At 37.0% G+C, this 72,089-nt stretch overlaps 1 protein-coding gene and 1 long non-coding RNA gene across 3 annotated transcripts; one reads left to right on the top strand and one right to left on the bottom strand.

The window, feature by feature from the left end:
• Positions 1–15,993: 15,993 nt before the first annotated feature.
• On the bottom strand, positions 15,994–68,344 carry slc38a4 (solute carrier family 38 member 4). 2 transcript variants are annotated; one of them, NM_001126697.1, is given in 16 exon segments: positions 15,994–21,050; positions 25,167–25,264; positions 27,086–27,230; positions 31,878–32,002; positions 32,969–33,069; positions 34,627–34,706; positions 35,766–36,035; positions 40,011–40,069; positions 41,020–41,102; positions 41,202–41,283; positions 45,131–45,223; positions 47,491–47,564; positions 49,356–49,471; positions 49,872–49,962; positions 50,900–51,119; positions 52,108–52,175. In NM_001126697.1, coding segments are annotated over 15 exon segments (1,608 nt in total). In that variant the 5' UTR covers positions 50,989–51,119; positions 52,108–52,175; the 3' UTR covers positions 15,994–20,948.
• Positions 30,242–32,260, top strand: LOC116409738. Its single transcript, XR_004221985.1, has 2 exons — positions 30,242–30,378; positions 31,758–32,260. It is a non-coding gene; the product is annotated as an uncharacterized LOC116409738 (long non-coding RNA).
• Positions 68,345–72,089: the final 3,745 nt, after the last annotated feature.

Here is a 72,089-nt window from a genome sequence, read left to right as displayed (position 1 = left end):
TATAAATTTATTGCAACAATTTTAATCATATCATCTAGTATACCTGATGGTTTTGCAAGGCAAGTAATAAAATATACCATATACTTCCCTTACTTGCCTTTTAAAACTATGGGGCACATTTACTTACCCACGAACGTTCCGACGGCGTCCGAATGCGTTTTTTTTTAAATGATCGGTATTTTGCGATTTTTCGCAAAATTTTCGTGACTTTTTCGTAGCCATTCCGAATGTTTCGCAAAATGTCACGACTTCTTTGTAGCCGTTACGAATTGCGCGAAAAGTTGCGACTTTTTCGCAGCTTTCGCGCCGAGTACGAAAGATTCGGATTCATTCAAGCTTCAGTATGGTGACTTTTCTTGGGCCTGGTTGGAGCTGCAGGGTGCCATTGAGTCTTATGAGAGGCTTCCAAAATCATGCTAAGTCTGAAAGTTTTGCCCGCCGCTTACGAGCGCTCAATACGAAAAAGTCGCAACAAGATACGAGCGAATCGTAATGGCTATGAAAAATTTGCGACTTTTTGCGCAAGTCGTAATGGTTACGAAAAAGTCGCGACAATTTCCGAAAAGTCGTAAAGGCGACGAAAAAATCGCAAAAATACGAAAAAGTCGCAAAATGTTCGTTTTCCAATTGGAATTTTTCCAATTCGGATTCGAATACATGTCTTAGTAAATCAGCCCCTATGTCTTAGAGTGAGGAGTAGTACTTAACATGTCTAAAATGATATATATGTTTATACATTTATTCTGTGTTTTTTTTTAAATTCAGATGAAATGTTAATGTAAATACTTTCCAGGCATTGGTAGCATAATTATCATACAGCAGACCCAGTAACTCAAGGGGGGGGGGGGGGGGGCAGGGCACGGGGGGGGTCAGAACCCCAAAATCTGCTGTTTGGTAGTCCCTTCTTGGCAGCTTTAACTTTGACAAACTAGTCAATGGACAGGCAGTCAATGTCTAAGGGGGACCCCCTGAAGATTTATTATATGTGGTTGCCTGGCCTGTTCAAGTTACAATGCTGATTGTTAGTCACCAGGTATGTGTAAAGGTTGTGGGTTGCCATAAACAAAACACTGCATTGCACATTTGCTTTTCTTTTACTCGTGCAAGATTCATTTGGATGGTCATACCATTTTACAGTGTTTCTTAAAGCATTCATTAAAAAGATGATAATAGAGGTTTTCTTTTGCCTGGTATTTTTTTTATAGATGTTCAGTATGATCACAAAGAATTAAATACAATGCATTACAATGTACATACCGATGAATATAATTAGTGTCCCAAAAGAACCAGGCTCATTTTTCCCTTTATACCTTCAGAAAATGTCATGCTGCTTAGTATTCAACTCATTCATAGGATAAGGAATGCAACATTATTAGTATTTTACTACAGATTCTTCCCTGTTCGACTAAATAAATGCTTAAAGAAATTATATAGTAACATCCAAATTAGTATTTTAGACTTCAATAGCAGAAAGAGGACTTTAATCTACTCTTAAAACCCCCATGTACATTCCAAGAGTAATTGATTTTAATAAGTTAGCCATGTCTGGATACTGTAGTGACTAAAAGGATGCTGTGATTAAGTTGCAGACGGTAGGACTGTATTATTTATCCTTTCAGACTTATCAGATGTCATCTACTATCTGATATCATGTCTCTAGGGTTCACACCTAACAGAAGAGACTAGACAGGTTATTTGCTAATGCCTGGTGCAGTGCAAAATGGCCTAATACACAGGCTTAGTCTGCTTTGCAGCATAAACTGCAAAGTATAGGGCACAGAGTTACTTCCACAGCAAGTTGTCACTGATATTGAGAAACACTAGTCTTACTGCTACCAGGGTATGGTGGAAATTGGAAAATGCCATGGGACAAAGCAGGAGTGTTCGTACAATATTAGGCAGTGCCACAGAAACCACCGAAGGAGCGTGCAGGCGTGAAAAACCACATACATTTAATTGTGTAACTTGCTAGTTACAAGCAGAGGTCAAAATGACCTCTGTGTTTGCTTCAAGCCTGCAGGTATATATCATACTCTTTGAAGTCTGAATCATGATTTGTACAAGTTATAAGAAAACAAATGAATAAGTGCTTCTCCAAGACAACCCACACTACATCAATATATTTTATAATAATATTATATTAATATTATTATATACAAATGCTATACAATATTATATTATGATATTTTATGGGCTACAAATACAATCAAATTTTTAACGTAAGGGTAAACATTCTTCCAGTCAAAATATGCTGTCTGTCTCTCAAAAGATCATCAGATCCAGGGCCGCTGCTGGCCAAATGGGTGCCCTAAGCAGAAATTTACTTTGGTGCCCCCTCCCCCAAATATTACAGAAGTAAAAATAGAAAGTACCCCCTATTGCCCCCATAAACAGTACCCCCCATAGACAGTAGCCCCCACACAAAGTGCCCCCAATTGCCTCATACACAGTACCCCCCATAGACAGTAGCCCCCACACAAAGTGCCCCCAATTGCCTCATACACAGTACCCCCCATAGACAGTAGACCCCATACACAGTGCCCCCATAGAAAGTACCCCCAATTGCCCCCATAAACAGTGCCCCCAATTGCCCCCATAAACAGTGCCTCCATAGACAGTAGCCCCCACACACAGTGCCCCCAATTGCCCCCATAGACAGTAGCCCCCACACACAGTGCCCCAATTGCCTCATACACAGTACCCCCCCATAGACAGTAGCCCCCACACACAGTGCCCCCAATTGCCCCCATAGAAAGTACCCCCAATTGCCCCCATAAACAGTGCCCCCAATTGCCCCCATAAACAGTACCCTCCATAGACAGTAGCCCCCACACAAAGTGCCCCCAATTGCCTCATACACAGTACCCGCCATAGACAGTAGACCCCACACACAGTGCCCCCATACAAAGTACCCCCAATTGCCCCCATAAACAGTGCCCCCAATTGCCCCCATAAACAGTACCCCCCATAGACAGTAGCCAGCCCGCGCACACAGAGCCCCCAATTGCCCCCACAGAAAGTACCCCCAACAGACCAGTGATGTCGGCGGCTCCTTCTCTCTTATGCCGTGGCAACAGGCACTACTATAAGGTTGCGCCTCATCGCTGACGTGTGATGTCATACGCACGGGCGCAACCTTATAAAAGGGCCTGTTGCCGCTGCATAAGAGAGAAGGAGCCGCTGGCGAAGACTTGCTTGGTATGTGTAGGGAGCAGCGGTGCTGGGTGCCCCCCTGGGAGTTGGTGCCCTACGCAGAGTGCGTACTCTGTGTATAGGGAGCAGCGGTACTGATCAGATCAGACATATAGGGTAAGTGAAAACCCCTTCAATCGTGTAGGCAATAATGAAAAATATATGGTGCTGGTCTCAGGGATAAAAAAGCTTATTTATTAGAACTCCCTATAAATCTGTTAAAGTCCCTGTCTGTGTTTCAAAAGAGGGGTGGGAATGTTAACCAATCACTGTCCTGCAGTCCAATCGTACAGTGAATTGTGGCTTCCCTGCACAGACTGGGAAAAGGTGCAACAGGAAGTGGAACATATGGGCTGGACTAGTAGGAATTTTGTAGAAATTTACAAAAAATCATCCCAAAACACTATATTTAAAAGATTATAATGCACTGGCACATTCTTGTTTTTCACACAATGTCTCATTTAAAGGAGAAAGAAAGGTAAAAACTAAGTAAGCTTTATCAGAAAGGTCTATGTAAATACATTCATAAGCACTCACAGAAATGCTGCACTGACTTCTCTGTCAAAAGATTTCTTGTGTTTGTAATCCATGTGCCAGAGACACACAGCTCTCTGCTCTCTCCACTCTCCTGCTCCCCCCTCCCTCAAGAATGCTAAGAACTCACTCCCCCCCCCCCTTAGGAATGTGGATCTGAGGCAATCAGCAGGAAGCTGACTAATAGTCTTACAAACTGAGCATGTACACTTGGGGGCACATTTACTAATCCACGAATCCGAATCACGAATGGGAAAAAATCGTATTGGAAACTAAAATTTCTGAAGATCGCAAATATCACGAAAATGCTTACGAAAAAATTGTATTAGTCACGAAAATATCACATTGGCGATCCGAAATTCACGAAATTTTTGTACCGAACAATTGTAAACAGTGGTAAAACCTTTCCGATTTTTCATGCAAACGTCCGAAAAAGTCGTGCGGCGTACGAAAAAGTCGTGCTGCATACGAAAAAGTCGTCCGGACGCTGAAAAAATCGGCGAAAATACGCTTGAAGCATTCGCATGAACGCTCGAGCATTCGTGTCTTTGTAAATGTGCCCCTTGGTCTCGGTGCAGGAGTGAGGCATTATGGGAACTTTCTTTACACAGCTCAACGTTTTTTCTTCCTGTTTGGCTTCAGATCATCTGAACAGGTGAAATATGGGGAGACTTAAGGGCACTATTGAGACAACTGAAGGTATGCCTGCAGCTTGAGATTAACTCTTTATAAGCCTTTCCTTCTCCTTTAACAACTGATGTCAGTCTTGAAAAGTATTGAGCTTTAACCAAGCCTTAGAATATATTGTTTTCAATAGATGAATACAGCAAACTAAATCTGTTCTGTCAAACTTTAAAAACTACCCCAAAAAAATTTAGTTATCCCCAGTGTCGGACTGGGACCCCAGGGGCCCACCAGAAAACCTTAGACTATAGGCCCACTCTCCAAACTATTTTTCCCTCCCCCTTTCCTCACTCAACCTCTTTATTCTCCTAGTCTCTTTTATTTACATGCTAGCATCTATTCTTCCACCTATTTCTCCCCCTTGTTCCCATTCAAAAATAGGGTATGACCATGAAGTAGGCCATATGGTTAGGAGCAGGAGAGCCCACTGACACCTGGGCCCACCAGGAGTTTTCCTGGTATTGTGGTGGGCCGGTCTGACACTGGTTATCCCCACCTGTCCATCTTTGTGTACCAAAGAAGCAGGGTTTACTTTTGATTGTACAGAGATACCAAAGAGTAAAGCTTTAATCTAGGTCAGCAGCTTCTCTTTCCTAAAGGCCTCCCTGACAGATACCTGATGAAACATCATCCAGACACCTAGTGGGCTGGTTAGAAAAGCCTGTCAGATAACAGTGTGGTGTGCTGATAAATTCCTCTTCCAATAATTTTTCAAGAATTTTTAACAACTGACTGTAGCTGTAGTTAGACCCAACAGAGAGATATATCACAATTGTTCCAAATTTACAGAGGGTGGGTTTCTCTACTAGTTTTTCTGATTAAATGGGATTAACTTTAGCTCAAATTATTGCTTTGAGTTATAATTTATATTCATTATCCATTTGAAGCAGCGTAGGTGGTTTTTCACGGTGAGGGTAGTGAGGCTGTGGAATGCCCTTCCTAGTGATGTGGTAATGGCAGACTCTGTTAATGCCTTTAAGAGGGGCCTGGATGAGTTTTTGAACAAGCAGAATATCCAAGGCTATTGTGATACTAATATCTACAGTTAGTATTACTGGTTGTATATAGAGTTTATGTATGTGAGTGTATAGATTGGTTAGTATAGGTTGTGTGCTGGGTTTACTCGGATGGGTTGAACTTGATGGACAATGGTCTTTTTTCAACCCTATGTAACTATGTAACTATAATGAAGCAACATCACATGCACTAGTATACTTCAATCAAAAAAATGCAGGGTTTATTTTTTTGTTATAAAAGCTAATGTAAATCATTACTATGTATATATTGCCTCTGAAGTTTAATTTAAAATATACAGACTGTTTAGCAGGCTTTAAAAACAAAAACAAGTATTTCAAATGAAAAAGATACAGGTATATACAGGAAATAAATTTCCATTGTTTGTCAGCAGTAAGTAACCAGTTTAAGAATGAGTTTTGTGGGTTTGTTGGTGCCACTCAATGAGAATCTTGTTGTATATATGGAGTCTTGGAACAGATGTTCCAGGGAGAATTTACAGGTGCAGGTGGCTTTTCCTCTTGAAATCTGAATGTAGAATCTAAGGTGGCAGATTACAGTGCTGAGGGGCATTTTAAAGTACTCTGCATGCTTAACGGTCTGTTGCTTGCCTGGGTCTCGGGTTCAGCATGTGGTGGATAGAGATGTAGCGAACTGTTCGCCGGCGAACTAATTCGCACCAAAATCGGGTGTTCGCAAGTTCGCGAACTTTTAGCGATGTTCGCAATTTTGGGTTCGCCTTAGCTGGAGCCAAATTTTGACCTCTCACCCCAGAGCCAGCAGATACATGGCAGCCAATCAGGCAGCTCTCCCTCCTGGACCACCCCCGGACCACTCCCTTCCATATATAAACCAAAGCCCAGCTGCCATTTTACATTCTGCCTGTGTGTGCTTGTGAGTTAGCATAGGGAGAGAGCTGTGCAGGGATTTGAGGGACAGTTTAGGTAGCTTTGCTGACTAGTAATCTACTTTCTACTGCTCTGTATGTAGCTGCTGGGGACAGCTGTCCTGCTGATCATCTGCTGTAACCCAATAGTCCTTGTAAAAGCAGTTTATTACACAAGTTTAGAAATGTAGTGTGATTTCTACCCTTTACAGCACAAAACGCAACTCTGTGTCAACAACGTATTTTTCAGAGAAATTTTTGCCCTTGATCCCCCTCCTGCATGCCACTGTCCAGGTCGTGGCACCCTTTAAACAACTTTAAAATCAGTTTTCTGGCCAGAAATGGCTTTTCTAGTTTTTAAAGTTCGCCTTCCCATTGAAGTCTATGGGGTTCGCAAAGTTCGCAAAAGTTCGCACTTTTTGGCAGAAGTTCGCGAACGGGTTCGCGAACTTTTTTTGTGAGGTTCGCTACATCTCTAGTGGTGGAGTGAGTGGACAGATTATTGGGAGGGGCTGGAGAAAATCCAACCATTGTGGTACCTATTGGCACCAGTGCCAAAGTTACACTATATTAGAGTAACAGAGGTAGCTTAAGGAGATTAATGCATGGCTAAGGGATTGATGTAGGGTGTAGGGATTTGGGTTTTTAGAGAAATAGGCTTTTTGTTTTTTGCAAGTGATAGGAAGCACCTCATTGATGATGGTGCAGCTGTTTCATGACAGAAGATAGGTAGCAGTGGGGGAGATTTTAGATAAGGCATGGGGGGGAGCAGTGGGAGGTTCTATGTTACATGAGGTTTGGGCATAGAGGAAATGGAAAGTTGAGTGGTATGTCTGTATGGTAAGCATGAAAACACATTATAAATGAAGAAGTTGTGGAGAAAATATAGAGGGCTCAAGCCTTATGGTTAAAAAGTTTCATAGATTGTAAAGTGACAGGCAATTTAATTGTAGGGGTATGCTGTACCCTCCTTCATATAAGTGATGTGGGAGAGGCGTAGCTTCTGTTGCAAATATAATGGGCTGCAAGTATGGTCGATTTTTTTAATGGGGGATTTTAATTACTGCAACAGTAATACTGCCAGCACAGTTGATGGAAACAAGTTTATAAATGTGCTGCATGATTCACGTGATGGGCATGTGTTTTTTTATCCTCATCTATTTTGTATGTCACATTGTATGGTATTCTTGGCTTAGTGATTCTTTAAAGACAGGTGTCTTTTAGCTGGTAGCTGGCTATTTTACAGGTTTTGTTGTATTTGAAAGAAGGAACCAGCATTTTGGGTGCTGATTGTGGAAGTTTACTTATTGTATGAAAGAGCTCTAGCAAGCTTGACTTCAGGGATACTGGAAACCAAAGAGGAAGCTACATTTTTACTGGAAGTGTGAAAGTTGCCTGCAAATAAGACCTACTTCTCACAGTTAAGACTGCATGCATAAAGATGTTCCATACAGGAATAGAAATTGACACAATGTCCCACAGCCTGGCTATTTTGTCTTTGATCTCTGTGTCCTTGTCCTGAAAGGAATGGTACAGCGTGTCTGTGTACTTAATTCACTTTTGAAGAAAGGGGGGAAGGACGCAGGAGGACAAATAATTGCAGAAACTGTAAATGAGTTCCTGTCAAAAACCTGGTTGTGGTGAAAAAAAAATCTTTGCTTATTGAGTTCAGTTCAGGAATTCACTTGTAGTTCCTGCAATCATTTGCCCAAACACTGACTAAAAAATCTTTATACCCGAAGAGTCTTCAGTTGGTAAGAAGATGTTTGCCAGGTATGCTGCTGCGCTACTCATTTTTAGCTTGTGGTTAGTGATTGAGACAGAGCGTGAGACAGAGTGTAAACTTAAAAACTAGGCAATAAGGGAGTGGTGAGGGGGGTCTAGGGGTGAAGTTAAGGGTTTTTTTGGACCCGGGGGTATAGTTCTCCTTTAGGGAGAGCACTGACACTGAAGGTCTGATCTAGGTTTTCTTCTCCTCTAGAAATCTTTTGGGTCCATATTCATCATGAAAAGACTTCCAAATATATTCTAAGAAAATATAAGATGATGTTTCTCACAATTCAACATGCACCCATGGGTTTTTAAACACTGCATTACCATTTTACCAACATTTATCACCCAGTAGTGCAGGCTTTGGTCTTTGACCTTTAGTGACACAAGGCATACTAATGTTGGAAAATGTCCTGTCTTTTAGGTAGGTTCCATTTTCATATAAACGTCTGCTACACAGAATTGAAGAAAACTGTAATATCTTAAACCAGGGGTACTGGTTTGGAACTGGAAGGTCCGATTAGTTCTCACTACATTTGCAAGAATTCCTCTGGGACAATAGGATTCTCTTCAAAGTTTGAGAACCAATGGTATAACTACTTATCTCTATCTGTTTTGGGAAAAGGAGCGCCTGTAAGCATACCAATATTGTTTCTCACACTGATACGATTATGTAATTGCCAAACCAGAGACAAAACAGAATATTATATTAAACATAGCATTATTGCCTTTTCTAAAGTAATCTAAAGTAGAAATAAGAACCATACAAGGTTGTTGTCTGATAGATGCCTCATTTACAAAGGGGCAAGGTGTAAAGTATAACAATGGTCACAGAGTGCCATGTTTTTTTTGCCCACAATGCACTTTGGCATGTATTTTAAGGCCACAAATTCACTTCTGGTATAGAGTGCCTAAATGTCAGTTGTTCTCCTGCCATGTAAGGGGTGGTGAAATCTATATGGGGTAGGGATAAATGGTGCAAGCATGATATACTTAGTAAAGTGATTCTACACACAAGTAGGCCCCATGTTAGCAATACTCTGTCCACCAATCTGTGCTGGATAACTGGTGACTTGATATGTTGTGATTTTAATTGCCTGGAGTTTGGGAAGGGTGATAAGCTGAAAAAAAAGTGTTTCGGGTTTCATCATTTTTCTTTAAAAGAACATTGATGTACTTTCTAACGCTTTGGTTAAATATAAGATAGACTAGCCAGGATAGCTAAAATACAGGTTTTAAAGTGGGACCATTTATCAAAGTACGATTGCTTCTGAATACAAAAAATAGTATTTTTTCCAAGTTTTCGCACTGTGCGTATTTTTGACGTTTTTTTCGCTAATTTGCGCAACTTTTTCATACTGTGCATCAAAAATTACGCGACAAAATTGTATTGTTGCGACGAGTGCGAAAGTTTCGGATTTATTCAAGCTTCGGTATCGTGACTTTCCTTGGGCCAGGTTGGAGCTGCAGAGTGCCATTGTGTCCTATGGGAGGCTTCGAAAAACATGCACTGAAGGATCAAAGTCAGAAAGGTTTTCCCGCCGTTTCCGATCGTTCGGATATGAAAATTTTGACTTTCGGATCGCCAATACGATATTATCGTGACTAATACAATTTTTTTGTAAGCATTTTCGTGATATTTGTGATCATCAGAAATTATCGTATCTAATCCGAATTTTACCCATTTCGGGATTCGAACTGGTACTTTAATGAATGTGCCCTCAGGTGTTTCAATGAAGTACACACTGGTATTCTAAACTCCACTTTTAATCTTTAATTTTTTATTCACTGAGGTATTTTGAACTATTAAGGGGGTAGTTCACCTCAAGGTTTAGTGTGTTATAGAATGGCTGATTTTTAGAAAATTTTCCTTTTGAAATTTACCTTTGATTGAATAGTGATGAGCAAATTTTTTTGGCAGGCATGGTTTTGCAGCAAATTTCCACATTTCGGCACAAAAAAATTTGTTGCGCAGAAATTTTTTTGTTGTGCGTCAAATTGGGCGTGGCGTGGCAAAAAAGGGCGCGGTCATGGCAAAAAAGGGCACAGTCGCGTCAAAAAGCTCGGGCGACAAAAAGAATATGCGTGGGCGACAAAAAATAGATGCAGGCGACAAAAAAAATTGTGCAACAAATGCGCTCATCACTATTTTTGAATTATTTGCCTTTTTCTTAAGCATCTTTCCAGCTTTCAAAGGAGGTTCACTGACCCCTTTAAGCAAAATCCTATTACTCTGCGAGGCTGCAATTTTTTTGTTATTGTTATTTTTTAATACATATTTTTCTCTTCAGGCCCTCTCCAGTTCATATTCCAGTCTCTCATTTAATCCATTGCCTGGTTTCTAGGGTAAGTTGGTCCTTAGTTTAGCTGAAAATTCTAAACCAGAGTTTAAAAGCTCAATAGTTCAAAAACCACAAAAGAATTAAATTATGAAAACCAATTAGAAATTGTCTTGAATATCATTGTCTACATCACACTAAGGGGCACATTTGCTAATCCACGAACGTCCGGAAAGCGTCCGAATGCGTTTTTTTCGTAATGATCGGTATTTTGCCATTTTTTCATAAATTGTCGCGACGTTTTTGTAGCCGTTACGACTTTTTCGTAGCGTTACGACTTGCGGGAATTGTCGCGACTTTTTTGTAGCCGTCACGCCCAGTACGAAAGTTTCGGATTCAGTCAAGCTTCAGTACCGTGATTTTCCTTGGGCCAGGGTGGAGCTGAAGAGTACCATTGAGTCCTATGGGAGGCTTGAAAGTTTTGCCCGCCGAGCGCTCAATACGAAAAAGTCACGACAATATACGCGCAAGTCGCAACGGCTACGAAAAAGTCGTGGCAATTTACGAAAAAGTCGTAACAGCGACGAAAAAATCGCAAAAATACGAAAAAGTCGCAAAATGTTCGTTTCCAATCCGAATTTTTCCCATTCGGATTCGTGGATTAGTAAATGTGCCCCTAAAAGTTAATTTAAAGGAGACATTTTATATAAAGTTCATATTCAGTTATAATATTCATCCTCCTTCAAAATGTGAAATGATGCAGAAAGAAAGATGTTTTGAAAGCATTTTACCTCCTAAAACTGTCATTATATGAGAGCTGCAGAGACAACCTCTCCAGTTAGAAGCCAGAGTGTAATGAAACATGGGAGTGTCGCTTCAGTCTCCCACAGGAATTGGTCACAGCACTGATTGACAGGCTTTACTCAGCAGTAGCAGGGAAAACCCCTCCCTCCTTCTGTGTCTCTCTGCTTGTGCTGCTGCGGGGGGTGGGGGAGAGCAGCCTGTGACATCACTAAGCCCCGCCCACTCTATGCATATTCACTGAACTTTAAGTAGCTCTGCTATGTCACTGAAGTCTATCAGGGCCAGGCTCTAAAGATTCTAAACCGGAAGCTGGCAAAGGGTCTGGGTAGAGCACAGTTTTCAAGCAGTTATGGATATACAGGTCCTTTTCAAAAAATTAGCATATTGTGATAAAGTTCATTATTTTCTGTAATGTACTGATAAACATTAGACTTTCATATATTTTAGATTCATTACACACAACTGAAGTAGTTCAAGCCTTTTCTTGTTTTAATATTGATGATTGTGGCATACAGCTCATGAAAACCCAAAATTCCTATCTCAAAAAATTAGCATATCATGAAAAGGTTCTCTAAACGAGCTATTAACCTAATCATCTGAATCAACAAATTAACTCTAAAAACCTGCAAAAGATTCCTGAGGCTTTTAAAAACTCCCAGCCTGGTTCATTACTCAAAACCGCAATCATGGGTAAGACTGCCGACCTGACTGCTGCCCAGAAGGCCATCATTGACACCCTCAAGCAAGAGGGTAAGACACAGAAAGAAATTTCTGAACGAATAGGCTGTTCCCAGAGTGCTGTATCAAGGCACCTCAGTGGGAAGTCTGTGGGAAGGAAAAAGTGTGGCAGAAAACGCTGCACAACGAGAAGAGGTGACTGGGCCCTGAGGAAGATTGTGGAGAAGGACCGATTCCTGACCTTGGGGGACCTGCGGAAGCAGTGGACTGAGTCTGGAGTAGAAACATCCAGAGCCACCGTGTACAGGCGCGTGCAGGAAATGGGCTACAGGTGCTGCATTCCCCAGGTCAAGCCACTTTTGAACCAGAAACAGCGGCAGAAGCGCCTGACCTGGGCTACAGAGAAGCAGCACTGGACTGTTGCTCAGTGGTCCAAAGTATGTCATTCGGAAATCAAGGTGCCAGAGTCTGGAGGAAGACTGGGGAGAGGGAAATGCCAAAATGCCTGAAGTCCAGTGTCAAGTACCCACAGTCAGTGATGGTCTGGGGTGCCATGTCAGCTGCTGGTGTTGGGCCACTGTGTTTTATCAAGGGCAGGGTCAATGCAGCTAGCTATCAGGAGATTTTGGAGCACTTCATGCTTCCATCTGCTGAAAAGCTTTATGGAGATGAAGATTTCATTTTTCAGCACGACCTGGCACCTGCTCACAGTGCCAAAACCACTGGTAAATGGTTTACTGACCATGGTATTACTGTGCTCAATTGGCCTGCCAACTCTCCTGACCTGAACCCCATAGAGAATCTGTGGGATATTGTGAAGAGAAAGTTGAGAGACACAAGACCCAACACTCTGGATGAGCTTAAGGCCGCTATTGAAGCATCCTGGGCCTCCATAACACCTGAGCAGTGCCACAGGCTGATTGCCTCCATGCCACGCCACATTGAAGCAGTCATTTCTGCAAAAGGATTCCCGACCAAGTATTGAGTGCATAACTGAACATAATTATTTGAAGGTTGACTTTTTTTGTATTAAAAACACTTTTCTTTTATTGGTCGGATGAAATATGCTAATTTTTTGAGATAGGAATTTTGGGTTTTCATGAGCTGTATGCCACAATCATCAATATTAAAACAAGAAAAGGCTTGAACTACTTCAGTTGTGTGTAATGAATCTAAAATATATGAAAGTCTAATGTTTATCAGTACATTACAGAAAATAATGAACTTTATCACAATATGCTAATTTTTTGAAAAGGACCTGTATTTGAACCCAAAGGTATTAAAATAAAAGCACTTCCTTCTATTTTACATGATTTTACATGGTTTAGTGCATTGTAAAAATTTATGGTAAATATCCCCTTTAAAGGTAAACTACCCCATATCATTTTTTTTTCTGCAGCTCTCCGATTTATAATTTACACTCTTAAATGAAATTATTACCTTAGTAACCAGGCAGTGGTTGACATATGTAAGTGGATGATGAAAATTATCTAAATAACTATAAACATAAAGGATTAATCTGATTTAAATAACCGTGGCAACCAGATAAATTCAAAGTTTGAGATGATTCAAATAGCAGAAAAAAAGATTAGATGCAAACTGACCCAGAATATTACCATCTACATCATACATAAAGCATTTGCTGGTATTTCTTCCAATGCAAATGGCTGACTGCATCACATTCTTGAATTTAAAGGCTAATTAGGTCATGGTGGTGGCATATTTGGATGGTCAAAAATGGTGTGGGAAAATCAGCTGCGCGTGTTATTTTTTGTTGCTAACTGTAACCTGAGCTGCTTAAACAAACAGAAGTGAAAGAAAAAAAGTTTCTGAAAAGGATATAATCAGATTTGCTGGCCTGTTATTTCCCCTGCTTTCATCCTGTGCAGCAATTATTTACGACCTGATATGTGACTGTTCTGCTATATGAACAAAAGCGCCAATTCACCTTTGAATTATAGATTGGCATGCTCTTAATAACTTTTAACTAGTTTTAAATTTAAATTTTGATTTTTTTGTATTATTTGCATGTTTATTATATCTCTTCAGCTTGCATTTTACTGCTCCCTGGCAACCACCAATTGTTGCACTATCTACAATTTTACTGCTACTGTTGTTTCATTTGTTTTCTTTCTATACGGACCCATAGCTATTCTTTAAGTCTGTCATTCCAACCACTGGTGCCCTAGTAAGAAGATTGCTATTGAAATTTCAAACTGGAGAGCTGCAAATAAAATGGTAACACAAACACACAAAAATCAAATGTGTTCAAATAGCAAATTGTCTAAGAATACTACTGTATTCATGACACTAACAGCATTACTATAACTTTAACCCGTTCACATCTAAAAAATGTTTTTGATGTGACCAAACTTTCCTATGAATTACTGAAATAACAACTGTTGACCAAAATGTTTTTGGCAGACAAAGTATAGAGAAAGACCAGCTTATCTGGAAAACCCTAGGTCCCAAGCATTTCTAAAGAACAGGTCCCAAACCTGTACAAGTTACTGTTATTACAGAAAAAAAGAAGTATTTCCAGATCATACCGGTAGATCTCATTCCAAAGGGTACTGACAGTATGACATGTGCAAAGTCCATGGAACAATAACATTGAATTACAGTTTCAAGACTGTTACTCTTTGAAGCACCACGGAAGTATGAAATGACGTGGACATGGGGAGACAGTGTCAAATAGCAAGAGAGATATTTTGGATAGATGGATTAAACTATAAAAAGGGAGAGACATCAGCAGCAATGACGTACCATTGCTGAATGATTATATTTGTTATTTAAGGGCTGAAGTACATGAGAATTGCATAATAAGGTTGTTATTAGTCACTGTACTGACTGTAAGGGGGTTACAGTCAAAGTAGTAAGGGGGTTACAGGAAACCACAAAATATAACATGACAGTGAAATAAAAACAGCATGTGTACATTTATACCTGCTTGGTTATTTAACTTTCATATAATGGTGCTGTGTTTCATTGTTGTAGTTCCCAAAAATATCATTAGAAAAAGAGAGTAGAATAATAATTGCCCTATATAAATTGACTTGCATATATAAATGAGCCTTATAATAACTGCATTTCCTTTGGCTAGAACCCCCCAGTACTGGGATAACAGGAGTGCTGTGGTCCTGAACAGTGTAAGGCCTAGACAGATTGTTTTCTAACTACCCCAATCATTGCAAGGGGGTTAAACATACAGGGGATAATAAAAAATTAAAGGTGAGAATCATTGTCCATAGAAAATAGAATTCAAACTATGAACACATGGGGAAATCCCCAGACCCCAGACTAAAGAACAGGAGCATTGAGGGTTGCACAAATGTACCCCTTTGTGCTCATTCAGGGATCAATTCTGTCTGGCTGCGCTCCTCACTTTTCTCTGGATAAAAAATCTGGTGCAAGGTGCAGGGTCTAGTGTTGAAGGGTAGAGGCCAGTCCCGTCCTTATTGCATTTCATAAAGCAGGTGGTAAGTACAGTGTCCCATTGTGGCCTTGGTCCACCACAACTCCCTTACTTGCCCTCTGTATGTGATTTTCCCTGTCCCTCTCTTCATACAGTAAATACAGGTAGAAAAAATGGCGCACAGAGACCAATTCATCATTCTGGAAAACTGGGCAAAGGGCAAGAGGATAATAGACTGCGCCAATAGGCATATTAATGCTATTTATTTTAATTACAACAATCTGTACAACCTTACCTTTATCCCCCTGGACCATATGAATAGAGTGCAAAACGGAAAAAAGACAAAAACCGTCAGTGGCGTATACTAATCTAAGGAAAGACAGGTCATATTGAGAACATTGATAGGTGAATGAAAGGTATATTATGTTTGTCTTATTTCAACCATATTTCCCAGAATTTACGGAATTTCTTTAAAGCACTGACCAGGTATGTGTGCTTTATTTAGAGAAGAACTTTGGAAATCAAATGCACAGCCAAACTTCAGCTCTTCCCTTTTCCCCTGTACTCCACACGGCAAAAACATTTAAAATCCACTGTGACCATTGTGTGTATGTACATCTTGTGAGAGAAAAAAATGATAAATGCTGTTTTACTGTTGTGGAAAGCCAAGTAATGTTCAGTAAATTAATAAATTAGCACAGACAAGTCTATAATAAAATGGAACAAATGCAGAAATGTATGTATTTCTAGAAGTTACATTTATTGTTTCTTAAAAAGACAACATTCAAACTATATTACAAGTATTTATTAAGTAAACTATCACATTCTATGTAGTAACTACATCCCAGGGGTATTTCACAGGCTAACATGTAACTTGGCATTTGTATTTTGAAAACATGTAAAAGGTAATAATATAGTAACTAAAGGAAAGACATGTCACAAGAAGTCATGAAATCAGAAAAAGAAACTATTGATTTTTCCATAGTAAGAAACAGTAAGACATGCCAGACATACCATTACTGTAGTCCGTACTAGAAACACAGACACACCATTAAAAAAAAGGATATTACATATTAAAATGATCTTTGCAGTGTATCCTAATACCCTAAACAGACTATTTCATTCATTTTCTTTGTTGTACAAGTATTAATACATCTGTATATCGTCACTTCTCTTTGTTTGTTAAAAAAAAAAATCTAAAGTTTTCAGTCTTACACTTGTACTGTTTAGAGTATATGAATGGCTAACAGAGGATAAATGCAACTTTAGGCAAATTAAGAGCTATGATAGTATAGGGTGTATTCTCTGCTGCTTCTCTTGATGTATTTCAGCCAGTGAGTGCCCAGCATCACATCCCATTTACTTGAGTATAAAATGTGTGACAACACTGGATCAGGTCCAAAATTCTGTCAGTTACAGCATTATGACAAATTCCACATTTAAATGAATGGGTAGCAGGAGTGACACATTCAGGCTCTTTCCACTGGCTAACCAACACTGAAAGAGAATTATGCTCATGTGCCTTTTGACTAAACCTGCCACGTGGTATAAAGGGCATATCGTAGAGTAACACATTATGCATTCTCCAACATTTGGTGCAGGCACGGTTTTTGACCATTCCAGCAGTGCGCTCCTAATGTGTAAGCTCTCTGCTTAATTGTGCCAAGTGACCAGAAAATGATGGACCAGTGGCACAAATTTGTATGCCAGTGGAGATGCAGTTTTAGGGAAACTAAACATCTATGTTAAGAGTGCCAGTGTATGGTTAGCTCAGGATGAGCATAGTACATTAAGGATTTTAATCTTTTTGACAGTGGTACAGTGCATCAAAAGAGTACAATTTTAAATACCCACTATCATTTAATAAAAAACATTTTATTCATGACTAAATATATGTGATGTTTTATAAGGTGGTAGAGTAGAAAAAGGACTCTAATATCAAAAAAGTAAGTGTTACTTATTTATAAAGAATCATATTTCTTTGCAGTAATGTGGCTTTTCCTACATCTTTTCTGTAAAAAAAGAATAAACTCTTCAGTCATTTTTCATTTTCCATATATGTTCCATATACATAATGTTTGTATTATAGATCAGGAGTCACAAACATTATGAAAAAATGTATGATCCTCTATCCAAAAGGAACAGGTATTTACCTGGACTAAAGAATACTAGCTTCAAGAATTGATAACATACTAGGGAGGATATCAAAATGCTAGTTAAAGCAAAACAAAAAAACATGCTACTCTTAAAACAATTTAATAAAATTTGGGTTAAATATATTAAAAATAGCTTATTTAATATGATTTTTAAAATTGTCAGTACACATCATACAATCCAAAAGAAAATGAACAAAATACCTTATTTTTTTTATTGTGAGCCACTTTAGATCTTTTTTAATACATGACTAATAACCTAAATAAAGATAAAATTGCAAAATGCTCTTATATATATATGTGTGCAACTATGCAATATATATATATATATATATATATATATATATATGTATATATATATACTAGTTACAGTATGTATAGGCTAAGTTTGGAACAACTCATGAAGTGGGGTCAATATGTTAATTTAACTTAATATGCACTCACTAAATAGAATTTTTTTGTGTGCTCTAAGAATGTTTTGTCTATGTAAAGGAAGCTAAACAGAAATGCTTAGAAACACAAAAGTAACTTTTATTATTATGAATTATTTTGAATTTTTCTGCAATTCCTGCGAGTGCTGAGTCCTTTATTTCTCTACATGGTGACTACCTTACCCGGCACCCAGGCATCTTTTGTTTTGATGGTGTGTGCCCTCTCCCTATTATGTTAAATATTATGAATTGTTTATAATCTGTCTTTTAATTCTGTTTTGCATGGTTTTTAAGTTGTTTGCCTTTCTTCTCTGCCTGTCTATAAGTAATGTTAAAGCTGTCTCGTTGCCAGGATACAGATTTATTTGGAGGTTGTGCTTTTATTTTATTATTGTTTCCTATATCATATTAAATGTTAATATTAATATTAGCATACCCTGTAATGTAATAATGTAATAAAAAATAAAGCTTTTTATGCACTTCTCCATTTTGTTTGAGTACAATTAACAAGAGTGCCATAAATCTGTTTGCGCTGAGATAGCAAATTATCAATAACACAGATGACAGACAGTGACATTTTTGCAAGCTAAAATGGCATCATGGGTATAAATTCAAAATCAAAAATGTGATATCACAAAAACAGATAATACAGTAACAAGGTACATTTGCATGTAGGGTAAATGTTCATATACAAATATATCCCAAGCCAGTTTCCTGCACTGAGCGGATCTATTAATATTTCCTATAATATACCAATCAATAACAAACATCCATCATCCAAGTAATTCTTAACACTTCAGTCAGTTGTTGCGGAAGACATGATTATATACTGGCTCAAAATTGTTCAGTGCTAAAATTTCACAAAAACAGTTTAAAACTGTGACAGTACCTGTAGGCAGAGCACTTTTATACATTCTGTGCCTTGTCCAAAGAAAATTCTAAACATAAATGTGCTAAAATGTAAAAAATGCAGTACATTTGGCATATACTAGTAGCAATGACAGGCACAGTCTTACCTAAAAGATATAATTAGTTTATGTTTTCTGTAAATTAAATAGGAAAAAACATTGTAAATAGAGCCATAAGGTAACATTTTCTGGGACGTGCTGCCAACATTTTAATATATGTATTAGTAAATGTATATTGTAATGTAAATTCCCATGTGAATAGAAAAGAAAAATGCACAACTGATATTTATATATTTGTCATAGTCCACATCTAAGGAACACATTTGTTTAAGCCAATAATCATAGAACGACCAAATATTCTCTTCTCTGAAACAAATGAATATGTGGCTTAAAGGGTGGTTCATATTTAAGTTAACTTTTAGCATGTTATAGAATGGCCAAATTTAAGCAACTTTTCAATTATTTTTCATTATTCAATTTATTTTTAATAATAATTATTTTTAATTATTTGCCTTCAGACTCTTTCCAGCTTTCAAATGGGGGTCCCTGACTCCAGCAGCCAAAAAACTATTGCTTCTTGAGGCTACAATTTTATTGTTATTGTTACTTTTTATTACTTATCTTTCTATTCAGACCCTCTCCTATTCATATGCCAGTCTCTCATTGCAACTCTACCTTAGCAAGTACCTGGTTGCTAAGGTAAATTGAACCCTAGCTACCAGATAGCAGCTACAATTCCAAACTGGAGAGTTGCTGTACTAATAGTAAAATAATTTAAAAAACCACAAATAATAATAATAAAAAAAAAAGAAATCCAAGTGCAACTTGTCTCAGAATGTCACTCTCTATGTCATACTAAAAGTTAACTTAAAGGTGAATAACCCATTTAAAGTTTGTGCCGACAGTATATGCCTGTATAGCATCTTTATCCATTTACTGACCTGATTACATTGAGAGGTGTCTCAGAATAGGACCTAATGTTTTGTTAAACTGATTTAGAACAAAAAGGCTTAGTAACCAAAGGCTTATTTATATAGAGGTAGGAACACAAAGGCTAAGGAACTAAAGGTTTAGTTTTCTGGAGGTAGGGAGCTGAAGGCGTACAGTAGTTATTGATAGGTAAGACACAATGCTTAAAAAATGAGTTAGTTTCTTGGTAGTAATTAATGGGATTATCTTGTTTTTAGCAGGAAGGAATATTGAGAGCAGATTACATGTAATTTATTACATGTAATTAATCTTTGGACCCTCAGCAATGAATTAAACATGCCTGTAAGCCAAATCCATCTATATATTATAGAACTGCCTCCCTAATAGCAACTTTACTCCACATCTAGAACTCCCTCTAGAATATGTAAATACTAATGTGCACCAATGCAATGCAATATATAATGCCACCATAGCTATGTACATATATATATATATAAACTACCCTTGCAATAATGCCAACTTCGACCCTGTAGACCCTGTGGAGGCATTGCATACACTAAACTAGGTTATAAAAATCAGCTTAAAGGGAAATGTTGCATGTATGTGTTTACATATAAATCTATCTGCTTTGCATGTGATAAACTACCTCTTTTTCATGCACACTAGATCGTGTCAAATATTCTGTTGGACTTTAGTCTCTCTCTCTCTATAAGATACAGAACTCTATAACTTCAGTTGGGCTGTCACCTGTAAGAGGGAAGTAAGACATTTGTACCTAATTGCTAGCAATGGAGCCACAATGTAACTTTTGATCTGTATCTCAGCAGAAGTAGTTTATCAGGCTACCCAATATATCAATTATGACCTTCCAGTTAGTATTGCTCTTGCCAAGCCTCTTTGCCTGTTGCTTTTATGTATGATGCTGTGAGTGAATGCAACTCAGCTGCAGCACCTCACGGGAGTGGAGAAAGAAAATATGTGAAAAAGACAAAAGTAGTTACCTGCATGATCTTACCCTAAATTAATGATATGAATCTTGCAGTAGAAAACTACCTTAAAAAAACATTTGTGGATTTTTATGGCTGCTATCAATTTCCAGTAAGTTTAAAATATACATTATCAGCAACACTTTCTTGTTGAGATTAGTTCATATATCTCAAACCATAAATAACAACCCCAAGAAGAGCAATTGCAGTATTCAGCATTCTAAATAGGGCATAAAGAGAATCCAGTCACACCAGCAAGGACTTATTCTATAAAGTGCAAATAATTAATGCTGCTTTGAAGACGGTGGGTTTTGGATCCAGTCAAATACAATTAGTGTCATGCTTCCAATCATAAATACAAAACCAACTATTAGGAAAACCAGGGCCTGTAAGACAAAAAGAGAGTTATGGTTATTCTTTTAAATAGTCTTTTTTTGTGTAATTTTCCATATGCCTAGTGGTAATTTTCAGTGGGTATGTGAACTGTTCATTTGATGGTATGGGTTTGTAGTGTATAGGTTTTTATGAATGTATTGACTTTAATACATAAACAGACACATACTCATTCTTTACTAATTGGATGCTCAATGAGTAGCCCAACTGAGGGATTTTATATATGACATCCCTTTAATTCTGTGCTTGTGTTCACAAAGATTTCAGGGAACTGGTAGAAGAATCACAATAGGTACAGAAATACGTATTCCTGTTTCTTGATTTAACTTTTGCTTCCTTATGGGAATTGCATAATGGTTGCATCACAAAAGAGTTAAATGAAACACATTGATAGAGGAAGTGCTTTTTTGAATATCTGCTGTATGCATTTATCCAATAATTCTACATTTCATGTTGCCATCAATGTGGCACTACTTCCCTGTCGTTATTTTGAGACATCACAGTCACACCTGTCTAATGAAGTCAAACATATTTTAAACAGTTGAAAATATAATTTTTAGGAATATGTAACAGTTATGAGCAAGTTTACTTTAATTCTGAGTTTACAATCATATATATATATATATAGCTGGCAATACATTTCTCTGACCTTCAAAAGTGAATTTCAGAAACTATGCCAAATTCGATTTATTCATTGCTGTGTTTCACAGCTTGCAGCATCATAGTGGGAAATGGCTGCCCTCTGCTGTTAACTAGAATATATACAATGGATATTCTCTTTCCTTTACATAAATTAGAACACCCATTTTACATTTTTCAGGGAAAATGTAGAATCAGGGAAATGCATTATATACTGTATTGGTGGAACCCCCAAAAAAGGTGTAAAATGAACACTTAAAGTCAGGGTATGTAACACTGAGCTTTCACTTTAATACAAAAATGTTTCCTGGCTGCAGGGGAGTTGAGGGGGGCTGCATATGTAATTTAAAGAACCAAACTTCTCTTTTTGAGGTTAATCTCTTACTGTAAGTAAGAGCAACAACGCCTCTCGCCTTTACATCTCACAGCAGGATAAAAATAGTGTAAATGTAATTTAAATGGAGATTCGAAATAGATAATGGCATACTATCTCCCCCTGCATCAGGGTGCTGGTAAGTGCATGCTGCTTTATCAAGTAAGCTTCTATAGAAAAATAAAGCCCTGGAACAGCCTAAAATATCACAGGTCTCCAACAAGAGTCTTTTCCTGATATTAAATACCCTTGTAAATAATCCCTAACAGTTTTGCAATATAAAAAAAATTCAGTGCACTATATAACGATTAATTAGGGCCCTGCAGTGACATTCTCCTGCGTTCCACTGCAGGGGAGCACAGGAAGAAACGCACCCCATTCTTTCTTATTGGGCTGTTCTATCAGATGCATAGATGTAAGCACCGTATGCAGGTGGAACACAGCTTCTGCGCTTTCCTGCGGTGAAATGCAGGAGAAAGCCACTGCAGGGGAGCACATGAAAAAGTGATCATCAGTCCAAGCCCTTAGGCTGGTGGCACATGGGGAGATTAGTCGCCTGCAATTAATCTATGCTATCGAAATGCCTACCCACCAGAAACAATGTTAATTGCTAATGGGATGGTATACTGTATGTGTTGCTTCAGTTTTCTGAAGTAGCCCGAAGTTGCTTCACGAGAAAACTTTGGGTGTCTTTGGAAAACTGAAGCACACAAATGCCCTCCCATTAGCATATAACATTGTTTCTGGTGGTAAGGCATTGCGAGGAGATTAATCGACTGTGGTAGCATAGATTTATCGTGGATGACTCTGATTATGAATCTCACCATGTGCCAGTGCCCTTAATTTGGTTTTGCACTTCTCCAACTGATTTTATCAGTTTTCCAAATTTTAGTTGCCCTGTTTTAAATCTGCTTCCACACAATACAAACAGGGCCTTAGGACAGAGGCCACTTTTCTTCCCATCTAAAACAATATGAATGAGTGAAGAGCCCTCTCCTGTTGACATTTTGTAAATAAATTTGTCTCTGTAGATGTAAGATAGCTAAATAATGAAATCATTTGTTCTTGGACACAATGCCCACTCTGTTTGGAAACAATAGTCCAAAGAATGTTTACAATTTTTAAATACTTTGGGCTGTCATGAAAAACTCTTGACTGTTGGTGGACAGCGCTGCAGGAACAATCTAGCTAAACAAAATAGTTTTTACTGCTCTTTTTATATGTGAATTTTATTTGAATAATGTAACTGATGTAGGAAAATATGTAACTCATTTGGTAACACAAAGTGCCTCAAATGACTCCTTAAAATTGCACCCACATGAGCAGATATTACAGGACCTCTCACAGGAAGTGTATAATTTTTTTTTACAGAATACATTCATAAATGCACAAACTTGTTGGGTGCCAATAGTTATTTACCAACTTTTTAACCAACAGCACTGGCTCTTTGAAACACTACTCGAAATACTCAAAAAATATTTTTTCTTGACTACCCTTTGACATGCTTTGAGGGGATAATTCACTACCCCTTCATCTATCACACAGAACCCTACATTGCAGGCAATCACCAGGGTACTGGGCTGCCTGTAAGAGGGTGATAAAAAGGTTACATTAGGTTGTGTGTAATGTGTATTTTTCACCAACAGATAGCAGCAGAGAGTTTTGGTGTTAAGGATTTAATTACTGTATGCAAGGGTATAAAAGGGAAGGTAGGATAGGGCGTGGTTCTCTTTGGCCAATAGGAAACATCTATAGAAAGAAGCTGGAGGCTTGAGGACACTGGACATAGTGGGAGAAGCTGTCAGGGTAGTTAGAAATGGGGTAGTTCTTGTAATAGCTCCTCTTATGGATGTGAGGCAGAGGAAACAGCTAGTAAGGGCAGCCCCACCCAGAAGCAAGAAGTGGTAAGTACCTTGGTAGGTACCCTGCAAGTTAGGGCCAAAGTTAATAGTTTAGGCCCCTGGTGGTAATGGAGGCTGAAAGTGGAAAGGGGTGAACAAACAGAAGGAATGGCGGTGTGTGATGACTTGGGACGAACTGTGTTTTTAGAGTTGTACTAACCAGTGTGGTGGAAGCTTAACAACTTGGATACAAATGCTGCTGTGTGTATAAAGTTTGGAATTAAAAGTTGTGTGTTTAAACTCCCTGCATTCTTGTGTTCCTTGGCTAGAAGGACATCTATTTTTATGTTGGCATGCTACATCTAAGTGCTTACATGCCTAACTCACTAGTCTCTACTCTCTCATGTGCTTACTGTCTAATGGACACCTTATTCAAGATGGTCCAATCTACAGCATAAAATGTAATTATACCTACGCTATGTTAAGCTCTGGACCCACATCTACTGTCCTCACTGAGGCGGAATCCAACCAAAGAAGATCCACCCTAGTCTTTTTATACCATTGGAAAAGGAGTACATGTGTGTAAAATGAAATATACAGCAATTACAAATGTTGTTTGTAAATGTAACTGCAATTGAAAACAATATTCTGTTCTCTGTCCTGGTTGTTCTGACTTTTGAAACAATGTATCAGAAGCCAGCTGAATAAAAGATAACCTAATAATTTGACTTTGAATACAGCTGCACAGGACCCCCCTGCCCCCTCCTCAACCACACTGGGAGTGCTTTGAAAAAACTCCAGGTCTTCCCTGTATCTTCCCTGTACCTTGTTTCATAACTAAAGAGGAAGCAGACCCTGAAGTTGCAAGGGGGCCAGTAGTGTAAGGGACCCATTTAGGGCATTAAATAATGAGGAATTTCAATATATTTTTATCAATGTAATTTAAATTTGCTGTGGGGCCCAGTATCATCTAGTTAAGCCACTGCATGGCAGTCACCATATTTCACCTAATTCAGTTTTAGGCTCCCTGGTAGTTATTGCTAACTAGGAGAATAAGCACTGGAAGCCATATCGGCGAGTTTTTTTTAATGGACATTGAGTGGGATTTGCTTTTCTGCTAGTTCTACTATATCTGAAAACTATATTCAAATTCTCTACTGCTCATGATTTACTCCAAAATAAAATGTTAATTTTTCCACCTCGTTATTTGATCAGTATGATGCATAGTTAAAACTGAGTGACGGTTTAAAACGTACCCCAATTTTCTGTGGTGAGCGGAGAGATTCCTTTTTCACTATTCTCAGGTAAAAAGCAGCTGGGAGAATAAAGATTAGCATTGTTGCGGCCGAAGCACCTATTAAGGTAAGAAACAATATACATTTATTGTTACTAACTGTATAATTCAGGAACATGCAGTATATTTTAAAAAATATTTTAGTAGGTGAAACCTTGGAAAATAAGCAATTTCAAAATATATTAAGCAGATGCCTTTTGTATTAGTATTGTGTAATTTTTGTATACAATTTGTATGTTTGATCTAAACGGCCTCCAATTTGAACAGTGCTGAGGAATATGTTGTCACTTTACAAATAAATGTAAAACTTTTAAAAATAATTAAAAAAAAAAACAAAAAAAACATGTTTGGCTACTGCTGCCTTGCAATACTTGGTCACAGAGCTCATTCCAGGCAGGGCACTATCTGCAAAGAGTTGGAAATTTCTCCCCCTTTCTGTGTGGGTTTCCTCTGTGTACTTCAAATTGCTCCCACACTCCAAAAACATACAGGAAGGTCATTGTATGTGTGTGTGCATAAATGTGATTGGGACTTAGACTGTAAGCTCCACTAGGGCAGGGGCTGCTGTGAATGATGTATAATCTTTGTAAAGCACTGCAGCGCATGATGGCACTAAATTAATAAAGAATAATAATAAAACACTTTTAAGTCTTTATTAGATTCATACATAATATAGTCAATTTCATCAGGAGCCAAATAATCTTTCTATATATTTGAGTTTATGATTATATCGCACTTTACCAAGTTCACAATAACACTATAGGGCTTATCTAGTAGAATTAAGTCTAAAACAATTGGACTTTCTGAGTTTTCTTGAAAACATTTCACCTCTCATCCTAGTGGCTTCTTCAGTTTAAATGACTGATAGGGAATTCCCGGCAGTCCAGTCGAGTTGCTTTAGGCTGATGGCAAACAAGGCGGAGGGCGGATATTTTCGCCAAGCGGAAAAGTGATTGCTGAAAATACCACCCTACGCCTTCTACATGTGCCTGCACCTAAATGAATGGAATACGTTCGGGTGCAGCACATGTAGCCGAAATACACATAAAAACGCAAGTTCTCTCGAGATACGCGATACGCAAGTTCTCTCAAAATATGCATAAAAACGCGAGCGTATTCCATTCATTCGGGTGCAGGCACATGTAGGAGGCGTAGGGCGGTATTTTCAGCAAACGCTTTTCCGCTTGCCGAAAATATCCGCCCTACGCCACGTCTGGCATTAGCCTTAGACTTAATTCTACTAGATACTGTTTAATATGACCTAGATGAATGAGAATATTCATACACTACAGGGCTTGTTTGCGATCCGGGAGGGAACTAGGGATAGGCAGAAGAGGCACATGCCTAGGGCACAACAGTTGACCTGTTACTCCCTGGTACTCCTCCCCTTGCCCCCAATCTCCTTATGTAGCATGGGTAGTAAGGCGATTTATTGAGTGGGATGGAGCAGGAAAGAGGGTGACAAGCAGGGGCAATCTAGGTTCTGCTTTGGAAGCATGAAGGGTTTGGTCTGGCACTGTTTACGACCTGTTGCACTCTCTGCTAGACACCAATGTTCCTGCCAGGTGAATTGTGGCAATTGTGGCAACTGAGGTAGCAGTAACTCTATGGTTTCTCATGCATGCTGCATTAAAAAAATGCAGCAAAATTGTGCCTAAAGGTCATGTTGAGACGGAACACTGAAAATGACATAATCTGGATACAATTGTGCCCCCCCGGTGAACCCAATGATGCTGCAAAAGAAACTCTGCATCTGATCTGAATACAAAATTGTGCACATAGAATTTGCGCTTGTAAATGAATAAACCAAAATGCAGCATTTAAGATCATAAATATCATAAATATTATAACAGTTTAACAACACAAATTCTAATAACTTACCAATAAATCCAAATATATCTTTAATGGCTGGCACAAAAATTACAAGTGTGTTGTTGAAAATCAGTATTACTAATGCAATCAAGAAATGCCTGAGAAAACTGAAGGGCTTCCCAGGAAATAACATAGTGATGACTGATGAGCGGATCTGAAAAGCAAACCAAGCATGATAAGTAAGATATGAATTCAATGCAAATTGTAAAAGTGATAGTATTGCAAAAAAATAGGACAACATATATATATTTCTTACTGTAAATGTCCAATTTCATATACTGGAACAACAATCCTAGTATTCACAATTTAAAAGGCAACTAAAACCCTAACAAATATTTTTTTTAAAGAACTTCACTGCTGTACAAATAAAGCTGCCCTATGTATATAAAATTAAGCCCCCAATCTTCCCATCAACCAAATGCTCTAAAGTCCACAATTTAAAGGTTTATTGATAGAGGGGATTTTCTGTCAGTAGAGGTACCTGATTGGTGCCCCCCCAGCGTTGCACCCAAGGCAAGTGTCTCTTCTGCCTACCACTAGTTCTGGCCCTGGAAATTGCAGACTGGAATGTCTGGTTGACTGATATTCCCTGTGGCAGAGACATGAGCTTCTCAACCTTAAATTAGGTCTGAACCAACTGGTTAGCCAGAGAATTGGCCCATGTTTAATCTGCAAAATGATAATTGAATCTAACTAACAACGTTTTGTTGCCTGCTGGTACTCGCCTCTCTCCCAGATGACAATACCTTCGCACCAACATGAATGGAAATCACTGCATTTAAAACACTTTATATGTGGCAAAATGTTGTAATTGTGTGAAAATACTATCAGTCAGTCAGGCTTTACCCTAAAGGTGGCCATAAACAGGCCAATAGAAAGATAATCAGTAGAAAGTAATCATTTTAAGAAAGTAGCCTTTTGGTTGATCTTATTTGTTAATGTGATTGCAAATGAAAGCAGTGTTTGTTTATCCCATTCTGTTCCCTGGGTCTGACTCCTGAAACAATGTAGCAAAAGTCAGATCTCCTCCTGGTCTGTTAAGGTGGCCATACATGGCCCAATTGTAGCTGCCGATATCGGTCCCCAGCTTATTGGGCCATGTAAGGGCACAAACGACAGGCCTGCCTGACCGATATCGGGCCGGTTAAAAAATTTAGTCAGATCGGGGAGTGCATCGGCTCGTTCAAGCGGTCCCCGAACCAAATTAGCCTGAATTCACCATCTACCCACCTACGGGTGGCCAATATCAGGAGAAGATCTGCTCGCTTGTCGACCTCACCAGCCGAGTGGATTTTAACATGTATGGCCACCTTTAATCAGCTGGCTTTTGCTACAATGTTTCAGTAGTGCAGATCATATTAATAGCCAGCAATTTCATTTAAATAAAACTTCAATACCAGAGAAATGTTTCAGGTAATTTATACTGGAATGCTGAACTGAATTACATGTTTCTTAGTTATGAGGAACCCTTTTAATTGCAGTGTGTGGAAAGAAGCAGAATATGACAGTAAATAATTGAAAACAAAATAAGAAATGAAGCCCAATTAAAAAGCTGCAATAAATAAGACCATCTATAACATACCAAAAGGTAATTTAGAGCAGTACTACCTAAACACTATAAATGTTATCCTGTTGCCTGGTTTCAGGTATGAACTAATGAACATGCTGCCCATGGCAAAACTGAGATGTTTCCCTGAGGAAGCACTGCTCTGCCACTCGTGAAAAAGTAGGTAAAAGGTCACAATAGCTTGTCGTTATTAGCAGATAAGGGCCCTCAGCAGCGCACAGTGCCTGCAGCAATAGCTTCATTTCTAATCATAATGGCTGGAATTATTGACCTGTACCAGCCACTTGCTTTCTTGCGCTGTAGCTTTAGCTAGTAATGCCTTTACATATTCAACTACTTAATGAAAGTGAATTTGATAAAGAAAACTAAAACCAAACACCAGACACAGTGCAAATTTGGATTTCCCTTTCACATCATTAATGTAAAATGTAACCAAAAGGAATCTATAAAAAGATCCTGTAAACATTGCTAGACATATTCATATTGCAGATTAACTGTAAGTCAAAGGTGCTGAATCAATAGAAAAGGGTAGTCTGGGCACAGAAATTGAGTTGATAATAACACAAAAGAGAGTGTAGCCAGCTGTTTCCTGTTTTGATCATTGATCATTTCAGGCAACAGAAACAGTATGTACAACTGGCTTCAAATCTGCAAATACTTTACCAAATATATTAATACAATTATTTTTTTTACATTTAAGACTCCGTTATTTTTTATAATTACATTACAGCCTCATTCTCAAATTAATATGCATAATCCATCTATTTAAGAGATGTAAATTATTGAATGAAATTGCAGTAGTTAAATCTCTAATTACACTTAAGTGTTAAAAAAAGCATCACTTTCAAGAGTTCATGAAAATTTGGAAAATTAGCTGGAGGCCATTTTCTTTTAGGCGATTGGCTGACTGCATATGTTTTTTTTAGCCAGCAACACAGGTAAAACATGTTCTAACACAGAAGGATTGGAATTCACTGTAAAACCTGAAATGCAAGAGTGTGCAAAAATCTAGAAGATTCACACTTCTGAACATAGCATCAGCAAATCAAATTTTGAGTGTTTTGCTTATAGTGATGTCAAATGCTGATATGATCACTAATCAGGAGATCATCTCTAAAGTTACAGGTTACAGCCACCCAGGATGGCTACTTGCTGTCTCTCAAACTGTGCAACCTGAGGCAAGGGACACACCTCATGGAATGACCAGCCCTCCCTCTTGTTACAACAAGTTTTTAGGTAAAGAGTGACTGTTGTATAATCTTTTCTGGTTGCCACGTGAAAGCAAATTGTCTATGGGGCAAATCAATAAAGCAAATTATGTCTAAGGGGTTATAGAATAAATGAGATGATGCATTTAAAAGTATGAGGTTCACCCACATCTGGTAATGCACAACAACCAATTTGATGTTTGTCTCAAATGTCAGCATTGGGTGGTGAGTGCATTGGACTGTAAAATGGGGGTTCTACTGCTCATATTTTTTTTTGTTCAATAGTCAAAAACCCATGGGGGACTAAGGCTAATGGCACACTGACATTTTGACAGCTACTGCCCTTCAAGAGACATCAGCACAGTCAAAATGACCCTTCACCTGTCACACAGAGCTGTGACAGGTGGATTTATTTTGGCAACAAAACACAAACAAGAGAAAGGCAAACCCATTCCCATTGGCAACAAAACACAAACAAGAGAAAGGCAAACCCATTCACATCTTTTGAGCCATTACACCCAAAAAAGGTATATGTTTTGTATGGATTTAAGTATAATGCATTATTATTCCACGCTGGTAAAAATTTTGGGTTTTCTTCATTAACTCTCAGGACATTGACTCATTAAAGCTGGGCCTTAAAATGACAAAAACATCTTGGAGCCTATGACCCTACTGGAGATTGAATGGCAACCCCAGTGGCTTTATAGTAGCTCATGTATTTGAACTGTATAAGGGCGATGGCATAAGGGTTATTTTGTTGCCTTAAAGTGCAAAAATACCCTCCAAGGCAATATTATGCATTTACAATTTATATAATTTACCAGCAATCTCTGCCCCGCTATGTATGTTAGACTTATGTTAGAGTTGTTCTAGGGAGCACCTTGGCTTGAGGTAAGTACAGGGCTCATTCTGCTCTTTGTATCCACTGGCAGTTATGCTTGCTGCTAAGGAATTTTAACTCCTATGTGTTTCCATCTTGCCACTCCATGGTGGGATCCCAGATGTGTGATACGTGTTGCAACTCTTACTTGCATCACTATTTGAGTCGACAAAACAAAAATGCATTTTACCTTTGATTGTTAAATTGTACACAAGTTCTGGCACATGCTATTTAGCACCTGCAGTTACGATACAATTTTAGGGAAAAAAAGTTGCACGGTGGGTAAAATACATAGCAAAAATGGTGGTTTTGCACTTTGAGCTTGTGTTCGTAAATGAAGCATTTTATAAAATCCTTTTTATATGATAATATAATTCATGTAGAGAATTTATGGTGGAAGTCCTTATGGCTATATTCACATTCTAAACATAATTATATATATATATATATATATATATTTTTTTTTTTAAATGTTATATTTTTTTGGGGCTGATTATTTGTATAGTTGTTCTGATTTTCTTTTGAGAAGGCTTTAATCCTGGTGACCTCAGGACTATATGTATAGAATATGAAAGGTAATACAGCCATCAGCTGCTTAAATCTGCTGTAGTGAACGCTCTTTCTTTATTTCGCACCCAATACATCATTTGAGAGTGTTGAACTTTGTAAGCTAAGTGCAGAGCCTGCAGGGTTACAGAGTGATTACACAATGTACTTAATGTATGTGCATTCAGCTAATTTATTGCAAAGTACATTAGGTGAATATTACCATAGGGGAAAAAAAGTTGGACTGGAGTAGTAAAAACCTTGTTCTGGAGTTCTGAAAAAAAAAACCACTTCTCTTTTTTCATAAATGCTACCCTGTTCAAATAAGCTCTGTTTGTTAAAACTGATCTAATAAAAAAGTAATCTACAAAACAGGTAAGATACTGTTTGTGCATATTTTGCACTGAATTATATTCTTATCATCTTTTCGATTGTAAACGCTGAGCAGGCCCCTTATTTACCTCTTGTTTTGGGTTATAGGTTTGATGCATGCGTTCTTGCATTGTACAACACTGCGAAATATGATGGCACTTTATAGATACTTGTTAATAATTACCGTGAAAATATTTGAGGAAACCTTTGCTGTTTTAATATACTTACTGGAAAAAGAACAATGGGAACTGTCAAGGTAACTGCTACAAGAACTGCTAAGCGAACACACAGCAGAAGGGTGTCAAATCTATACACTTTTATGTAAGTGTGAAGCAATTCATCACCGACTTCTCCTGCAAGTGAAGAAATTATATCTATTAACTTAATAGCATATGGCACCGTTAAAATGAAAGCATTACAAGCAGAAAAAATGTTTTCACTCCTAGAGCAAGGATGACACATGTTAAAAAATTTGTAATTTCTTCCAATATTCATTTGATTCGCCTGTCTTACTCTTTGCAGGCTGCCTCTTCCCCCTCTTACTTTTATAGCTGTATTGCTTAGACATTTAAATGGGAAATTCAATTTCAATAAACTCTTTCCAGTTCTAAGTTAGTTGCCAAAAAGGCATTATTTTTTAAAACTATTGTTGCTTTTCATTGTATTGCCATCATAGGTACACATTTTCCCTATCATCAGTTCAGCAGCATCTTTGTAGAGTAGTTGTAAACCTCCTCCTCCACTACCTGATTTAGAGCAGGGCGGCATAAAGTTAGGAGTAATTGTGGCAGAACAGTTTAAAGTGATACTGCAATGCCATATTTCTCCCTCGCACCTTGGCATAGAATGAATTGTATTTACTTACAATATGAGTGAGGAAGAGACAAGGCATATGCAATAGCACTTGAATCCTTTGCCTTTAAATTTATGCATGAGAGTAGAGAAAAGGAGTCGATAATTACTCCAGCAGGATGCAGCTAAACCTGGTGATTGGGTATGTGCTTACTTATGGTCCTAATATAATTAGGTGACTCTTCCTGACTTAAAGCAAAGTAATGGATGAGGGGACAGCAACCTACTTAGTGGGATGCCTAAGCCCAAGATTGGATAGGATTTACTTAGTTTGCAACTATATGTAAAAATATTACTTTTTAAAATTAATTCCTAATGCAAAAATGGTATCTTAACAGCTACTTTACATTACTGGAAGCAGTTCGGGGGAGGTGAACATTCCCTTTAAATATTTTGCATTTTTTTAATTCTTCCATTTACTTTGCTTACAAAGTAGGGATTAGGGTACAGAGTAAAACTTGACTTACCAATAAATGTTAGATAACCAAAGAGAGCTGCAAAGAGATACATTATCAACATTGCAGCTATGGATACATTTGCAACATTCTGCATACGCTTCCGTGTACGCCTGAAATACAGTAAAAGCAATCATCTAATACTTTCAGCAATTTTTCTTTTGCAACTTAATTCTAAAACATAACACACATTTACTCATAGATGTCGCAATTAACTTCATCAGCATGGCTATGGTGGCCACCTGGCGGTATTTTACAGGCCTAGTTGGGAAATCACTAGTTTAAGGTCGTTATCATAGACTTATTGGTAATATAATTGGCGATAAATCTGTGCTTTCCCTAAAGTCACCTCTTGGAGTCCCTAGGTCTGGAACCAACACATTGCCAGTTAGAGAGGTAGAATATACAGATTCAGTATCAACTTCAAGCTATGATAGGAACCACAACAATATGTAGGAAAGTTCAAGTATATTAAACAAAGTTCATATATTCAGCATTTTTACATTAAAGTATAGGTATTAAGTTAGAGGTGGAAAAGGTGGGTATATGGCAAGTAAGTTGGGTTCCCTATAAAATTTCTCCTTTTCTCCTAGTGTCATATGATGCTTTTTTTCACTGCCCTAAATACACTAGCTGAAAAAGGCAATCTGCATGCATCTGGTGTTACCCATACACAGGAAGCATGCATATTTGCTTTCAGGAAGGAGAAATGTGTGATATACCTTTCTGTGAATCTGTTCAGCAATACCATTCCAGGTTTGTTTTAGTAACCACTGATGCCAAATTTACTATAATGAATTGTGACATTTGTGTATATCAGTATTGATACCTTTTCCTCCAATACTACTGTGAAGGCTCAGCTAAAAGAAAGTTTCATGAATCAGAGAAAGAAGGAGGCCTTAAAAATATATATAAATATTAATGAGCTGGAGAAAGTGCAGAGACGTGCAACTAAACTGGTTAAGGAGATGGAAGATTTAAACTATGAGGTGAGACTGTCGAGGTTGGGGTTGTTTTCTCTGGAAAAGAGGCGCTTGCGAGGGGACATGATTACTCTGTACAAGTACATTAGAGGGGATTATAGGCAGTTGGGGGATGTTCTTTTTTCCCATAAAAACAATCAGCGCACCAGAGGTCACCCCTTTAGATTAGAGGAAAGGAGCTTCCATTTGAAGCAGCGTAGGTGGTTTTTCACGGTGAGGGCAGTGAGGTTGTGGAATGCCCTTCCTAGTGATGTGGTAATGGCAGATTATGTTAATGCCTTTAAGAGGGGCCTGGATGAGTTCTTGATCAATCAGAATATCCAAGGCTATTGTGATACTAATATCTACAGTTAGTACTAGTGGTTGTATATATAGTGTATGTATGTGAGTGTATAGATTGGTAGGTGTGGGTTAAGTGTGCTGGGTTTACTTGGATGGGTTGAACTTGATGGACACTGGTCTTTTTTCAACCCTATGTAACTATGTAACTATGTAACTATGTTATATTGGTATTACAGAAACTGATTTTCACTATCTTTCCTTGTACACTTGTATTCTGAAATGTCAGTGCAATATGTATATTCCATAAAATTCAGTAAACTCAATGAAATAATGATTTCTACTTATCTAATTTCTCCTGTACATTAATCATTAGCATTTTTAGATAGGTAAATAAACTGACTATACCTTCTGAGTTCACTGTAAATTGGTAGGACTTCAGGATGACACACAAAAGCAAAGGCCAATATCGGGATGGCATAGGCAGTCTAAAAGACACACAATAATGTATTTAAAGGCTTTGGTGGATTTTTTAATTTGATTAATTAGATCAGGCTTCTCTTACAGTACCCACACACTGACAGGCCTACTTCTGCTTGTTTGAATAAAGAACCAGGCAATTTGGCTCATGGCCTTAATAACCCAGTCACACGAGCCCCTTTGCAGATTGAAATGCAGTCATGAGCTGACAGAATCTATAGGATCTTAATTATGAAAAGAAGAAACTGCATGATCAGCATGGGGGAATTTCTACTGCTGTTAATTTTCATGGAATTTTTAAGGGTCATTTATATAGGGGTGAATTCCTATTTTTACCCACTGATAAATATAGACCTAAAATTCCCATACAAGTAAATACAGAATGCCAGAATTTACTTTTGGTGTCCAGTGGCAAGCTCTATTTCTCTTTTGATAAATATGATCAGTTGTCTCTTTGCAAAACAATAATGCAAATAAGTAACAGAAAGTGACTACATACACAACAAGATCACAAAAATGTGTTTGAGACCCATAATAAATAAAGACTACAAAACTCATTTTAAAAGACTACATAGACTGGTAAGTTATGTAACACAGGCATTTCACATATAACTGCCCCCGGGCTCAGGGTTTTAGCAATACAACATTTCAGTTTACTGCAGCTGGAATTGTAGGCTGGAGTGCCAGATAGGGACACGTAAGACTTGTTTGCCAGAACAAGTCTTCAATTAATAATCACTTGTTAATTCATGAATACATTTATGTTTGGGTACTGCTTGTGCAAATTCTCATGCATTTGTTCTCATCCTTATGCTGAAGGCTCAGGAATTGCTCATCAGTACCCAACACTTACTTTGGTAAATTTACTGTGTATACTGGAAACCCAACATTGCTTGGGAACTACCCAACCAAATTGTTTTGGTTACTGCTTTAGTCTGCAGCAAAATTCAATTAAGACTCATTTTACACATTAGTATGTTTTTACAATAGTTAAAATGGAAATTATTATGTAAATGATGAAATATTGTATTTTTTGTTGATGTTAAGGCTTTGAAACATTTACCCACCTGTGAATTAAACACAAAATACTTTGGTTGGCACTTGTTATCATTGTGGACTTCATATTCCACATCACTGCTGTGCTTATGCATGTTATGGCCTTCATATCCTGTTTGCTGTCCTTCTGTATCTTCCAGCATAAAATTTACTCCAGACACAACTGTGTTATTCTCTGTCATCACTGGATATGTGTAATAAGTATGGTTGCTTGTCATGTTTCCAGAATTATGACCCAAAAGTGGCAAAGGGCAAGGTATTTGAGTTTTTTTATAAATAACCTAGAAAAAATGATTCAGTTCAGTAAATTATATGTAATATTGTCAAATAACATAGTAGTATAGTATAAATCAAATTTTCATATAACCAAACCAAGATAAATTCAAAATGGCTGTCAGAGGTATTTTATCATTAAAAACATTTAACAGATGGCAAGCAGAGTGCCTTTGGCTTCTGTTTCTCTACCTGTCCATTGGAGATAAAACTGTCCTTTGAACAAATGTCCGTAGAAAATGCAGCTGGCTTTCGCCATGTTTCAAGACACTAGCACAGTGAGAGATCATGCTAAGGTATAGTATTGTATGGTATGATATACTGTGAGATTGGTCAGATTAATGTTAGAAGGACATGGCAAAGGGCATTTAGTTAATCATTAGATTTGGAAAGCTTTCTGGATGTCATTTTGGGATCAAAATGAATTTTCCCCTGTATGGCCGAGCCAGCATTTCATCTGCAGTATTTGTTCACCTTTATTTGGATAATGTAAATATGGGAAGGGCTGAATTTGATAGCTTTTAAATTATTTAATTATTAATTGTAATTTGTGTGCAGCCTATGATACCAAAAAGAATTGGTAAAAAAAAACCTGAGAAATACTTTATTAAAGACATTTTGGAGCTTTTTTTCCCATTTGTAATTAAGACTAACTATTGGAAGTCATTTTTAAGATGAGCTTCACATGTCCTCTGACTATATACAGATGTTTGCCTGTGCATGGTGCCATTTCACTATAATGCCTTTAGTTAATTACACCAGATCTTAGGATTGTGCTGAATATCCTGAAAAATTTATTGAAATGGGGTGACTTAGCCGACATTGTGTTTGGATCAATACTGATAACTCACTTTTACTTTTGAGTCTGCATATTTTTATTCTTGCTGGCAACAGTGCCAAAAACTGGGGCATGCAAGTATTTTTGTAGACCCAAGGATCTTGGCACACCTGCCTTAGGACCAATTAAAAATTACTTTTTATTTTTGACTTGTTTAAAACCAAGTGAAATAAAAAATATAAAGAAAAGAAAAAAATATAAAGAAAAGAAAAGAAGAAAGTTAAAATATATATATATACATATCTTAATAGCTTCTAATAGATTCTACTAGGCTGAGTTGTTACTTGTAAGTCACAAGTAGAACCTAGACCTACACCACTAGAATCTATTAGAAGGTATTAAGGTGTGTATATAAATTTCAACTTTCGTTCTTTATATTTTTAATTTCACTTGGTTTTAAACAAGTCAAAAATAAAAAGTTGTTTTTAATTGGTCCTAAAGCAGGTCTGCCAAGATCCTTGTGTCTGCAAAAATACTTGCATTTATATAATACACATTGTGCACCCTATAAAAAACTTCTGTTTTCTATAAATCATTGTTTACAACAAACCTTTAAAGTGTTTAAAAAAAAAAAAAAATATATATATATATACATATATAGTGGAACTATAAAGAGCAGCTGGGAACAACATCAGAGTAGGAAGTGAGCAACATGTTGCACTGATTAGGAATCACTACTTTAAATAATTAGGGAAGGCTTTTGATGATTGTAAGCTCTTTTGGGCAGGGCTCTCTTCACCAGGGCCGGAACTAGGGGTAGGCAGAAGAGGCAGCTGCCTAGGGCGCAACAATTGGGGGGCACCAGGCAGGAGCCTCTCCTGCCTACCCCTAGTCTTTGCTGTGCTCTGGTTTCATCGCCCCCGTCGCTTGTCATTACGCGGCGGGGGTAACGAACTATCGGTTCACATCTCACCCCCCCCGCCGAACCACGCATGTGCGCCCACACGGGGGGGGGGGGGGGGTTGGGGTGCGATGTGATAGCCCAGGTGCAGAGGCGAGGTGGCCGACCGGGTTGCCTAGGGAGCCAGGTTGGCTTGGCCCGCCCCTGCTCTTCGCCTCTTGTATCGGTTATTATATGTTACTCTGTATGTCCAATGTATGAAACCCACTTATTGTACAGTGCTGCCGAATATGTTGGCGCTTTATAAATAGATCACATCATCATTACTGTTTATATACAGGGTAAAGGAACTCCTTCTTTCTGTGTCTCTTAGACCCCTTTCACAGGAGTTTTCACTATGAAAGGCAGATCGCAAGCCATATATTGCACACATGGGGTAGAAGCTGGCCTAATTAACATGTTCTGTGCCACTGTCCACTGGTGTGGTAAGGGCCTTAGATCATGGCACTTAATTTTTGTAACTGTGTATATTTGTATTTTGTCTTATTGTGCCTATATTTGAGCTACTGATGTAGTGTAAAGTCGACCAGTACAAGTAGCCCTAAAGATAAACATATATGCATATGATACATACATACATACATACATGCTCCCTGGCTTAGCTGAATTTGTTGTAACCAAGTTTTTTGCATGTCTAGATTTCTTTGGCAGAAGAAGAGTACCTTTAAACTAATGAATGTAATGAAATGGGTCGATCAGCATTTCAATGGCTATTTGTAATTTTAAAATGACTAGTGCAAAAAAGAAATGAATGCTCTAACAATAATTTGTTTTTCAGGGACACATACATCCTGATGCACAATTTTTTTTTTTACAATCCTTGTAAAATAGCTGCCTTTTAAACTAACTTACTATATGAATTAATGATATTTTAAGAAAATGATTAACCTTGTCAGTCATGTTGTTTGAGCAACTGTCTTTCAATGAAAATATTTTATCAATGAATTAATACTTAAAGGGCTGATTTGTGCGTGAAATAAGAGCTAAAATTCCGCTGCTTTCTACTTATTTCTAGGGGCTTTTTAAGGGCATATTTATCGATGGATAAATATATATTCACGGAAAGACAGTTGCTCAAATAACATGACTGACAAGGTTAATCATTTTTTAAAAATATAAAGGATATTTGCACCAAATGAAAGTGTAAGAGCATGAAAGGGTGCAAAGCTGCTCATGCATGCTCTCATTCTGTCACGACTGGACTACTGCAACCTGCTATTAACCGGCCTCCCTAACTCCCATCTTTCCCCCCTACAGTCTATTTTAAATACTGCTGCCAGAATTCTCCTCCTCTCATCCAGGAGAGTTCAGGCCCTTCCCCTGCTAAAGTCCTTATCGTGGCTTCCTATTAAACAAAGAATATTTTATAAACTCCTTCTCTTAACCTTCAAAGCCCTCCATGCCTCTGCTCCTCACTACATCTCTTCCCTTGTGTCTCCGTACGTTCCTGGCCGACTCCTTGGTTCCTCGCAGAGCAATCGTTTGGTTGCACCCGCCCACTACTACTGCAGTTTCCCGCCTTAAACCCTTCTGCCTGGCTGCCCCTTACATTTGGAATGCCCTCCCTGATTTCCTCCGGAGAGAATCCTCCCTCAGTCTTTTTAAAACTAAACTTAAAGACTACCTTTTGGAGCACTGACCCAACACCTGATCTGGGAAATAGCACTTACATTGTACTGTCACCCACTGTGACCTACAGCACTTATATTTGCCTTTTTGTGTCTGTAAGTTACCCTCCCATATAGATTGTAAGCTCTACGGGGCAGGGACCTCCATCCTCTTTTGTCTTTGACTCTTAACTTATTGCAACTGTAACTGTATCTTGTATTTATTTGTATTTATTGTTATACTTTGTATTTATCTATTATCTAATTAACCCCCTGTTTGTATTAATGTATTCTACTGTACAGCGCTGCGTACATAAGTAGCGCTTTATAAATAAAGATATACATACATACATACATACAAATTTAATTCCCTTATGACCCATGCAATTATTAGGTATGTCTGGGGCAATGGTGAGTGCAGGCCATGTCAGCCACTAAGTACAGAGTTTTCCTGCTCCTTATGTTGCCTGGGTCTCACAAGCCTGTGTGATTTTTCACCCATTTTTTGTACTTTGCCCCATACTTTGTAAATGAGCCCTAAAATCTTCAGTCTAACCATTTATTTTAAAACCATGCTTTCTACTGAGTGTTATATGTTGTAAATCATCATAACACCATGCTTAAAATAATTTCTTACCACAGATACGAAAAACACCATGCACGTTAGCGAAAATCCACTTGTATAACCAAGGTAACCTGGAGACAAGATAATTGTGTTGTATTATAAAAGGCATATATGAAAACTAAAATGTAAATGTTTTATTCTTAAAGGGATACTATCATAACCTCATAACGGTAATTTATTATAGCATTTTATTTATGACTTGTACTATAATATAGCTACTGACCTATATATTACATTTATTGATATAGGACCAGTAACAATTTTTTATGCAATTAAATAAAATGTAAACAAAGTGAACAGATTTCCAGAAACTTATGATTCAGGCAAATCAGCGAAAAACATAGAAACAAAATATCAAAAAAAAAGAAACAAAATATCAAAAGTGTCCATTTATCAACTTAATTTGTGCTACCATTTTTATGACTATAGTACAGGGATCTTTTCATAATTTGGATCTCTATAACTTAAGTCTGCTAAAAATCATTTAAATATTGAATAAACCCAATAGGCTTGTCTTACCTCCAATAAGGATTAATTATATTTTAGTTGGGATCAAGTACAGGTACTGTTTTATTATTACAGAGAAAAAGGAAATCATTTTTAAAAATTAGATTTATTAGCTTATAATGGAGTCTATGAGGGATGGCCTTTCCGCAATTTGGAACTTTCTGGATAACGGGTTTCCGGATAAGGGATCCCATACCTGTACTAATAAGATGGAGGTCACTCCTAGCTATCATGCAATTGAAGTGCAAATTAATTTTTTTTTGATAGAGCTCTATTATTCCCTTTAATAACATAAAATGTCTTGTTACAGTAGAAAATAGTAATTATAAGTAGGTGCATGACTGGTTCAAACCAGGTATTTGGGTAGGGGAGCTGATTCATTGACTTAATTAGTGCATCCTTAGCATAGGGTTACAAAACACTGGGTTAAACCAATGGGGTATGATTTTAATCACACACAGCTAGCTCAGCTCTAAGGTTATATGTTATATGCCACTGATTAATGCATAATTACCTAAATTTTTTAGGAGTGATAATGGAAGAATAATCCCAACAGACACTAAGATGACCAGGTAGTTCCCATTTAGGTACCATTCCCTAAAAATAGAGACAAATTTGACCATTAATTCACATTTATATTACTTTAAAATTTTATGATATATTTCTAACAAATGAATTCTGAAAATTATTACACACCCAGACGTTTCTTCAAGTCTCAAAAAGGTTCGAATGACTTCAGGAAGTTCATACTTTACTATAAATAAATAGCTCGACATTGCTGGAAGATAAAACAGTAATGAGTGATGAGAAATCCTTTCTCACAGAGCAATTTGTAGAAATGTACTAATTTTACAACATTCAATCAAACTACTATATAATGTAACAAGTAAGGGAAAAATAGTCGTCTACAGCTGCACTTAAGCAAGAGAAACATTTAGTAAAGTTACTGCTTTTGACTCTAATGTACAGAGCTAAGACATTAGCTTGTTTTTTTTTTTTTACAAAGCAAGGGGATATATTTATGCTATATAAATAAAGGAATGAAAATAATAATAAGCATGATAGATATGTTACAGTTTGGAGGCATTCCTGTTTTACATTGAAAACTGAAGGATCAATTTTTTATTCTGGTGAATCAAACTTCAGGCCACATGTCTGCATTAGAAACAGGAGAGCTGCCTGGACATGCACAATATGTCTGCTAGCTGATTACCTTGATGCTAGCTGATTACCTTGAGTCAGTCTGACAGACTAAGGAGCAGAGGAAGTACAGGAAAGACACAATCTACGTTGGATAGGCAATGGGGTTGATTCACTAAAGTGCGATAAATTTTATTGCACGGTTTTTTGCATTAAAATAGACGCGATAATTAGCGCGCGATTCACTATAGTATTATCACGTGCGTTAAGTCGCCATATCGCATGCGTAATTTTTCGCGCGACCGCATGCGGTAGTTTTAGCACATGCGTTAATTAGCGCACAGAGAATACGTATGATTCACAAACAGTAAGACGTGCTAAATGTTTCATTAGGCTATGCGAAAATTAACACCTACTTCAGGCAAGCGATAATTATAGAAAAGTACAGTTAATGAGCTTTTGGGAATAAAATATGGACTTTGCAGTGTTATTTATTCAAGTATGTGTTGGCCCTAGAGTGATGCAGCCGCCAGTTTGCAGGGAAATGGTCATTTTTAATACAGTAATTTTACAAAAGTATTGGCATGTATGCCTAACATGGCGTGCGTTCATTTGCACAACTATTTACTGTATATGCGGCTACAAGTGATGAAATGTTTTGCCAGGCATGGATTTGCAGCTAATTTTTGGACGTGCGGCGAATTTTTCCGCTGCAAATTTTTTCATGCGTTTTGCAAAACAATCTGCCAATGGCAAAATGCATGAAAAAATGCGCCACGCAAAAATTCACCGCACGTCCAAACATTGACACAGGCGTCAAAAAATAATAGTCGCGGGAAACATTTTTTCGCCCGCACAACATTTTTGCCATTTCGTGGATCTTTCAAAAGATTTGCTAATTTTTCACCAAAGATATGCGTGTGTTATTTAGCGCATGTACCGTCAAATACCGCACGAAAATAGTCTTCGCGAGTTAAACAACGCATGCAATATCGCGCGTAAAATAGCGCAAGTATGCTTATAGTGAATCGTGCGATAAGTCGCGATAATTTAGACGCGATAAAATTTTTAGCGCACGCTATAAATAGCGCACGTTATTTCGCACTTTAATGAATCGGCCCCAATATGTTGAGTGGTATTTCGGTCACCTCTCTAAATACTGAAGAGTGGTAGAAAATCTTGGGGCACAGTTATGATGAAGGGAACCAAAACACATCCATATCGTGACTGAGGCATGTGGGGTAGCTGTGCAAAAAGTTATAGGTAGACTAAAATATGTGGTGCAGATGTAGGGTGGAGACTAAGCTGTAAGCAATGTTTGTGCATGTGGTAGATAGACTGCTCATAGCCAAACGTTAACAGAAAGAGGAAGATGGGCCATCTGTTGGAATAAATAATAAGTTACAATCATATTGTACTGATATTAGTTAGTGAATTTTAAAGTTATTGCCACCAGTACTCAATATTTGTGTTAAGGAACCCTTGTACTGTAAATGGTAAGGATATTAGACTACCAGTTGTTGTACGATCATAAAAAGTTATTCTGCATGCAACTCTATGGTAATTTTTTACAACAAAGTATGCATTATGAGACTAAGATATGCAGCGCTGTACAATTTTACAGTGTAGAAAAGTATACACAGGGAAGACTAGCAGTAGAAAGTATAGGTGGGCAAAGTACTTCTTTTTTGAAGAAGCTGAGAGAGTGTTCCCTATGAGAATTCCAGAATTCCAGAGGTAAGGAGCAGTAAAATAGTAAGGTTTATGAAAAATGTAGAGTACAGAGCCTTGGGGCACCCCCACTCTAAGATGATCCTGGCAAGATGATTTGTAGCAAAAGCAACATAGTAGTTAGGGTGGTAAGAATAGTAGCTTTGAGCACAGTAGTGAGTTTTGTGAGCATATAAATACACAGGGCATCAATGAAAGCTAATAAGATGATGCATAGTGTAGCATAGTCTAACGATTGAGAAAACCAATTAAACTGGGATTACATGTGTTACTTTGGGAAACGCTGGTGCCCCTGTTAGGAGAAAACCGCACCAGCCCAGGGTAGCTGCAAGCGTGGTCTCCTCTTCCTGCATCCTTCTTCGTGTGCTTGCACATGCACAGTAGAAGCCGAACTTTAACAAAAAAAGTCCGCTTTTGACAACAGAAGGAAGTACCTACGCTCGCTGCAGGTACCCCGGGTTGGTGCGGTTGTCTCCTAACAGGGGCACCTGCCCGGGGTAAAAGGTAAGCAATTAAAGTCACTTGGGGGTGCCTAACATTTTGGCACCCCCAAGTGACTTAGCCTTTCCTTCTCCTTTAAAGGTAAACTAACTCTAAAAATTAGTATGGCTAAAAATGCCATACTTTATATTGAGCTTACTGCACCAGCCTAAAGTTTTGGCATTTCTATAGCAGCAATAATTTAGGTCTTTACAGTTGTCACAGGACCCCCTCCCTTGGAAAGTGACTGTGACACTTACATGCTCAGTGCACTCTGAGCAGCTGTTGAGAAGCTAAGCTTAGGGGTTGTCTCAAATCATTAATCAGAAAATGAGGTTGGCCTGTCATTTAAGCTGATGCTACAGGGCTGATTAAATTCTGATAATAGCTACACTAGTTTAAGAGCTGCCATTTAGTAATTATCTGTATTAATTACGAATCGGCCTTTTATTGTGCCATTTATATTCTGTATATACTGTATATTGTGAGTCGGGCCCTAAGCTCAGGTAAGTGACAGCAGCACAGAGCATGTGCAGGGAATCAGCAGAATAGAAGATGAGGAGCTACCGGGGGCATCTTTGAAGGCACAGATCTTCCCTGATAAAGGGCTGGTACAGAAAGCCAAAACATAATATGCAACATTTCTAACCTACTTTTTTAGTTTAGCTTTAGTTCTCCTTTAAGATGCATTTAATTGATGGGACCCAAACTAAAATGTAGGATGTCAAAGTATCAAAAGCATTCATAACTTTCCCATGAGTTCATGTTATTGAAGGCACATTTTACCACAAAAGGAATGAATGTTTCCTTTTGTGATGAATAGAGGAGCATGACAGTTCAGAACAGAAGCTGAATGATCTATTTAAAGACACATTATCTCACAACATCTGGTTTAAGCTGCATAAAGATAATATTATTTTCAGTTTAAGACAGGAAACCAGATGTTTATGTATGAAACACTGTAAATGTACATTTATAAAAGCAGGGACAGGCCAAGCTGACCAGGCGACCTAGGCAACCCGGTCGGCCACCTCGCCCCCCCCCACCTCTCCAGACCTCCCCCCCCGTTTGTGTGCGCATGCACAGTTCCATCAGGTGGGGAGCGAGGGGGAGGGAGTCATTGGCTCCACCGTGTAATGACAACCGGCGGAGGCAAGAGAAGGGAGCGCAGGATATCGGTAGGCAGGAGTGGTTCCTGCCTGGCGCCCCCCAGTCGTTGTGCCCTAGGCAAGTGCTTTTCTGCCTACCCCTGTTTAAAAGCAATGTTATCTTACCTCCTATGTTCTGCATTGTGATTGATGAAAAGGCTGCAATTTTTCCTGGCCACCCAAAGGCCTTTTCACCTAATTTTTCATATATTAGCGAACCTATTTATTAGGATAAAACAATAGTCAGATGATGATGTGCATTATATTGTCTGCTGGATCGCATTCTTGTCATTATACAGATATTCTACACCACAATAAAAACATTATTAGAAGGCATTAATACAGCCTCAACTATCATTGGATTAGTGGGGAAATGTTTTTAAAGGCATATGAGTTAAGAGGTTATAAACATTTTGCCTTTCCTCTGGAAAGGGAAAGATGTGTGCTTGGTGATGAGGTGTTAATAATTGCTTTTATTGTTTAATTGCATTATTTTTTTAACTAGTTAGCAATCTTTGAGTTGTATTTCTTAAAGGGCGAACAGACAGTTTGCCTACAGGATTCCCCACAGTCCTCTCTTCATTTGTATAGCAATGGTTGTTAAATATCTTCTTTCACATCAGCTAAACCAGCTGAAGCAGTTTGTTACGGTGTGTTCTTTAATTCCCCACTACAATTTGCATTACAGGTTAAGGATTTGGAGAGAGGTTAGGTTCTAAAAGGATAAGTGTTGATAACTGGGGAAATATCAAACTGTTGGCATTTCTTTTGGATTCCCCAGTTTAATATTTAATAAGTCTGTGCCTTAGTTTTCATTTACTGAGGTAATGAGGTAAACAAGCACAAATCAAAAAACTTTAATCCAGTATTACTTTTTACATAACCATATTCTACTTGTATTCTTAGAAAATTTACAGAACAATGGTAGCTACAGTAATATGAAGAGTACAATAATATTTGTTTTTTTATAAACTTTATAGAAAAAAACTGGTAGGGCATGTAATTTTAAACACTTGAAAGCCTTTGCACATATAAAGTTGCTGACACACACAAACACATATTCATATATACTGTGTCTGCCAGTCCTTAGAAGTGGTAAATTATTCCCTCATAACTCCAGGGCAATAAGCTCAGAGTGACATGCACTCTGCCCATCTTAAGGTCAATGGCAGACAGGGCTAATTAGGGTGCGTTAGACTCCATGTGTTTGGTAACCTGAAAACATGAAAACTCCAGAGGTTAAAGCAGCCCCTCATAGACTTTAATGTAAATCACCTGAGAATCTAATATCAGAGCTTGTTAGGCAACAGTGACCTGGAAATGCACTCAGATGCTTTTTTAGGCCTTTATTTTCTAAGTGTTGCCACAAGTACTTGTCAGTTAATTTACTATAAAGTCTATGGGGACTGCTTTTGGCCCAAAAAAAAACACAGTTCTCAAAGTGTCTCTAATCACAAGGTGCAATTTTTTAAGATACCTGTAAAAAATGTGAGCATATGTAGTGTAGTTCATAGGCTGTTAGGTACTATAATATACTGTAAGAGTTTGTAATTTATTCTGTAATTTTGAACCCTGTGTATATGAAAAACATTTAAAAAAAAACTGCTTACAGAACTTCTTCTATGTAGTAACTTATGTTTAAGCAGAAGTGTAAATGCTTTATATTCTCTCCATTTCATTTTCTGAAAATTTGGGGAAAGGCATCAGCAGGTCCCTCTCTATTTTGCTCCACACAATTTTTTTTTTACATATCGTGCATTTGAAATGTTTGAATGTATTTAACTTGAAAGTTTTACAAACACAGCAGATAGACAGAAGCATACAGACTAAGGGGCCCATTTACTTACTCACGAACGGGCCGAATGTGTCCGATTGCGTTTTTTTCGTAATGATCGGTATTTTGCGATTTTTTCGGAAAATTATCGCAACTTTTTCATTACCAATACGATTTTTGCGGAAAAACGCAAGTTTTTCGTAGCTATTCCGAAAGTTGCGATTTTTTCGTAGCGTTAAAACTTGCGCAAAAAGTTGCGATTTTTTCGTAGTGTTAAAACTTGCGCAAAACATCGCGCCTTTTAAGTTTTAACGCTACGAAAAAAGCGAAACTTTTCGCGCAAGTTTTAACGCTACGAAAAAATCGCAACTTTCGGAATGGCTACGAAAAACTCGCGTTTTTTCGCGCAAATCGTATTGGTAACGAAAAAGTCGCGATAATTTCCGAAAAGTCGTAAAGGCGCCGAAAAAATCGCAAAAAATATGAAAAAGTCGCAAAATGTTCGTTTTCCAATCAGAATTTTTCCAATTCGGTCGGAATTCGTGTCTTAGTAAATCAGCCCCTAAAAGTTCTCATTGGGTGCATGCAGTGCCCAAACTAATATGTTACAAACTTGAATCTTAAATGTGCTTTCTAATATGGCCTGTTGCAAATGTGTTTGAATATGGCTCTGTATAAAAGATTAATATTACAAATGGGGTTTTCTTCATACCTCCTTCCTTTGCTGTCTTCAGTAAAAGATGAACAGAATACAGTGATAAAATGGCAACTCCAAAAAGAAGAAATCTGAAAAGAAAAAATAAATTTTTATTGGCAGCATTTATTGGAACAATAAGTGCAGTAACATATAATTGCTAGGGAAACACAGCAGTGGAGGGTGTTCCTAAATGATATACAGGTATGGGACCTGTTATCCAGAATGCTTGGGAACTGTTTTTTTTCTGGATAAGGGGTCTTTCCATTTTGGGTCTCTATTCTTTAAGTCTACAAAACATTATTTAAACATTAAAGAAACCAATAGGATTTTTTTGCCTTTAATAAGGATTAATTATATCTTAGTTGGGATCAAGTATAAGGTACATGTATGGGATCTGTTATCCAGAAACCTGTTATCCATAAAGCTCTGAATTACAAGAAACCTATCTCCCATACTCAATTTTAATGAAAAAAAAATCACATTTTTAAAAATGATTTGCTTTTTCTCTGTAATAATAAAACAGTACCTTGTACTTGATCCTAACTAAAATATAAGTAATCCTTATTGCAGGCAAAACAAAGTGGAATTTTTTTTTCCCCATACCTGTCTGTTTTATAATTACAGTAAAAAATAATATATCATGTCATTTCCATACCAACTAACACTGGTGAAATTAACATTTTAAATGATACTCTTGGCTTAATAACACCTGAACTAATATATTTTAATTCATCACTACCAATTAAAATCACAGTGCCATTATAATGTACAATAGTGAACTACTGTCAAGACATCTCTCTATGGGCCTCTTCAAACACTACACCTTGTAATTAACCTTGTACAAACTTGACTCTTACTTCAGTGCAAAAATGTTCCATGTACATATTCAGTTATGTTAGAAGTTTTGGAAATTAATGTGTTGATTAATCAATATGAATGAAGCATTGCCTGTTGCATTACAGAAGTGTTGCCATTACTTTTTGTATGATACAATATGTATAATTACTATTTTTGTATAGTTATTATTGTTAGTTCTTTAAGGCTTACATGCTTTAATTGTTGACATATTATTATGGTTTAGGGTCAAATTAAATCATCCAAGGTGTACCAAAGAATGTATAAAAATCAATTATTTAATGATTGCAAAAACAATTCTGTTTTTTTTACTATACGTTGCTTTGAAAGGAAATCTAAATATTTTAGAGATTTAGGACTGATTTATTCATTGGTGGTGTTATAGGTAAAAAAACATAGTTATATCTTCAGATTTGCACACATTTGTTACCGCATACCACAACTTTCCTGAATTCATAATTGCATTATGTTAATTTAATCTACTGCTCTATAATTGTTGGGGTTTATGGATTAGGTGGGGTGTTATAGCTTAGGGTCCCCACTGGTCTCTAACACCTGATGACACAGAATGACTGCTGAAGGGAGGCTAACACATTCTGATAAACTGGGATGTTAATAAAAGCAGTAAATGCCTATCTGTTTAACTGCATTCCTCATGACTGTCAGGAAAGTGTTAATTACTGTGATAACCTTGAAACTGCTGGGTATCTGCACATTTAATGCTACACAAGTAGATGGAACACAATTCTTTGGATTTATAAAAATTCTGCTTGTACTGCAAGAAACGTTTGACATAATACTGTGTTTGAGCTTTGGGCTGAACAGGTAGACAGACATATTTCTAGTAAATTAGGCGAGGCACTAATACATTTAAGGTTAACATCTCACTTTCTATTCAGTGTCCAGCTCTGCCTACTCACTGCAACGTTGTTTCATTTACAGCTCTGTGCTATCTTGGTATTATTAGCTTAGCCATTGCAATAGGTATTAGCATCTTAGGTGTTAGGTGTTTGTTTGGTACTCACATAAAAAGTATTATTCCAGTGTTTGCCATGGCATAGGAAAGGCCCAGAATCCCACTGCCCATTATGGCATTGCCTAGGTTAAATACTGACATTCCAAATGAAGTGGTCCCAGGGTGCTTGACAAGAAACAAATGAAAAAATGTTTGGAAAATCTGACTTGGAAATGAAAAAGAAAATACATTTTTTGTTCTCTCTGGATGCTCCATAAGCTTATACATTTTATCAACCCCCACCAACACTTATCTTTCATTCTGTAAGAGTTGCAATATCCATAAAGGAGTTAATAATTAGACAAAAGACAAATGTAAAGACATTGTCCTTGATGTACAGAGATCTGCAGTGACAAAGTAACATATACAGTGAGGCCACAGGGTTAATGAGCACATTGCAAAAGTAAAATAGTATATGAGACAGAATATCACAAATCAAGGAACAATTTCTAGGATGCTATAGCAGTCCAGATTAAACACATGAACACCATTTAGCATATACAGATTTAATTCTTTAAGTACTTACATGTTCTTCAGTATATTCTTCTAAGCTTTTCTTTCTAAGTCCATTGGTAAGAAACTTTTGACTTTCTTCATCTTCTTCCCCAGCATACTGACTATACATGAACAAAAGAACATTTACATTTAACACCTTTAAATACATGAGAAAATTACAGTTGCACAAGTTATTAAAGATATTATAGTACAGTGACAGACAATAAAAAAACCTTTAAAAATAAAAAGGTATAAATAAACCCACCTGTTTATTACTATAATTTTGTAGTTTAATTGTTATTAAAACAACAAATGAGGCAGTCATGTCATAAAGGCAAGTGCATAAAGAGAGAGTAATTGCAAATAAATAGACCAAAAGATTGCAAACATGTTTTAATCTATTTGGACTTTAAAGGCAACAAATAGTAACAAAATTATGCCCCATTTTGTGAGCATTGCTCTGCTTTTTATGCACTTCAGCTGCTTAATTAATCTGCTCTTTCATCTACTGTGACAGTAATGATTGTAACAATGCTGGCAGTTCCTTTTAATACAGTTATTATTTTAGCCTTTATTGGAGTCTGGAGGTGGCCAGGAAAGGGTGTGCCACCAGATGGTACTGTTTAGTTAGGTTTATTGTGACTTGCTACCTGTCGATTAATTCCCCATTACATTAAAAGAGCTGACTGCAACCTTTAAGCATTTGATAAGGATCACATATATATTTTAGTCATGAATGAAGTAATTCAGCTGACACATTAGGTGTTTGCTCAATCCTATTCTCTATATATGATGTGTTGCATGCGTGGTATCATCTGTGATCCCCCAAAAGTATTTGCTAGGGTCCATTTTTACCATACACTTTTTATTTGCATGCTTTAGGTATTACAAGCTCCCTAACTTGATTAAAAACACTTATTAAGTAAAATGATGCGTACTAGCAAGGGATCATCTGGGACTGAATGGACATACCGCTTTGACATTTAGCCCACACATACATCTATTACCACTAATTCATGTAGTTGGACTGCACTTAATTTTTCATTTTGATAATCCAACCTGCATATAGTGACTTTTTCAGAATCCATTTCTTTGTAACAACTCTCATCTGTGCTAACTCCACTGCAGCTGTCACCATCACGATCCATGTTGACTCTCTGTAGTTCCATGCAATCCTATAGAATCAGCCGGTGGTTTACCAATTGATCCACCGCCTTCTTCAGTGCAAACAGGATTGCTGTTCCTAAGTGCTCTCACACAACTTTTAGAACACCTTGTTCTGCAAACAAAATGTAAAGGTGTTATTTCACTTGCTGTAAATCACTAATTGTGCTTGTCTTGTGTGACAAGACACTGAAAAAATTGCAACTGTTAAAACTCCTGAATGCATTAAACAAACTAATCCACATTAATTAAAATAAATGGAAAATTACATATGAAACAAAACACTATGTTAATCAGGTTAGGCAACTTACACACACACACACAAAACCAAGCCATCAATATATAATCTGCTGTATATTTACAATCTCTCTTAAAGCCAGTGTCATTTTAAAAAAAACGTTAGATAGTTTTTTGTTTTAATAATGAGTACTTTGGCTGTTATTCCTTTCTAGTGATTACTTTGTCAAAGTTGAGAAACTTTAGCTGGCAGATGATTGCATGTTGGAGCAGTCACTTGCAAAAAAAGTCTTGCTATATTTTTCTAAAAATATGTACTATGTCATATTGCAGCCAAATAGAAATTAAAAGTAGATGTAGAGATTGCAGATGGAAAAGAGACAGTTGTGTGTGCTGGCTCTATTACATTTTTCACACAAATAGCAATTTATATAAAATACATCTTATCTTGTCAATTAAAGTACAACAACTTGTTTGATATTTGCTGAATTGATTACATTACAAAAATAAAACATGCGATAACCTTTAGAATATGCAACATTTTCTGTGCTTTGCTGCAAAACTGCATAAACAGTATCATATGCCTTATGCTCTGACATCTTATGGAAAGATTTATATATAAATGTTACATTATTCGATTTCTCATAACAAAAGCAAAATGTTATTTTTATGTGTATGTCCCTTTTAGGGTTAAAACATAGAAAACCATCTATAACTAATGAATGCCCATATAACTACAAACATGTTGTATTTCATTTTTTTTTAAATGTTCCTCATATTTTTAAATAAATAAATGTGTAGATATTTCAAAAAATCTGCAGAATATCACTAAAACCAAGAAACAAGAAGTCTAGTTGTTACATTACCTTCAGTTCCACTTTGCCCACTGGCTATGCAGTTATTTGAATACTGCACCTTTTTTTTGGCTAGCTGCAATGACAGAGGTTTCCTAGTGCAAGTCATTTAGGAGAGTAGTATTTAAAGACAAGAGGGGAGTGTATTCTCTGAACCAATCACCATTATTTTGAGGGCCAAGCCTCCCTAGATTGCGTCAGATTTGGAAGATAAAATGATTACGCTAGCTGTTGTGTACCCATTGAGTTTAGATTTGCACATCTTCTTAAAAACATCTTAATTGTTCTATGTCCTGCGGCAAAGAAAGGAGAGGGAGCAGATGCTTTTTGTTTTTTCTGTACTGCCAGAGTTTCCCTTTTATCTTTGTTTTCTTATTTTTTTTACATGTTTAATTTACTTTAAAACACCTGTTTTTTTTTCTATTTGTTTTATAATGTGAGCCTTCCCTAATGGGGTTCCTCTGTATTTTACAACATTTAAATAAACATTTCTTGTCATATTTTTTATACATTATTGTTTTTTCACCTGACAATAATAAAAATGAATATTAAAAAAACATACTTTTCAAACTTAAACAGTAAACTAAAATTAGTAAAGTGTGTTTTTTTAATGTCAACCTGAGGCATGAATATTTCACAACATGTATAGTTGCTTAAATGGTAAGAAGTTTGCTTTTTAAAAACATTTTGATCCATGCTTATTAAAGTAATAAATCTAGCATTTTTAATGCACTGAGACAGGCATTAGCATTTGTAGCATTTCCAGGAAAGCATCAGTATTAAATGATATATGTACATATGATTCTTGAATAACTGCCATACATATCCATATATTTTTAGAATTAACTGTGATTAGCTTAAGCAGCTGTGCAATGATCTATGTGGATTCATCAAGCAGTAAAGCATTTGAATGATAGACTTTGACAATCAACAAGCATTTTAAGTAAGGAATGTCCTTGCTATTGTTACTGAATAGCTATAAAATTGGAACACAATTAGTAATCTTTGCTTTATGTATACATGTATGTATGTATATCTTTTGTATATCTTTATTTATAAAGCGCTACTTTTGTATGCAGTGCTATACAGTAGAATAGATTAATACAAACAGGGGGTTATTAAAATAATAATAGATAAATTACAGAGTATAACAAAAAATACAAATAATACAAGGTACAGTTGCAATAAGTTCAAAGAGACAAGAGGATAGAGGTCCCTGCCCCGTAGAGCTTACAATCTAGATGATTGTAAGATGATTATATATCAAATTATTTCACCAGTACTAAAAACACATAGCATAACAAACTGTTTAACACGGGATTACTGAAGTTGCAGGGTATCCTTTATAAACAGGTGCAAAGGTGCCTTTATATCTAGTAACCCAGGGCAGCCTCTTGCTTAAGATAACACTAGATACAGTGTATACATATATTATATAGCTAATTTTGTATGCTGTGCTGTACCTTAAAGTAATACATAGAATACAAAGAACAGACAGGGATGAATACAACAATAACTGTAGTTTATATATATATACAAAAGTACAATTACATTCAAGACTAAGGGGTCATTTACTAACGGTTGGAATTTTTTTTCCCGATCTGGATTTTTAGCACTAAAAGTTGCAGAAAAAAAAAAGTCTGGATTTTTCAAGATTTACTATGTGTCCAAATGGCTAAAAATCTGAAATTCAACAATTCGCCCACTAAAATTTGCAGAGATCATGTAGAAGTCAATGGCAGATGTCCCTTCCCTTTCTTGAAAGATACTTCTTTTGCCTCAAAACTTAAGAGGTTTTGAATTTTTGATGCTGGTTTTTGTGTGACAATTCAGAAAATTTGAGCATTTGGGGCGATAATAGTTAAATAGTTTTAATAATAATAATAGTTTATTGTAATTAGTTCAAAGACAACATATCAAATGTTGAATCTGAGAAATGTTATTGTTTTCTGAAAAATATATGCTCATTTTTAATTTGATGCCTGCAACACCTTTCAGAAATGTTAAGACAGGGCACCAACAGACTGGAAAATTGTGTTACACTAAAATGAGCATTCCAGAGAGGCTGAGACTCTCAGAAGTAAAGATGGGTAGGGGTATATCACTCTATGTAGTCCAGATCTGTCACCTACTAAATATAGCAATATGGCAATATAGCAAATATGGCAAAGGAGCAGGGACGTAACTACCAGGGATGTTTGGGGGTGCATCTGCACCCAGGCCTGCACCCCCTCTGGGCTCGTCGCAGGCACTCCTGGAGGGAGTGGGGGGCCCAGTTGCACCCTGACACGCCCAGGCTTAGTTACGTTACTGCAAAGGAGAGCCCACACAGCAGGAATCCCATATAAAGCGAGAATGGGACAACATTTCAGTTTTAAAATGACAGCAATTGGTCTCCTCACTTTCCAAATGGTTACAGAGTATTTTTGTGTTTGTCTGTACCTTTATATAAACTATATACCATATATATATATATATATATATATATATATATATATATATATATATATTTAAGCTATAAACATCAGTTTATGATGTCAGAATGCACCATTTATAAGGATATACATTACAGTATAGGTTATTGGTCAATTATGTTTATATTTGCAATGTTTGCAACTACAGTACATTAATTATGCAAAATAAATTATTGAAAATAGTTTTTAAAGTCATTCAAAATAAGGTACTCCAGGGGTCAAATCTAAGGGATCTTACTGTAATTTGGGTTTTCATACCTTAAGTCTGTTAAAAATCTTTAAACATTAAACAAACCCAATAGGGTTATTTTGCTGCCAATAAGGATTAATTACAGTATATCTTAGTTAGGTTTGAGTACAAGGTACTGTTTTATTATAACAGAGAAAAAGGGAATATTTCTAATTATTTTCTTAAACTGGAGTCTATGGGAGATGGTCTTTCTGTAATTCAATCTTTCTGGATAACATAATGCATTTAATTCGAATTTTAAAAAACACATTGGCAATTTTTAAATAAATGTACATTGGTAAGTTTTCTTTCATTTGGGTGGATTTTCCCGTTTATTATCAGCAATCTTTAAAAAAAAACAAAAAAAACCACAAAAAACAAAAAACAGCAATGCTGATATACTTCAACTGACCAGCTGGGACACAGATGAAGAATCACTATGGCACAGCAGTAGGCTAAAGGGATCAACTTTATGGTGACACATCCAAAGTAAAAATGAAATATATTCAGGAAGGTATATTAAACAGATATGGAATATGGTTAGCTAAGCAATAGAACTAGATGATCTAAACTCTGTGATCGGTATAACAGTAAGCAAAGAACTATAGTAAACCCAAAGGGTTGGATGGAGCTAGTTTTGCTACACTTCAATAAAATAACTGGCTTACAAAGGCTGATATAACTGTTTAAATGCCAGGGCAACTGATAATTATCACTCCCCATGGTAAAGGTTGGAAAAGGTTGACTAAATCTTTATTAAAGGAAGACATGGCAACAATTTTCCACAGTTCCTAGTAGCAAATCTGTCTGTTCTAAAACTTGCAACAACGGGACAGCCATGGTATGATATCAGGCAAAAGATCAATGGGGTCACTGGGATCATTGTCACATAATGCCTCTGTACAGCACACAGAAAGTTAACAAATAACTACATAGCCTTGCCTATATAGGTTTTTTTTTTCCTCAAAAGCACCCTCATTTCACTCTTCATTTCATACTCCATCACAAACAGAGGACTTTGATTGCAGGCTTTATTTGCAGGACAAAACCTTAGCTCTTCTGGACATGGCTGTGTTATAAGAATGTCTGCTTACTTAGGTAATGCATGTCCCCAATTTTTAGCAGTCCTAAAAAAACAAAATACACATAGAGCATACACTGATATTTACTGTATAGGCAGATAAAGTAGACATGTATCTGACTACTTCATACTGTAATGGGCCTTTGCTGCTATCATTAAGTACAATATTTCTGCTTAGTAATCTTGATCATTAGATCACCACTACATACTCACTAAGAAAACCATTAAAACTAAATATAGGAAGAAACTATTTTTCTACTGTACTGCCAACATCTTGGAGTATTAAATGAACCTCAGGTCAATTTATTAATTTGTTTAGAATATCTGCTGATAGAATAATAAATGCCAACTCTCTCCATAGATCTTATGTATTACCTAATCTATGTGCTAAATGGAATGGGGTTGATTATAGGAACATTCTCTAAGTGCATATTTAACATCTAATTATATCACATTACAGGCATAAGCAATATTTACACAAACATTATTATTATACTTTGAGTTTGCAAAAAATACCAACTCTTTGCCTCTAGCACAATGCCCTCCTGCTAAAAACCCCCAAAAACAAATAGCCTGCGGGCTGATCACTACAGTTTAGCCACCCCCATGTCGTGGAATCTTCTTCTTGGTGCTTCATATGCACAGCAAGAAATCTAACCCTACACACAGCAGGGGCCCTAACTTTCTGCTTATGGACCACATTACTTAAGTTACTATGACCTAACACCTAACCTCCCTGAAGTTGCTTCTGACTAAAGTGTTGGTTTCAAAACTGCTGTAAAAGTTTGGTCAAACTGCACATTATATTATCTGTGTTTTACTAAAATTCTATCCTTTAATATTAAAATCTGGTCTAAAAATGTGTTTTCGGACACTAGCACATCTGCAGAAACTTAAACTACATACAGTATGGTCAGGCCCGGATTTGTGGAGAGGCCACAAAGGCCCGGGCCTAGGGTGGCAGAAATCTGGGGGCGGCATGCCGCCCCGCCGCACAATAATCTTGAAATGTGTGCTCCCATACGGAGCAATGGGGACTTCTCCCCATTGCTCTGTATGCAAGTTGGCCCACGGCGCATGCCCGCTTGCACCCCCCATTCGCGCATGAGCAGTACAGCTGGTCACGCACGCATGCGCACTGGAGGGGGGGGGGGCGTGCGACCGGGGCGGCCTCAGGGCGGGCGGTTTTGAAATCCGTCCCTGAGTATGGTATTTATCAAAATTATCAAAATATAATATAGTATTATAATATATTGTAAGATAATATTATATTAGCCAAATGTTACCGCACCATCTGCAGGTGAAAGAACCATATCAAAAAATTCTGTAGTGGGCAGGTGTGATGTAATTTTCCAACCCCTTTCAAAATTAGAAAGACTTGAAATTAAAACAGCGCTACATTAAATTGGCATCTTTTAGAAACATATTTACATATTTTTTGCACTTAATACATTTTGCACATATGAGTTTCTGAAAAACCCTTATCCAAATGTGTGTTTTCGTGCAAAAAGAAGTGAAATCAATGTACAAAACTTAATATGCATAATGATAAATCTGCCCCATAGTGTTTTAACTATTACTTGTTTTAAGTACTGAACAATTTATTTGTGGATTCCTCAACTTAACATTTTTTCCCTGGCTGCAACCAACACACTCATGCTGTGAGTCGCTGCCAGATTTGATCTGCTGTAACTGTCTGATTCCTGTATGAGTCAGCAATTTGCAATGCCCTACTGAGTTGTTTGTAATAAGAGAGAAATGTAAGGTTGAAAAAGCACTTATAAACTATTTATACCAAAAATTTATGAAAAGAAATTAAACATCTACTACAGTTTATACACATTTGCATATTTGCTATTTTCCCCTGTATTGTTTAGGTCCCTGCCTTACAGATATGGCAATTCATTGTATTTTTACTTAATTAAGAATGACTAATAACTTTACTATTACAGGTGTTGTTTTTTATTTTTTTTATTCAGTGTTTCTATTTAACCTATGGAAAAAAAGATGCAGATAAGACAATATAAGCAGAACTGCAAAATAAAATACAGCTGAACGTCATGTCCATGACCCCAGCAACAATTTAGACAAAATATTTTTCAAAAGAACACTACAATACAGAACAATTGCTTTTCTATTTTGAACTTTGACATTTTCAGTCAAGATGCGTGGTTACAGCATGTTACAGTTCGTATTTGTTTGAAATTTTCTATATGACAGCTTGTTTTTTTAAAGAGTGTTTATGTACCTATCTTGAATTTCTACTTGCACACTGATTAAAGAAGAAGTAAAGGTTGCAGTCACTGGGGGGTACCAAAAGTTACCCCCCAGTATAGCAAAAAGCCACCTTTTTCACCTGCACTGCACATGCATCGGCCCTGGGGCAGTGAAGCAAGAGGATTGCTCTGTGGTGCTCACTGAGAAGAACCATGGGCAAGGGCAGTTCTGTGCTAACAGGGGCACAAGCCCCGGGTATTAGGTAAGTAAATACAACAACTGGGGGGTGCTTTACTTTTGCCCCCCCCCCCTATGTTTTTACTTTTCCCTCTCCTTAAAAGCAAATTAAGAAACAAGTATTTTTTTAATACTGCAGACAGAGAGGCCACAAAGCTAAAAAGGCTCTGTAAGTAATGCAATTCATAGCCTTCATATTATGGTTAAAAATCATTACATAATATGTAAAATATTGATATAGAAACCACCTCTGGATGTGGCACGTTTATGCAGTATGAAGAAGAGTAGCAAGAGATACATTCTTTAGAAAAACAAGTTAATTTCAGACCATTTGACAGATTAATTGAAAGCAACCTACTTTGTGTTTGCTCTGAAAACGTTTGAAAGCTTTTGAAAAATTATAGAGACAATGACAATTTTATATGACTTATAAAATAATAAGTAATAAATCAAACCTCTGTAGATTTGCCTACTACAAGGGTGTATACAAGCTTGACCCCACATTAAGTATCTTCCCTAGATCTTTAAAAACTCTTGTTCCACTGGTTTTTAGTTAAATGTATACAATTCTTATAAAGATGAAGGATGTTGTGTACAAGAGCAGTGGCATTTCACAGTTTCCTTCAAGTATGTGCCTTCACTATTGTTCCTTTTGCAAGAAATTCTCTTTCAATTTTAACATTGCTGCGAACACACAAGAACATGTGGAATTACTGATCAATCATTTTGAACAATCTGCTTTGAAAGCAGGTCCAGAACTAGGGGTAGGCAGAAGAGACACATGCCTAGGGACCAAGAGAAGTGGGACACTAGGTACGTAGCTCAGCTCTTGCTTATCAAACCCCCTGCTCCTCACCCCACACTGTGAGGGTGCCTTGGGGACCTCACATTTGCCCCAGGACTGAAGGAAATATATCTATGTGTAAAGTATGACATAGCGACAAAGTGAATGTTATTCATAAGATTTATTAAGTCCCAATAATTTTGTCTGAATTTGAAAACAGTATTATTTTAGTAATGAATGTGACTTTCCATGGATATTTATTAGTGAATTTGAACTATTTTACATGGCAAGATTTTACAGACAAAAGGATTTTAATAATAGATAATTACAAAAGTAAGATTATAGTATTACTATATGGGAGCACTATATTGCGTGCATGTGGGAAAATAGTGTCAACAAATGAACAGATATCTGATATAACTAATGCGCAAACTGCATCTCCTTCATACATATAAATTAAGATTTGTATATCTTTGGGACACCCTTATAGCATGCACAAAATGGATGCGCTCTGCCACCTATGAGGTAATGCTGCACTGAGTGTGAATGTAACATACTGCTTCAGTGTACACACAGCTGTTTTTACACATAGATACCAAATGTAAAGAATGTACAAAAGTGTAACAAAATAATGAATTGAAAAATTAAGTTTCAGCAAACAAAACAAAAAAGGACAATCAACAATTACAATTGTTCATTGATGGTTTCCTGCTTTTCTGTAGTTGATGACTATTTAAACCACCCTAAATTCTGTAACCAATACGGTTCCTATAAGAAAATAATTGCTCCTCTTAACATGAAAGATTACATTTTAAGGGGATAGGTTATCCAAAAGAGCATGTGCTTTTTCCTTATTATGTTTATGTGGCTGTGGATCCCACGATCCAGCAACCAGAACTTCTGGAAAAATCACCATCTGTTAACCCACCAGTTCTGAGTATACAGTTAATTGAAGCTTACAATCCACACCTTTACCTGGCACCTTTTTGAAGGATTTCACTTTCAGCTAGCCATACGGATGCTCTGTTCAATATCATACATCACTTGAAATTGGTATAATCCATTGAATGGATTTAGGCCGCAAGGAAATATATCTGACACTGTGGTACCAAACTCTCTGCAATAAGTGTATGTATGTATAACTTTATTTATAAAGCGCCACAAGGGTACGCAGTGCTGTCCAATCTTACAATATACAAAATTACACACAGGGAGGACAAGTATGATAATAAATACAATAAAAAGGTATAAATACACAGGGAGTAAGTGCCATGTGGTATGAGACACAGTAGGAAGGAGGTCCCTGCCCCATAGAGCTTACAATCTAAGTGATATTAAATATGCCCCTAAGACCAGTGAAAAATAACAGTTACATTACATTTTCCTTATATGATGTTCTTCTAAGAAAAAGACTTAATTTGCATTCATGGAGCACATTTGAAATTATAAGTATAATTGAAGTATAATATAAGTAGGCAGACCCTATATCAAAAACCTATATTAAAAAATATGGCAACAGGCAAAATTCCAAAATGTTTGACTGTAAAATGTGCTTTAAATTAATATTAAGAAGTTTTTAAAGCTAAGTATGCCATATTTAATATAGTTTGAATACAGAGGACATAATCTCAGCATATTTGAATTTATACATAAGGACAGGAAGTGCCATTTTAGTCATTAGTAACAGAATACTTTGGCACAGAGGGTGTCTTTGGCATCAATAGTTAAAGGAGAAGGAAAGGCTAAGTTACTTGGGGCACCCCCAAGTGACTTTAATCGCTTACCTTGTACCTGTAACGAGCGCTTCCTTCTTCCACGTTTCTTCTGCCAGCGAAATCCCTGGGCCGGCGCATGCGCATTAGAGTGAAAAGCCGACTTTGTTGTTAAAGTTCGGCTTTTCACTCTAATGCGCATGCGCAAGTGCGCCAACGCGGAAGAAGGAAACGCTTGCAGCTACCCCAGGCTGGTGGTGTTCTCTCTTAACAGGGGCACCAGCCCGAGGTACAAGGTAAGCGATTAAAGTCACTTGGGGGTGCCTAACATTTTGCCACCCCCAAGTGACTTAGGCTTTCCTTCTCCTTTAACTGTATTAAGAATAGTGTACACTATTCTGTAAGTTTTAGATACTATTGCGTGGAAGATAATAAATATATGTACTTATATAAGGCTGTTCGTATCTTTCATGGCTGTATGAAACTCTGCAACTTGCTAAATTTTTGGTTTTATATAGAAAATTAAGCTTTCATATCTCCCAGACAAATACAGTTTCCCTATGTGATTTCTGAGAGTATACCACAATGAAGATGAATTAATTTTCTAACAAGCATAAGCTGGTAACATAGTCTGAACCTAATCATGCCTATGGGACATTCTTTTGGCTTTTTGATGCTTTGGCCTACAAGCATGTGTGACATCACATGCATTCTGATAATGTGGTGTGTTGGTCATGCAATCTAATAGCATGGGAAGTGTTGTTGATCTATGGTCCTTGTCAATTGCTAATGATTTAAATATGTCCTGACATGAATCATTCATAGAAAAACTGGCAGTCCAGACAGGCCAACTGCAATCCAATGGGTCTACCCATTGGTATGGGTCCAAAACCCAAAATGGAATGATAAGCAATTGCTTCATTTTCTGAATCAATACTTATCTTTGGGTCTTTGTGACAGAAGCTTTGGCAGCCCATATTGTTTGCTTGTGCAGTTGAAAAAATAAGGCACCACAAGTAAGTCTTTGGCAGGGTGTCAAACTGTCTAGACCCAAACTGTAGCCCTGTAGCCCACGAGCACATATATTATTTTTGCTAATTGCATTATGATAGCAAACCAGGAGCCATTTATATTGGGGCAGTGCTCTCCAAGCACTGCAAGAAACCTCACAGTGATCTATAAAAAGGAAATGCAACCGAACCAGCAATTATCTGCATAACTGCAGCTGGAGGACCACCCCAATGAATGGAGGACCTTGAAATATGAGCTTTAATATGGTTTAAAGTTCTGTAGAGTAGCATTCAATTTCTTTTATTTGCCAAGACAAACCACATCTTTTCTAACACTATTACTCATATGTAATAAAAGGCACTAAGTTTGCCAAGGAGCAGTAAACCATAATAACCAATAAGATGTTTGCTTTTTAACAGGTGAACAGTAAATGCTACCTTCTGATTGGTTGCTATGGTATAATACTCTTGCGCAAACTTAGTGCCTTTTATTACATAACCCCATATATTTGAAACAATTAATACATTTTTGTTCAGTTTGTTATTCTGTAATAGTTATTGTGCTATTAATCCTATTAACCTCAAATATTGAAAAATATTCCATGCATTGTTTTATTGATGCCATGTTTTAAGCTTTATCAGATTCATAACTTTATGCTCATTTTATATACAGCTATTTTAAATATGAAATAGAGTCCCCGTTTTGCAAAATGCAGTTATGGCAGTATTCCACAGTCATGTTTTTACAAGTGAGAAATAAATCAATATTTGAGTGTCATACAGTATCTGTTATGTAATTATGGATCTTAGACCAATTTAATTTTCTTTCAAGTTAGGATTTGCAGCTCTTTTCTATATAATCTTATAGTAATAAAAGCCTTCACAGTAGAGGTAGGCATATATACAATGTATTACTACTACTGTATAAAAATACAGGTATTGGATCTGTTATCTGTGCTCGGGACCTGGGGTTTTAAACATTTCATTTAAACATTAAATCCCCAGCTGATTGTTTTGCCTTCAATAAGGTTCAATTATATCTTAGTTAGGATCAAGTACAAGGCACTGTTTTATTATTACAAATGGAGTCTATGGGAGATGGACTTCCCATAATTTGGAACTTTTTGGATAACAGCTTTATGGATAATGGATTTCCGGATTATGGAACCCATATCTAATCTGGAGGGTGGTTGTACTGTAGTAGCAGTATGTAGTCCCTAGCCAACTAGTTAAATAAAAGTTAAATGGCAAAATGCATGTTGCCCTGTATAAGGTATTTTATTTTAAAGCACTTGCTTATTATTGTTAATACCCAGGCGTTCATAGAAATCATATGTAGCCTATGCATTGTCTTTTTTGCTTGAGTTTTAGGCAGAAGCCTTCCTTTCTGTTACACAGCACCTTTGCCTCTCTTATTTGCACTCTCCTGCCATTTACTCCTTCCAGTCTGATGCAGACCTTTACCATGAAGTTCCAATCAACTTTCAGTATGATTTAGATTAGAGATGCACCAAATTCAGGATTAGGCTCGGAATTCAGCCAAGATTTGGCCTTCTTCTGCAGGATTGGGATTCGGCTGAATCCATGCTCCTGGCTGAACCGAATCCGAATACTTAAAATCACATAACTTTTTGTCACATAAACATGTAATTTGAAAATTTTTCTTCATGCGCTGTCTTTAACTCTCGTTTCAGTATTCGCCCAAATTCTTTATGAAGGATTCAGGGTTTTGCTGAATCCAAAAATGGAGAATTCGGTGTATCCCTAATTTAGATATTGCTTTTCTTGGCCAAATAGATAGATAGATAATATCTTTAGATTTGTTTTAATTATATGCATTCATTTCTACTTCTTATTTTCTACTTCTGCCTATGTTGTCACAGTAGGTAATACCTCACAGCCAGGAGCCTACCTAGCAGCCTTTTGCACATCTGTTGTTTAACTGAATGTATACTATTTTATATAAGTTTTTCTTTTGCTAAATTGTCACAATTTTGTTTATGTAAGTTACTCATTGGTTGACAGAGAAAAGTGGTGTCAGTTTTGACAGGTTAAGCACCCAAGGGAACTAAAACCTATAACTTTGGCCTGTATTGCATCTGGGGACTCCTGGCACTAATTTTTCAATATGTGCCTATTTTCTGGCAGCAGAAAGGAATAACGTGTTGAGTTTGTTTTTTTTCAAGTAACCTTTTAAATAAAGATGTGCTCTAAATTCTCTTCGTTTTTTTGGATTGCAAATTATTCTAAAGCTGGATCTTAACTATTATTATATTTTTATATTTATTTTCAGTCTATCAGTTCGACCACTCCCTGGTTAAATTCTATACTGGAAATCTACAGAACACATAAATAGAATGCATTTAAAATCGAAGATCATTTGCGAAATTCTGAAATATGATAGTGTGTGTATGACATTAACACTTAGCTGTTGTTGTTTAAACACTAAAATATAAAAATTACTCTTTTAGTGCACCTATAAATGACTAATTATTTTTAACTACTTGAATAATAACTACGTCATTTCTTTGACAAGCTACATGTTCAATACATAATTCTTTTAATATATGGACATGTTTATGCTTTGGCCCTGAGACAGAAGGTGTTGACTCCTACTGACTCCTTCCCAGTTTCTTTTCTCTAGAACATTCCAGGCTCTCTTTTGCAATCAGTCTTCAAAGACACACGAAAGGAGGAGGCAAGGATGAAAGTGTTAAGCAATTGCTGATTCAGAAAAAACATCTTTTCAGTACTCCAGCAAATATTATGAGGGCTTCCTATTTTTTACAGTTTTGTTTAAAACAACAGATATTAAGACAGCAACACTCACTTTATTGCTTTTTCAGTATGACATATATAAGTAAAGTAAAATATGAAACACAACAAAATGTTAAACCAACAATACCAAGGACTAGCTTGGTTTGTTTGTTGACTTTATACATATATTAGGATTTTAACCTCTGTAGCAATCAAGGGTTTCAGTAATATGAATTTGTACATGGTAGATTTACTTCACTTATGTGTCTTCTTTCATGTTTATATGTGTGTGTATATGCATATTTATATAAATGTATATTTAAATCGCTCACTGTATTATTGCACGAACCATTTTTTACAGTTTTTTTTCATGCTATAGTGCTAAAAGGTAAGTACAGGTATGGGACCTTATGAAACCCATTATCCAGAAGTTCTGAATTATGGAAAGGCCATCTCCCATAGACTCCATTATAAGCAAATAATTCCAATTTTAAAAAAATATTTCTTTTTTCTCTGTAATAATAAAACAGTACTTTGTACTTGATCCCAACTAAGATATAATTAATCCTTATTGGAGGCAAAATAAGCCTATTGGGTTTATTCAACATTTAAATTATTTTTAGCAGACTTAAGTTATGGAGATCCAAATTACTGAAAGTTCCCTTATCCAGAAAACCCCAGGTCCTGAGCATTCTGGATAACAAGTCCCATACCTGTACTTATATTACCCATTAACTACATTACAGTGCTAACTGCAATGACAGCTACTGACAGTTCCTAGGAGGAAAACCCCAGGTCCTGAGCATTCTGGATAACAAGTCCCATACCTGTACTTATATTACCCATTAACTACATTACAGTGCTAACTGCAATGACAGCTACTGACAGTTCCTAGGACAGTTCCTAGGAGGTCATTAGTAATACCAGTCAATATAACCAGAACTGCCTGATACACCTCAGAGAGTTAGGTTAAGGGTGCCCAAGGCAAGTGCCCACCCTGATTGCCCCAACATTGCCCCTGCCATGCATGTCTCCTCAGCACAACTTGGCACAACCACTCCTCACGCTTGACTTGCGCACTAAACCCCTGACTTACAGATGGCCCGAAACTAGGGGAAGGTGTGCAGAAGAGGTATATGCCCAGAACCCCCCACTGTTTCACCTTAGGCACATGCCTTTCTGCCTTCGCCTAGTTCCAGCCCTGCTTACCTGAGATAATACCACAGTGTCCTGATTCATATCCCAACTACTGATTACTGAATTAAGTAGATATAAGTTTAGTCCCATGAATTAAGAAACAAATAAGATCATAAGATTTACTGTAAAACATTAACTATATATGAAAAGCTTTCCTCAATTAAAAAAAAACCAAAAACCTTGAAAAAAGTAAGTTTTCATTGTTGTACAGCTGAAGAAAAGATTTATGTCTTAAATGGCTAAAAAAGATTGCAAGTCTACACCCTAGCTCATACTGATATATATACCTCAAATAACGAACTTTCTTGTCATTCTGCAAGCACTAACACATTTTACAAAACGCATTAGGCAAGTGAAGACATGAAGAGAAAAAAATAACAGATTTTTCTTCTTTTTGTCTGGTATTCATAGAAACTCCCACTTTTCCAAACCCTTTACCTACGCTAGGTTTGCCAGCCAAGCCCATAAAAAATTATATTTTATGCCAATGTACTTAATTGGGAAATAAAATAAAATATAGGAAGCAATGTAATTATACAACATTTATATCCTTTAATAGGGGACAATTCTCTCCAGGGAGAGCTCTTTTTTTCTATTATTTCAACATTTTTATAGTGAGGAAACCAACAACCTATATATATATATAGTTGGTTTGCTGAATTCCAGCTTGCTGTCTGTCTGCAGGGATATGATTATACAGAAAGCAGGCCCCTGGTGCCTATTGGGGCCTTTATTAATGAATCAATTCTAAATCCAAAAACCCATTATGCAGAAAGCTCTGGATTATGGGAATGCTTCTCCCCTAAAGTACATTTTAATCAAATAATTCTATTTTTTTTAAAAAAAAATATATATATATATATTTTCTTTTTCTCTGTAAAATTAAAACAGTACCCTGTACTTGTTTCTAACTGAGCTGCAAAACAACAGGTGGCAAAACAATCCTTTATTTTATGTTCACATTTTTAGCAAATTATAAGGTATGTAGATCAAAAAGATTCCTTATCCGGAAACATAAGGTACCTTATTCCGGATAATAGATCCTTCACCTCTATATTGGTAAAATCGCCAAATTGACTGATGTGTTGGGCAGGGTTGGAACTGGGGGTAGGCAGAAGAGGCACCTGCCTAGGGCGAGGGGGGGGTGCCAGGCAGATACCTCTTCTGCCTACCTCTAGTCCACGCTCCCTTGTCATTGCCCCTGTACTTCATCATTACGTGGCAGGGGCCCCCCGTGATGAAACTGTAAATGCTTGTGCACCCGTGGGGGGGGGGGGAAGGTGCAGGGGCGAGGTGGCCAACCGGGTTGCCTAGGTTGCCTAGGGTGCCTGGTAGGCTTGGCCCATCCCTAGTATTGTGGGCCCTAAAATCAAATTGCTGTGGGGCCCAGTAACATCTGGTTATGCCACTGGCTGGCAGAAAACACAGGGTATGCTTGTATAAGAGCTTTTGGTGGTAACGTTTGAGATTTCAAATTGTCAATTACTTCCTATAGAATTGCTTAGATATCTCTAAATTGCATAAAACTGCTCAAACAGTTCCGGCTTGGTTAAGGTTACTTAAAGGGGTATTAGTGGCCAATGAAATACATGAAAAAAAAAATCAATGTCACACATACCTGCATGGTCAACAGTAAAATGCTTTAATGAGTTAGTTTATTCATCTTTTTCTTTAATTCTTCCCTAATGTAGTATAGCAAGACTAATTAAATATACAATCATGAACATAACCTTTTCTAGGTTGTTGTGTCACTATACAGAGCGGAAAACCCAGCAACACAGGTATAAGCAGTCAAAGCTGTTCTAGCGTCTCAAGTGCCTGACAGTACAAGCGTCACTAAACCATAAATTACAGCATGTGTAGCACTACCATGGTACTACCCAGATCATATTCTCATGTTTCCATCTCTCAAGTTCAAGTATGCATGACCTAAGTCTAGTAAAACATAAAGAACATTCAGATTTACATAACTTAAATTAGATGATAATCTCTTGGGAAAAATTGTATATTTTCAAGGGATAATGTTTCTATCTTGTATGCTGTTTCCCATGCTTATTTTCAAAGTCCAGCATGAAATGTGGGCTATTTAAACATGAATATTAAAACTGCAAGTGAAATACATGCTGTACATCTTTGGCTTCTGTACTGTGCTTTTTAGAAATCCAACAGGATGTTAGGTAATTGAGCAAGCATATATTAAAACAATGAGGACTGATGCATTCTAAGCAGTTAAAGTTTTTTCATGCTAGACAGAAAGATTAGTTTCAGGCAGTAAAAAAATCAGGTGTCTCTATTGGACTAGGCTACTCATTTTGCATACTGCTTTTTTTAGTTTTGTAAATCAATAAACTATAAATGTAACTGCAAGAAAAACCTTTGTTGCTTATTCTTTGTTTTAAAGGCACACAGTATATATATATATAATTTTCTACAACTGCAGACAAATGAATTACCTTCTTCCGTGGAAGTAAATCCTTGGGGTCAGTCAGCAAAGCAAGGCAGATTTGACTGTAGTGTGATTTTTTTTTCTGTGTCCTATGCTTTACTAGAAGGGTATCACATTTCAGGAAAGGCAAGTCCCACTTAAAGGGACATACAAAAAAACGAGTAAGGGATATTTATAGACACATCAATTTAATACTAGCTCACTTAATGACATGCTTACAAACACATACACATATATATATTTTTTCTTTTAATAAACACACGTATATATTTTTATATAAAATGGTGTATAACATTTAAAAAAATATTAATAAATATATTAAAAATTAAGTATTTTGTGAAAATGAAATAGATTTTCATATAAATATTTCTTTCCACTTTTTGAATGTTTGTGTGGTTTTCTGTGACCCTTGGATATATATATCCTCCAACATGTCATTCCCGTTTAAATGGGCATGGCCTGAATGAATCTCAATGGACACTTTTGGCAGAAAATAAAAAAAGTCAGATATAAAACATATACTATAATATATATATACTGTATATATATATATATATATATATATATATAAAGGCACAAACAATCAGGCACTCACGTCTCTCTGATGGGTCACAGATGCCTGGGTGCAGAATGTCAAAAGCATATTTTCTCAGATCCTATATATATATATATATATCCAGTGCTGGGCCTAGGTCCTCTCCCCCAACATGCTAAAGCATTTCTAAAATTCTGGCCTACCTTTTAACCTCTTATGTCTCTGATTCTTCTACCTTTCATTTACCCATTTTCTTGTCTTTTTAACTTACTTTAGTTTTTTTTTCTTTCCCCAGTTTCCCACTTGACATGCTTTTATTTTCCCATGTGCCCCATATTTCTTTTTCTATTTCTTTTTCCATATCTAGTGCAGTGGATTCAATAGTTACGGGTGTGCGGCTGAAATAAGTGTGTTTCATCTCCATATCTGCCATCCTTTCCTCCCTATGTGCCATGTGCTTCTTCTTCCCTATTCCCCCAACATATCAATCTTTCCACTTACTTATGTCCATTCTGCTGCCGTAATGCACATTTCTAGCCTTACCCTACTTGCCATTCTCTTCTATTTTACCTGTACCAATCTTCCCCAATGCTCCTTTCTCTTCTCCTTAAAAGTCCCAGTTACCCCATGTTGTATGGTCTGTGATGTGAAGATCATTTTCTACTGACTCCCAGACCCCACCTTACAGTCAGAGTGAGAGCCTCAGTGGTGTGCTTGTTGGGGGGACGGGTTAAGCCTGCTGCCTCCTCCTGCCTGAAACATAGAATTTATGTGCAGTTCAGCTGTTAGCATCACAGACAGTAGAGGTGCACTGATCACGTGTTGCGAAATTGGACTGGGTTCTGTGAGGTACATGGTTAAAACTAGAAGTAAGCGATGTGGGCGGCGGTGGGTCCACCTCCCAAATCACTTACCCGTGCTCACATCACTTTTTGATTTTTGCTAACTGCATTTGCAATGGGGACTGGACAGATTTGAAACTCCCACCTGTCCAGTCAACAGTGGAAGAGCGTGGCTGGGTGAGACCATAGAGCATTTCTCATAATCTTTGTTAAAGTTATATTGCATTGTTTCCTGCTATTATAAAATTTTGCCTGATAGTGCTACAGATATATTATCTTCGTACAGCACCTCAGACTATTTTGGTGTTGTATAAAAGATAATAAGTTCACAAAAGCTTTTCCATGTTTTCCATGTTTGAATCTACTGTTGAAATGATCCCCTGCAGGACAGCCATCCCCTTTAGTGGTCCTCCAATTGGGGTATTCCCTGCCTATGGTATAACACTTTATTAGACTAGCAGATTCCTTCATGCTGCTGCTGGTTAAACCTGGGCCCAGGACTGCACACTTGCCATTGGTTCTAAACAACCAGTCTCTTCCTTGCAGCTAAGTGGTCTCAGGTATTTCTGTTCCAACTGATTTCCAGACTTTTGTCAAGAAACAACATTTATCAGCAGGACCTGGCCAGTTGCCCATCACCAGCAGACTTAAAATCCCTTATTTGGCACTATATAAAAAATGATGGTGATGAATTTGGATAGGGGTAAGTTTGTGTATATAACAACAAATTTGTGCACTGAAATAAGATAAATTCAATACAATATAAATCTGGATTTTTATACCATATATGTAAGAAATGGATAAAACTGATGGGTATGATAATTTTTATTAAGGGAGGTCACTTCTGTGAAAATATTCATATTGGTGATATACTAAGTTATTGTTAATAATAGTTGCACTGCATCCTAATACCCCATAGGGAATACATTTGTTAGACTGCTCAAGCAGTGAAACACTTTCTGACTCCTGTCAACTTTATAAATGGGTCAGTGATTGTCAGGAAAGTTTTGAGAAATACCAAAGCAGATCTAACTGCTGGGAATCCTTCTGGATTACCAAATTAAATCTTTGATAAATTAGCCCCCCAGTGGAATATTCATGAAAACAAATGATTCCATCACAGATTTATCACACTTCACTATAATTGGTGACAAAATATATTGAGGGTTGGCAGCTTTAAAGAACGGTTTAGAAAAAAAAAAAGTAACCTGTGCCAGTTCTATCATATGCTTTCATGTAAGTTTAAATTAAATGATTTATTATGAATGAAGATTGCACAAACTGCAAAGGTCTTTTTTCCTTTCCAAAATTCGAGTCTGGAACTGCTAGACCTGAGATTTCAAAATACATTAGAAAGCTAGACTGATCACCTACTGTATTAGCAAGATCAGATCTTGCTACGGAAAAAGAAACGAATGGGCAGATTTATCAAAACACGAGTTCGAATCCCGAATGGGAAAAATTCGGATCGGAAAAAGATTGCAAATATCACGAAAATGCTTACGAAAAAATCGCATTAGTCACGATAATATTGTATTGCCGATCCAAAAGTCACAAAATGTTCATACCGAACGATTGTAAACAGCGGCAAAACTGATCTGTTTTTTTCACTCTAAAAATCTGAAAAAGTTGTGCAAGCACCGAAAAAGTTGCGCAAGGTACGAAAAAGTCGCAGAAAGCTAGTTGGCTTTGAGAATCTAGTTTTATAGTGCGGAGAGTGTATATGAAAAGGTATGTGAGACTTGCTAAGCTCTTATTGATCAGCATTCATTCAGATACTTATATATACTTATGTGGACTCCTTTTGGACTTATGGTCCCTTATCAGGGCCACCATCGGGGGTACAGGGGGCACTGTTCTCATGCTCAGTCAAATTTGACCCGAGGGGAGGTTGGGCAGGTAGAGCAAACGTAAGTAATTTGCATAACTCGCATTACATACTAAACTTAAAGTACCTAACTTGTTTAAAAATATACATAACTTGCATAGTACCTTACTGTACATATCAAGACATTACAACACAGAGCAGCTTGGCATGGCAAGGGTGTGTAGTGTTAAAGCGTAAGGAGAATTTCACTGAGCTTCAATATTGATGGCAATATTTTTATGAACTACTTATTATAGAGTAACATCAATTTTCTATATTGTGATCTATTCATTAAATGAGCTCCTATATAAACGGCACATGAATAACTAATAATTGGGTCCCACAGCAAGATCATTTGTGAGTTTCTATAAAAAAAAAAATAACAACCTTATGTCCTAGCAATATCTAACTTACTGCTAGTTGATCATTTGTGCAACGCATACAAGGGCATGGCAAAAAATGTGGGATTTCTGAGAAATATAAAAAATATTTTTATTCAAAAGATACACATTTAGCTAGCATTTTAAATTTAAGAGGGAAAAAATGAAATAATTAAAAACTCTCCAAAAATAAGAATGAGCATGTACTGATTTTTTTTCTGTAAAC

The sequence above is a fragment of the Xenopus tropicalis genome, chromosome 3 (assembly GCF_000004195.4).
Source record: "Xenopus tropicalis strain Nigerian chromosome 3, UCB_Xtro_10.0, whole genome shotgun sequence".
Lineage (NCBI taxonomy): Eukaryota > Metazoa > Chordata > Amphibia > Anura > Pipidae > Xenopus > Xenopus tropicalis.
This window is presented reverse-complemented; position numbering and strand designations above follow the sequence as displayed.

Coding starts and splice junctions, on each gene's coding strand:
- slc38a4 (XM_031897632.1), bottom strand. CDS start 51,009: ATGGAACTACAGAGAGTCAACATGGATCGTGATGGTGACAGCTGCAGT. Junction 49,472..49,871: donor AAGAATATACTGAAGAACAT/GTAAGTACTTAA, acceptor TTTCTTGTCAAG/CACCCTGGGACCACTTCATT. Junction 34,707..35,765: donor ATTTTGTGTTTAATTCACAG/GTGGGTAAATGT, acceptor TGTGTCTTTTAG/ACTGCCTATGCCATCCCGAT.